General features: G+C 40.3%; 2 protein-coding genes across 7 annotated transcripts; both read left to right on the top strand.

Annotated features, from left to right (window-relative positions):
• Positions 1–4519: 4519 nt before the first annotated feature.
• On the top strand, positions 4520–18571 carry LOC124862838 (alpha-2,8-sialyltransferase 8F-like). The gene is made up of 7 exons (XM_047357002.1): positions 4520–5169; positions 6992–7066; positions 7178–7252; positions 7729–7873; positions 17130–17242; positions 17332–17424; positions 17500–18571. The coding sequence occupies exons 1-7, from the start codon at positions 5072–5074 to the stop codon at positions 17975–17977; spliced, it is 1077 nt and encodes a 358-aa protein (XP_047212958.1). The 5' UTR covers positions 4520–5071; the 3' UTR covers positions 17978–18571.
• Positions 18572–30830: 12259 nt separating this feature from the next.
• LOC124862361 (alpha-2,8-sialyltransferase 8F-like) lies at positions 30831–71585 on the top strand. Of its 6 annotated transcripts, XM_047356226.1 has the most exons (9): positions 30832–31050; positions 39585–39647; positions 39763–39825; positions 57430–57498; positions 59494–59568; positions 68413–68557; positions 69049–69161; positions 69238–69330; positions 69464–71585. In XM_047356226.1, the coding sequence occupies exons 1-9, from the start codon at positions 30965–30967 to the stop codon at positions 69936–69938; spliced, it is 1182 nt and encodes a 393-aa protein (XP_047212182.1). In that variant the 5' UTR covers positions 30832–30964; the 3' UTR covers positions 69939–71585. The 6 variants fall into 6 exon arrangements, with proteins under 6 accessions (XP_047212183.1, XP_047212187.1, XP_047212182.1 ...); XM_047356227.1 differs by lacking the exon at positions 59494–59568 and having other exon boundaries at positions 30831–31050; XM_047356228.1 differs by lacking the exons at positions 39585–39647; positions 39763–39825.
• The last annotated feature ends 504 nt before the right edge of the window (positions 71586–72089 follow it).

Raw genomic sequence — 72089 nt, 5'->3', positions numbered from 1 at the left:
CTCCTGCCACATGTTGATGTGCCCTTGGGCAAGACACTAAATTGCAAGTTGATAAACGTGTGCGAGTTTGTGAGTGCGATTGGCTGAATGTGGCTCAAGTGTAAAATGCTGTCAGCGTTTAGCATAACTGGAAAAGCATTTTATATATATATATATATATATACAGGGGTTGGACAATGAAACTGAAACACCTGTCATTTTAGTGTGGGAGGTTTCATGGCTAAATTGGACCAGCCTGGTAGCCAGTCTTCATTGATTGCACATTGCACCAGTAAGAGCAGAGTGTGAAGGTTCAATTAGCAGGGTAAGAGCACAGTTTTGCTCAAAATATTGAAATGCACACAACATTATGGGTGACATACCAGAGTTCAAAAGAGGACAAATTGTTGGTGCACATCTTGCTGGCGCATCTGTGACCAAGACAGGAAGTCTTTGTGATGTATCAAGAGCCACGGTATCCAGGGTAATGTCAGCATACCACCAAGAAGGACGAACCACATCCAACAGGATTAACTGTGGACGCAAGAGGAAGCTGTCTGAAAGGGATGTTCGGGTGCTAACCCGGATTGTATCCAAAAAACATAAAACCACGGCTGCCCAAATCACGGCAGACTTAAATGTGCACCTCAACTCTCCTGTTTCCACCAGAACTGTCCGTCGGGAGCTCCACAGGGTCAATATACACAGCCGGGCTGCTATAGCCAAACCTTTGGTCACTCATGCCAATGCCAAACGTCGGTTTTAATGGTGTGAGGAGCGCAAATCTTGGGCTGTGGACAATGTGAAACATGTATTGTTCTCTGATGAGTCCACCTTTACTGTTTTCCCCACATCCGGGAGAGTTACGGTGTGGAGAAGCCCCAAAGAAGCGTCCCACCCAGACTGTTGCATGTCCAGAGTGAAGCATGGGGGTGGATCAGTGATGGTTTGGGCTGCCATATCATGGCATTCTCTTGGCCCAATACTTGTGCTAGATGGGCGCGTCACTGCCAAGGACTACCGAACCATTCTTGAGGACCATGTGCATCCAATGGTTCAAACATTGTATCCTGAAGGTGGTGCCATGTATCAGGATGACAATGCACCAATACATATAGCAAGACTGGTGAAAGATTGGTTTGATGAACATGAAAGTGAAGTTGAACATCTCCCATGGCCTGCACAGTCACCAGATCTAAATATTATTGAGCCACTTTGGGGTGTTTTGGAGGAGCGAGTCAGGAAAAGTTTTCCTCCACCAGTATCACGTAGTGACCTGGCCACTATCCTGCAAGGAAAATGGCTTAAAATCCCTCTGACCACTGTGCAGGACTTGTATATGTCATTCCCAAGACGAATTGACGCTGTATTGGCTGCAAAAGGAGGCCCTACACCATACTAATAAATTATTGTGGTCTAAAACCAGGTGTTTCAGTTTCATTGTCCAACCCCTGTATATATATATGTATTTTACCATTAAACCATGCTTTGCATGGACTTATGCTACCATAGCTTTTGCAGCAGTGTGCAACATTTTACAAAATAGACTTTGTGCTTCATTTGCAACACCCTTTTCACATGAGGATTTGTTAAAAAAAAAAAAGGATATTGTCCAAAGGTTAATTTTGACACACTGTCAGATTTTACTTTATACTGACTGTATTTCTATTAAACTTTAAATGGAAGCTGAATATGTTAATGACTGAGAGGAAGAAAACATTAACTGTGACAGTTTTGGGAAAATCCTAAGCCTTCCACTCGTTTAGCCACTCTCAGATTCTTCAATTAAATTTTGTTATTTTAATGTCAAAGTTATTACCAAATGTGTTGGCACGTTTGGAAGTCTCCCCATATCAGACACATAGCATTTTGCTCAAGTAGGAGTTGCATTTCTTCAATATATTATTACTCAAGTAGAAGTAAAAAGTTGTCATCCAAAGAATTACTCAAGTAAGAGCAAAATAGTATTTGATAAAAAGACTAGTAACTGATCATCTCATATAATTCAAAATATGATGTAATCAGATGGACAAAATTCTAAAGTTATGAGAAGATTCTGGTATTTAAAAGAATGAAATAAGAAATTAGTAAAATAAATTATGATCATTACAAAATAACAAATTCAGGCAGAAGAAACAGACATTTCCAAATGTAGTTTTTACATAACATAAAGCTTTTAAAACCAATACTTACAGTTAATTTTTATATGTCAGTGCAAAGTACTTCTAGTCACAATATATACAGATTCCTGTATATTCAGTTGACCACCAAATGACACAGCAGGCTAGAAAATAACAGAACAATAAAGTTTGTGTACAAACAGAACAACAAGTATCACTTTAACATGAATTGTGTTTATTGTTCCTGGTGCATTTTGGGCTAAAACGTGTTTGTCCTCAATTAAGTGGCATAACTGGAGGCGGGTAGAGTAGCCAGAAATTGTACTCAAGAGTAGTGTTAATTTAAAATAATATTAATCAAGTAGAGGTATGGTGTTTTCAAAAAAAGACTCTAGTAAATGTAACAGTAAATGTCACCTCTGCCTCTCATGCTGAAGTTACAGAAAATGCAACTAAAAACTGAGTGTAATCTATGATCTGTACTTCTTTCACCACCTGTTTACAGATAGGCCCTCAGATAGTGAGAGTAAAGCAGCTATCTATAGCAAGCAGTTTTCTGATTCACTGATTACCTCTGTTTAACTGTGTGACAGACAATAGATTTAGCTTATGCAACTGCAGCGTGGTCAGGGACAGAGGCAAAAAGAGTTTAGTCAGTCTGCCGGAAGGAAATGAACACAGTCATACTTTAAGACTCAGGCGAGCGGAAAAACAAGATAGTTGCAACGTACTCGATTTGCACCTAGTGTTTCTGACATCTGCAGCAAAAACAGTGCTAGGAAAAGTTTTTTCCCCTGTATAGATTTCTTCTGTTTTTGCTTTTTGTCACACTCATCTAGCCACATACTATGAAATGTAGGGACATCCTTCTTAAATTTTTGGTCTAAACCATTTTTCCCTCTAATTTCACAAATTCAGTCTATACAAAGTTTTGCTCTGACCTTTCCTGTCTCAGAATGACAGAGGAAACCCAAAAAGCGTTGTCTTAATGGCACAACCGTTCATCATTCCTTATAATTTGGGAATCAAATGGATTTCAACATGCAAGTGAATTGGACAATGCTGGGCTGTCTCTTGCATTACAAGATTATGAATGTCATCATAAAAAATACCTTCTTTGGGTTTAATATAGTTAAAAAGCTAATGGGGTCTTGAGATGGAAATGGCACCGACTGTAATACTCTAATCACTGACGTGTGTGTGTGTGTGTGTGTGTGTGTAGCATGTTGGGGGGAAACGCAACATGGCAGATTGTATTCAGTGGAAAACCAGTTAAAGCTAGATATTTTCTCCAACAGCTTGCAAGAAAAACAGGCTTTCTGCCCTTTTTTGATACAGTATAAATATTTGTTAGCGCTGCGCCATTTGCCCAGAAGCTTCCTATTATATCAACACTTGCATGACTGAGTTATCTCAGACTACCCTTCACATATCTTGCTGTGTCTCATGATGCATGACAGGTCATGCAAATATGTGAGTCTTTCTCTCACTGGTGATGTATTGTTCTCCTGTTACCCAATAACTGTTCTGGCTTCACTTCAGAAAAAAATTGTTTCAGATCTCAGTTTCAGTAAATTTGAATGTAGGGACTTGTAGTGGCAAATGATGGCTGTTATAATTTTGCATACCCATTAAAGATTTATAAAATCCAAAGATAGTGCACATCCCACATGAGAGGCATAACTACTACATTTGATCAGAATTAAATAAAGACTGAAAACACAGAAGACATTTTCCAAGAAACCCCTGTGTACCCTCTAAAAAACCTTCCACATACTTGTCTGTTTGGGGTTGTCTATGTGTTGGCTGATGAGACTGCTTTTGCACATTTTTGCTTACTCAGGATGCAGGCATGAAGCATGATTCATTTATTGCTCACAGAACTGCAAAGGTTTATCCTGTTAAAGCCAGAATTACTGGGTACAGATGCAGTCCAGATGGGGGAGCAATTTCCCAAGATCCTCCTTCAGCTTCACCTTCAAGAGTTAATTCCTTTTTCTAGCACTGTTGAAAATACAGAGCTCTGAATGAGAGCAAAAGAACCAAGAAGTTAGAGTTTTTGCTTAATGGTTCTGTTATTTCTGCCACTGTTAAATTAGGTGATAGTTAATCTACTCTGTAATGACTAAATAGGTTTCCTTAAAGGATTTTTTTCTCTTCCAAAGTAAAACAAAACAAATCCTGTTTTTTGCAGAGCTGATACAGCTGGGAAAGTTTGCCATTTGGATGAAGGTGGCTTGTGTAAATAGGTGAGATTTAGAGGCATTAGGAGTCCAACAGTGGACCAATTCAGCACTGGGAACTCATGTTACTGCCCTGCCTTCTCTTTGTGAAAATAGGAGAAGGGAGAGGGGGCTTAGGAAGTGTGGGCAGAGCACAGATGGGGGTGGGAGGGGCAAGCAAAGGGAGAAGGCTGAGGCTCTGGCATGGGGGTGGAGAATAGAAAGACCTCTGCCTGTGGGACTGTGGTGGAAAGTAGGGCTGTGTGAGTTTGTCTGTTTAGGCAAATGTGGAAAGAAAAAGGGACAGAAGACAAAAACACGGTGGCTGGACCAAAAAGACATGAAAAGGACTTACAGATGAAGAGGATGGACGAAACATCAGTTTCAATTCAACTGATCTGAACCCAGAAAGAAGGAGAGAAAGATAAAGTAGTGCTAGAGAAGACCGGGGACATGTCGGTACAGGAGGAAAGGAAAAAATCAGTGAGCAGTCTTTGACTTATGCCTCTAACAGTTGAGGGGCAAATTCAGTCACACCAGTTAGACAGGAAGACAAAGAGAGGGTCTGTTCCAAAGTGTTAGAAAACAGGTGGACACAAAGAAAAGATTGCGTATCTAGTCAGAGCAAGCAAAAACGAAAGGGAGGAGGAAATCTGAAATCATAGCAGCCGTGACAGTCAGCAGATAAAGTGGAGGTTGTAATGGAAAGGGGGAACAGAAGGTGAGGGGAGCATAACGGGTGAGGAAGTTATGAGGGGACAGTTCTTGAAGACCTTCCTCTCTTTGATGATCACTGTCCTGTTGGTGAGCCTTCTGACAACCATCATGTGGTACAGGTTAGACAACAAGTAAGTTCCTCTTTTACACGGTTGGTGTGAATGTTAATCATAGAGGGAAAGCAATGCTGCTGGGATTTAACAGCAGGAGTCAAAGAGACTATTAAGACGGAAATAGTAGTAGAAGTAGTAGTAGAAGTAAGTTAGTGTTAAGAAAATTAACGGTTCCCAGCATAAGCAAATGCATCTCATGATGATTGACGTGCGTAAGGAATTTTTTAGTTTTTAGTCTATAAAACAGGGAAGTCATTAATTGCAGACATCCTTCAATATCTAAATCCCAAAGTTATAAATAGAGAGGAAGAAAGTTTGCTTGGTTGATAATCATAAATATTTCTCAACATTTTGCCAAAATGTTTTTCCTGCAACAAATAAGAACAGGAATCAACAACTTAATTTAAAATCTCGAACAATAAAAACAAACTCCAATTCATGCAACAGATTCAACTTGCACATTTGAAATACAATCTAATCTAAAATCAGGTCATCAAGTGAGTAGACTTGAAAACAGGAAGAGGAAGCCATGAGAACACAAGACACTCATACCATAGACCAAAGCAAGTCTCCAGCTGAGAGATGACTAAATGGCAGCGGTGCTTGCATCACAGTTTGCAGACTGGCTGCTAACGTATACGTGTACATGCAAAAGCATATCCCTTGAACCTTCTTCAGATTGAAACCACAGACTTCAATGTATTTTAGTCCTTTTTTATGTGATCAACCTAAGCAGAGTAGTGTGGTGTGTCTGTGTTAATGGTTCCTGAAATAAAACTTTGTAGAAATAGTTTTGCGGAAGTATTTTTTGCAGAGTACGAGTTTGAAATTTTTGCCCATACTTCCATGCAAAAGAGCTTAAACTCCATCAGAGTACATGGACTTTGACAGGGCCCTTCGAACACATGAATATACTTTGATAAAAACCATTCCATTGTAGCTATGGCTGTATATTTAGCGCTGCTCTTGCTGGAAGGAGCTTAAAAAGACCTGCCCCTGTTTCTTAGACAAAACGAAACCAACAACAGGTTTTGTTTTGCCAGTCTGGATAAAGGCCAGATTTGTGGGGTGCGGGACTAATAGTTGAGGTGTCTACCAATTCACCCATGCAAGCTGTGGGTCTCTGCAGTTCCTCCATAAGTTTCCATGAATTTCTTGGCAGCTTCTCTGATTATTGCTTCCCTTGCCTGGCCCGTCAGTTTAGGTGGGTCACAGGTCTTGGTAGGTTTGTAGTAGAATATGGTAGCATACTCTTTCCACACATGATTTATTGAACAGTGCCCTGTCAGATGTTTACAGCTTGGCATATTGTTTTTTAACCTAAATATTCATAATTCTCCACAACTTCATCCCTGATCTGTCTACAGGGTTTCTTGGTTTTCATGATTGTGTTTATTCATTTATGTTTTCTAACAGGCATCTGAGGACTTCACAGAACAGCTGGATTTATACTGAGATTCAGTAACACACAAGTGGACCATATTTACATATTAGCTGAATTCTCAGGCCATTAATGGTGCTGGATTTCTTTAAAGGAACATTCTTCCAGAGTAAAAGGGGCTTGATAAAAATGCACAGCGCTGTTCAGTGGTGATACCATTTGTCCTTTTACTTTGCTTAGCAATTTCACGCTACTTTCGGTGGACCTGTCACATGGAATACAGTTAAGTGTCTGGTTGTGATGTGACAAAATGTAAGAGTTCAAGGAGTATGAAGACTTTCGCGAGGCAGTAAATGTTTAAGGGTTTATTCATTAAGACCTGCACATGTTTGATCACATGCAAACAACAGATCTGCAATGATTAAGCTCTTGTCTTATGCAAGCTTATATTTTCCACAGTAATGTGCAACCTCAACGATCACATCCTCAAAAGAATAGTGCTCCTAAATCCTCTGCTTCATGCAAAGACTGCAGGTGAGAAAAAAACTGATGCAGTCTTGTTTATACCACAATCAAAAGAAGTCATAACAGGAATACTGAGATGACAAACATCACAGTGTATCTGCATGTGTTTATCTATGACAGGGAGAATATAAATAAAGTGTTAGAGCTCTACTCAGGAGCCTGGAAGAAACAAGAGGCGAATTACCAAACGTTCAGGTAAGATGTTAAACGGCCTAAAAGCGCTGAATCTGCATCTTTTACTCTGTTCGAGTCAGAATAATGAAACTAAAGGAGCAGTTTTATATTTTTGGTATTTTTATGGAGACAGCCTATAATCAGTCTGTGAAATTTGACCTTAAAATACGTTAAAGACATAATTGATGACCAGACTTGCCTTTCATTGATAAGAGGATGCCTAACCACAGACCAGGAAGGAGAGCAGAATAGAAACAAGGATTAAGAAAGAGGAACTAGACTGCATTATGTAAATATAACTTTTCAACTTCCCTTTATTGTAATGTAACACATTATTTTCATTAAATTACTACTGACAGCTTTATCTATTACTTGATCTATCTACCAGATTTAAAACCTAAATAAGTGTGTCAGTCTAGGTATATTTTAAGTGAAATGGGAAATCTTATGTTGTTAACTTCACTGTGAGAGTCATCAGAGTACTTGTGGCTCCCCAGGTCGCAGCTGAGCACCAAGTGCCATGGTTTTGAGAAGGCCACCATTACCCAGACGAACACTCCAGTGGGAACAAAGCTTGTTTATGATGGAGACAGGAAGAGAACGCTTCAGGTGAACCTGGAGATTTTCAGCACCTTTTATAAAGTAGGTAATTTTCTATTTCCATTTGAAACCAGATAACTGTAGTAATCTGCGGTTGAATGTTGTACCACTGTCTTATATCCCCTGCCTGTATTAGAGTAATAGGCAGTTCTGTTTTTGCTTTTGTGTCATCAAACAAATTTTGATATCAGAACAACATAATCTGAGTAAATAAAAAACGCTGTGTTTCAGAGGGTTTCATATATTAAAGCAAAAATGGAGTTCAGTTTAAATAGCCACACCCAGGTCAGATAATTACCGGACCTGTAGAATCAATAAAACATAAAATCTATCTGACAAAATAAGTTGTCCAAAGCATTACAAAAAGCATTACATTATGGACTGATCTTAGGAAATTTCAGAACAGATGAGAAGCTTACAAAGGCTTACAAAGGTTTTTCCAGTGCTTTTGGACTCCGGTGAACAACAAGAGCCATGCAACAGTTCATAGGAGTGACTGGACTACTAAAATTACCCTAGAAGCACATAACAACTCATCCTGAAGGTAACGAAAAAACAAAATGAACAAGAAAAAAATTATAAAGCAGTTCGGACCCCACTTGCCTCTGTTAAGGTCAGTGTTTATTATTCAACAGTATGAAAGAGACTGGGAAAATGCCATCCATGGGAGAATTCCAAGGCTAAAAATAACACAAAGGCCCCTCTCACCTTTGACAAGAAAACATTTTCATGATGCTGAGGCTTTTTAAAAAATATTCTGTGGACAGAAAAGACTAAAATGCATCTTTTTAAAAGGTATGCGTCCTCTTGCATATGATGGAAAACTAAAATGTTACCAGTCTAACATGGTATTTTAGGTTTTGTGTTCTGAGTGCTTTACTGCTTTACGACCTGGTTGACTTCCTTCAATTGGTGAAACCATGAATTCTTCTCTCTACCAGAAAATTCTGAAGGATAATGTCTGGCCATCCCATTGTAACCTTTAACTTAAGCACGATTGGGTTATGCAGCAAGACAATGATCCAAAGCACACCAGCATTTCACCTCTGACTGACTCAAAATGATTACATAAACGTTTTTATTTTATTTATTTATTTTTTTTGTTCGAATAGCCTGGCCAAAGTCTAGACCTAAATCTGTCTGAGATGCTGAGGCCTTACGTTCTTGCTCAAAATGTCATGGTGTGGTGAAAGAAGGAGTGTGGCTGTGGAAAAATTAAGTTTTAATGAACAAAAAATAAGGCGGTAAACTTTCAAGGCAGTCACAGGAAGAATAATAAACTGGGTAATGGGAGCAATCATAGCAGACTAACAAACCGTCAACAGAGGAATCCAGCGATGAACAGAGAGAAATCAGGAGCTTAAATACTGAGGCAGCGGAGGAGAAATGACAAGCCAGCCAAAAGAGCAATCGGAGAAGATGTGTATCAGCTGTGACAGAAGGAAAGCAGGGAATCTGAAGGTGTTGGACCACTTGTTTGCTAAATATTGGACTATTTGCACGTTGCTGGATGCCACCAGGCCTCCTGGCGTTTTTGGCCATTTTGTATCCAGGACATTGCGACTAATATGACGGGATGCCCCATGTCTGACGTCACAGGGCGCTATATATGGAGGCACCCATTTTGAACACCCCGCATTCAGCTGGAGATCGTGACCCGATCCCCAACATCTGAAGCATCACCTGGAGAAGAGTCCCGAGTGGATTTAATTTATTCTCTCTCATTGGCCAACGAACAATTCATAACTGAGGTTTCTGGACTAAGAAGGCCAGAAATTTCACTTTGCCGATCGAAGACGTGAGTTTAACACTTAACTAAAAACACAGAGTTCGAGGGACGAACCGCCACCGTGTTTCATCCTAAGTCAACTTTGACGGTCAGATCACGTTTTTCCCTTTTCGCCAAGGAGGCCAAAGGACGAAGACTGACCGCTTTCTTGGAGTTTAACTGCGGACGCGCAGCCACGCTTCACCCCCCTTTTTCCCTCTCACTCGCTGCCCTAGAAGGAAACTTCACCAAGTAAAACCCATCCTTTGTTTTAATCTTTTCATTTCTTTATTAGGAATAGCCGGGCAGGGTAGAGGAGATTTTTAGTGCAGTTAGAGTCTAATGTGTTCTGAATGATATGTGCATGTAACCTTGTTATTGAAACTTTGATGTGCTGTGTGACATCTGGAAGCCACTGCGCTCTGTGCGTGTTTTGTGGGGTATTTACCACCTGAGAGTCAGCGCAGGTGCGCTGTGAGACTGGATTGCTAAAATAACCTCATGGTGAAATTCCCCATTTTCTTGGTCTTCAACCTCACTGCTTGCTAGCTTGCCGCCAAAAGTTTTATAACTCTTTGTCTGCTCAGGAGTTGGGGGAGGTTTTATGAGTCAGAATAACTGAGTTACAGTTGGAGCTGCGCCTCCCACCCTCCACTCAACCCCACACCCCTTTGTCATATTCTCATTTTTGCCATAACTGCTGGTTGATTCAATACACACCCACTGCTGTTTTCTTTATTTTGCTTAGTTAGATAATTTACCCCTTTTATGTAGAACTTTGCATGTTGAGTAGGTGATTTAATAAATATTCACGTAGATGATAACAGAAGGCGTTCTGTGTTTATTTTGTGCAAGAGTTATTTGTCAGTCAAGATAAGGTTAAAGTTCCACACGTTTCGGCAGAAACGGTCGATTAAACAGTGACATCTCCGGTAATAGTTATTAATTACTGCGGAGTATTTAACGGTTGTAATTGTCAAAGGCGTTGAGCCACAATTACAACACCAGAAACATCTCTGGTCTCGATTCATAAATGAGGATTTTGGTTAAGAATTGATTTTGTCAAATTATGATTTTTAATTATAATTATTGATCAAGATTAATCAATCAATAACCATAACTCCCAACAAGGGGAAGAGACAAATTAACACAAATGGAGCTGAACTGAGACATAAAGAAACCATTAAGCTACAGTGGAAAATAAAGAGAGATCTAAGAGAAATAAATCCAAATGTAAAAACAACAGGACACATAAATAAAGGTAACAACTTACTAACAATAATGAGCACAGCAAAATTAACCGAATAGGGCAGGACCAAAAGAACATAAAAAACAAAAAGGGAAAGGTCAAAACCCAAACATCTACAGATCATGACACAAAAACCATCCAATGTCACTCAATTAAAACATTCTGCAACAAGAGTTGGCCAATATTCCTCCACAGTGATGTGAAAGACAATCACAAATATATCACTAATGATAGACAGCAATTATTACCACCCAGTATGGCATACCCAATTACTAGGTTTAGGGGGTAATTAATTTTACATGACGCCGGTTGGGTTGGGATACGTTTTTTCACTTAATAAATGCAGTGATCAAACCTTGCAGTTTTATTGACTGATATTAACAGTGTGATAAAAAAGAAAAAGCAGAAGAAATCTACAAGCAGGCAGCTACTTTTTCACATCACTGTAAACAAAACCAGACCATATATCCAACGAATGAATCCTGACATATGTAAGTAAATATGGGATGCTGGTCTTTTTGGGTCTTCACCATTTCAAACCTTTGCAGTTTTGATTGTTTTGCAACCAACATTTTCTAGTATATAATGGCTCATCTTTTCTGGGAACGTGCCAGTCATGCATCAATTCACATCCACCTTAGGGACGTGTTTTTTACCTGCTTTGAAAACCACTGATTTAAAGAAATAATCTATGATCTACTCCTAGTTTAGCATAAGGAAATGTATTTATGTAAAGAGAGATCATATCTACCAGTAGGAGATCAGACATTGTTATTTTGGTTTAATCGGGGCTCATAAGATCAGGGATCAGGACCACAGTTAAAGGAAATAAGTTGTCATATAAAGTCTGCAGAGAATATTATACATATAAAATTACACTCTACATTAAATCAATGCACAGACTGGTATGTAATTGGTTGCTTCCTGACAAAAATGGAAGAAGGTTCAGATAAAAGCAGGATTGGGGCCTGGTGATGGGAAAAACTGACCCAGAGGTCAGAGGTAAAATTTTGTAGGCTCAATTTAAAAGACCAAATGGCACTACCACTCTAAACGCATAATTTCTAGAATTGCGCCGCTCAAGGTGGCAGCAGGTTGGAGTAGCTCTGTTACTTTTGATTCTGATTTATTCTTTTTTGGGAACTATTCCTCTTGTGGTGGATACAGTTGATTTTTTTTTGGATGACTGTCCACTCCAGTGTCGGATGCTGTGCAGCTTGGAGGATTTTTCTTAATACTTTCTATTTTTGGACATTTGTTATGATGCATTGCCATGGCAACGGGGTTGTTTCTTACAACCGGGAGCAGCTGATTAATATCTCAAAAGCTCAAATAATACTTCAGCTACAACCCCAAATCCCTGATGAGTTGAAAAGGAGACGCCGTGGATGCAGAGCAGGAGCTAAGAGAAGAGAGAGAAGGAGGAAGTTCAAACCATCTCTTCCGTCGATTTTGATGGGCAATGTGAGATCGTTGGGAAACAAGTTGGATGAACTCCAAGCCGTACAAAGGACCCAGCCAGAGTACCGGGCATTCAGTATCATGTGTTTTACTGAGATATGGCTGCAGGATCATATCCCCGACTCCAGCGTCTCTCTGCCGGGCTTTTTAACCATACGAGCAAACAGAGATTTAAAGAGGAGCAGCAAATGTAAAGGAGGTGGACTGGCAGTACTTGTGAACAACAGATGGTGTAATCCAGGACATGTTACTGTGAAGTGTCATCTCTGCAGTCCAGATATTGAACTGTTGGCAGTAAGTTTTCGTCCATATTATTTACCCAGAGTTCACCAGTGTTATTTTGGCAACAGTTTACGTTCCACCTTCCGCTGTTGCTGACACTGCATGTGATGCCATCAGCTCAGTTGTTGCTAAGCTACAGACACAAAACCCCAATGCTTTTGTGGCAATTTCTGGTGATTTGAACCATGCTTCACTCTCTGCTACACTTCCAACGTTTCAACAATTTGTCAGGTGCTCTACCAGAGAAAACAAAACATTGGATTTGTTTTATGCAAATGTCAAGGACTCATACATCTCTACAGCAAGACCTCCTCTAGGCAAATCAGATCACAATCTTGTTTTTCTCTGCTCGAAATATAAGCCCCTTGTTCAGAGGCAACCTGTAATAAAGAGGACTGTGAGAAAATGGTCACAAGAAGCTGAAGAAGCTCTGCAAGGTTGCTTTGAGGCTACAGACTGGGATGCACTGTGCCAGCCACATGGAGATGACATCAATGCCATGACTGAGTGTGAAACCGACTATATAAACTTCTGTGTGGATAACATCATCCCCACCAGAACCGTGAGATGCTTCCCCAATAACAAACATTGGATCACCAGTGACCTGAAGCACCTGCTTAACAAGAAAAAAAGAGCCTTCAGAGAGGGAGACAGAGAATTATTGAGGATTATACAGAGGCAACTTAAAGTCAAGATAAGAGACAGCAAGGAGGTGTACAAGAAGAAGCTGGAGAGCAAGCTCCAGCAAAACAATATCAGAGATGTGTGGACAGGGATGAACAAGATCACAGGCTTCAAGCAGAAGGACGAACAGACCGATGGAGGTCTGGACAGAGCCAATGAACTGAACACATTCTTCAATAGGTTCAGTTCAGAAACCATCTTCACATCCTCCTCTCCTGCTCACAGCCAAACAGACATTCCATCTTCCTTTGACCCACAGGACCCACAGCTGTCCAGTAACACTTCACATTTTTTATCTTCCACCTCAGCCCTAGACCCTTCTGCTTCTACATGTTTGCCTTCAACCATATCAGAAGATGCTGATGCTTCCTTTGCTTCCCCCTTCCACCTGTGTGTCTCAAGAAGTCAGGTGAAGAGACAACTGGAGAGACTGAATCGGAATAAGGCTGCAGGTCCAGATCATGTCAGCCCTAGAGTCCTGAAGGGCTGTGCAGAGCAGCTCTGTGGGATTCTGCAGCACCTCTTCAACCTTAGCCTGGCCCAGAAGAAGGTTCCGGTGTTGTGGAAGACCTCCTGTCTTGTTCCGGTACCAAAGAAAACTCACCCATCAGTCCTCAATGACTATAGACCTGTTCCCCTGACATCTCACATCATGAAGGTCCTAGAGAGACTCCTGCTGGCCCACCTGAGTAAGCAAACAGTAAACCATCAGGACCCCCTTCAGTTTGCTTATCGCTGTGGAGTTGGAGTTGAAGATGCCATCATACACCTGCTTCAACAAACCCACTGTCATCTGTACAAAGCCAGTAGCACTGTGAGGATCATGTTCTTTGATTTCTCCAGTGCATTTAATACAATCCAACCTGATTTGCTTTGTCAGAAACTCCAGAAGACTCAGGTGGAGGCCTCAACAATCTCCTGGATTAAAGACTACCTGACAAACAGACCACAGTTTGTGAGACTGAAGGGTTGTCTAACCAGGTAGTCAGCAGCACAGGAGCACCACAGGGGACTGTACTCTCACCATTCCTCTTCACTCTGTACACCTCAGACTTCCAGTACAAGACAGACTCCTGTCATCTGCAGAAATACTCGGATGATTCTGCAGTCGTGGGGTGGATCAGAGATGGACAAGAAGCTGAGTACAGGAAGGTGGTGGACCGCTTTGTGGCATGGTGTGGAAACAATCATCTAATTTTGAACGTGACTAAAACAAAGGAGATGATTGTAGATTTTAAGAGAAACAGGAATAAGTCAAAAACTATTTCTATCATGGGAGAAGAAGTGGAGGTGGTGGAGGAGTATAAATACCTCGGTGTTCACCTGGACAACAGACTAGAGTGGAGATGCAACTGTGAAGCCATCTACAAGAAGGGACAGAGCAGACTGTACTTCTTGAGGAAGCTTAGGTCCTTTGGTGTTTGCAGCAAGATGTTGCATATCTTCTATAAGTCTGTTGTGGAGAGTGTGATCTCTTCTACCATCTTCTGCTGGGGAAGCAGCATCAGAGCCAGGGACTTAAAAAAGCTCAACAAGCTGATAAAAAAAGCTGGCTCTGTTCTGGGGACTCCTCTGGAACCTCTGGAGATCATTGTGGAAAGACGGATTCTTCATAAAATGAAGAACATTATGGAGAACCCTGAGCATCCTCTTCATGAGACTGTCTTACAACAACAGAGTGTCTTCAGTCAGAGGCTTCTTCAGATCTGCTGTAAGACGGAGCGCTACAGGAGATCCTTCCTGCCCACAGCCATCAGCATCTACAACGGCTCTTTGAGGAAACCTTCATAATATGAGCTATAACAACATTTAATTTCCCTTTGGGATTAATAAAGTATTTTTGAATTTTGAATTTGAATAACAAAAAGAAGTGGGAAATCCCCAACCCCCCTAGGAGGAACACGAAAAACGTTGAGGTACGGGGGAAAAGTTGAAATGTTTTTAATCCTTAAGTAATATTACAGGTCCTTCTCAAAAAATTAGCATATTGTGATAAAGTTCATTATTTTCCATAATGTCATGATGAAAATTTAACATTCATATATTTTAGATTCATTGCACACTAACTGAAATATTTCAGGTCTTTTATTGTCTTAATACGGATGATTTTGGCATACAGCTCATGAAAACCCAAAATTCCTATCTCACAAAATTAGCATATCATTAAAAGGGTCTCTAAACAAGCTATGAACCTAATCATCTGAATCAACGAGTTAACTCTAAACACCTGCAAAAGATTCCTGAGGCCTTTAAAACTCCCAGCCTGGTTCATCACTCAAAACCCCAATCATGGGTAAGACTGCCGACCTGACTGCTGTCCAGAAGGCCACTATTGACACCCTCAAGCAAGAGGGTAAGACACAGAAAGAAATTTCTGAACGAATAGGCTGTTCCCAGAGTGCTGTATCAAGGCACCTCAGTGGGAAGTCTGTCGGAAGGAAAAAGTGTGGCAGAAAACGCTGCACAATGAGAAGAGGGGACCGGACCCTGAGGAAGATTGTGGAGAAGGGCCGATTCCAGACCTTGGGGGACCTGCGGAAGCAGTGGACTGAGTCTGGAGTAGAAACATCCAGAGCCACCGTGCACAGGCGTGTGCAGGAAATGGGCTACAGGTGCCGCATTCCCCAGACCTGGGCTACAGAGAAGCAGCACTGGACTGTTGCTCAGTGGTCCAAAGTACTTTTTTCGGATGAAAGCAAATTCTGCATGTCATTCGGAAATCAAGGTGCCAGAGTCTGGAGGAAGACTGGGGAGAAGGAAATGCCAAAATGCCAGAAGTCCAGTGTCAAGTACCCACAGTCAGTGATGGTCTGGGGTGCCGTGTCAGCTGCTGGTGTTGGTCCACTGTGTTTTATCAAGGGCAGGGTCAATGCAGCTAGCTATCAGGAGATTTTGGAGCACTTCATGCTTCCATCTGCTGAAAAGCTTTATGGAGATGAAGATTTCATTTTTCAGCACGACGTGGCACCTGCTCACAGTGCCAAAACCACTGGTAAATGGTTTACTGACCATGGTATCACTGTGCTCAATTGGCCTGCCAACTCTCCTGACCTGAACCCCATAGAGAATCTGTGGGATATTGTGAAGAGAACGTTGAGACACTCAAGACCCAACACTCTGGATGAGCTAAATGCCGCTATCGAAGCATCCTGGGCCTCCATAAGACCTCATCAGTGCCACAGGCTGATTGCCTCCATGCCACGCCGCATTGAAGCAGTCATTTCTGCCAAAGGATTCCCGACCAAGTATTGAGTGCATAACTGTACATGATTATTTGAAGGTTGACGTTTTTTGTATTAAAAACACTTTTCTTTTATTGGTCAGATGAAATATGCTAATTTTGTGAGATAGGAATTTTGGGTTTTCATGAGCTGTATGCCAAAATCATCCGTATTAAGACAATAAAGGACCTGAAATATTTCAGTTAGTGTGCAATGAATCTAAAATATATGAATGTTAAATTTTCATCATGACATTATGGAAAATAATGAACTTTATCACAATATGCTAATATTTTGAGAAGGACCTGTATATAGAAGTATAGCTAAAACAAGTTTAGAATATTGTGAAAAAGTTTAATATTTTTTGTCAGTCATTCCAGAAAGTTAAACTCATATGTTATATAGATTCATTTCACCTAGAGTGAAATATTTCAAGCCTTAATTTTTGTAATTTTTAAGATTATGGCTTATGGTTAATAAAAACCCAAAATTGAATAAAGGTTTGAAATACACTATATTGCCAAAAGTATTTGTCTGTCTACGTTTACATGTACATAAACTTTGATGACATTAACTCGCATTAATCTTGGATTCATCTTGGATAATTCATACTTTGTGTTGTGATGATTCCAGGGGCATCCTTTCCCAAATAAAACATGGCACACATGTGCTGTTGTTGGGAATGGTGGGATTCTGGCAAACAGCAGCTGTGGTAAAATGATTGACTCAGCTGAGTTTGTTATCAGGTGAGAACTTTTTCCAGGTTTTTCACATTATAAAACTCCACATTTGGAAATATCCTCCACTACTAACTGTGCTCGTGTTAATTCATCAGGTGCAATCTACCTCCTTTGTCTAATGGGTATGAGAAACATGTGGGCATCAAGACAGACCTTGTGACAGCAAACCCAAGCATCCTTTTGGAAAAGTGAGTACTTTTCCCACCTTAAATAATATTACTTTAGTTTGTACCTTTTTCATCAGACCATCTTTATGTTTGTAGGTTTGGGGGTCTCATGGGACGTCGACGTATGTTTGTGGAGAGTCTGCGCAGCTATAGCCACTCTTTGTTGCTTCTTCCTGCCTTCTCCTTTGCCCACAACACTCCTGTGTCTCTACGGGCTTTTTACACACTGGAGGACTTTGAAAGCCCCATCAGACCAATCTTCTTCAACCCAGGGTACCTCAAGAGTCTGGCCCTCTTCTGGCGCTCTCAGGGCCTAAGAACAGTACGGCTCAGCACTGGTATCATAATGACAAGCCTAGCTCTGGAACTCTGTGACAACGTGCAGCTGTATGGATTCTGGCCCTTCGATGTTCATCCACATAGCTTTCAAACCCTTACTAACCACTATTATGATGACAGGAAAACCAAAGCAAAGTTCCACGCCATGCCAGATGAGTTTAACCACTTGTTGCGTTTGCACACACAGGGCGTGCTCAAATTACACCTGGGAGAATGCAAAGCAGGGGCAAACTAGAGCCTTTAGGAAAAATAGCAAAGTGCCTTCTCTGTTGCTTCAGGATGAAACCCATCTTTAAGACATTTATAATCTTATTTTAAATAAGTGGACTGTATGGAATAGACCGAGCATAACCCCACAATTCAGCAAATCTATCAGCAGCTACAAACTTGTACTCTGATTGAAATGCAACCATAAGAAGTCAAGGAGCAGCCTGTAAATGAGGTTAAATTTTTTTCTCCAACTTTATTTATTGTGTTTTGTTCTAGCTGAAGTCAGGTGGGAGTTGTGATGTAACATGTGTGCCCTTGTGAGGCCATTTTCCATTAGTATCTTATGTTCTTATGTTATTGTAATTTTAGGTCTGGGTGGATGTGAGTTAAAGGAAACCAAATACCTCCTTTAGAAGACTTTTGTGACTAAAACGAACACCAGCAAACTGAATGTAAAAGTTTTAACATATTTCACCACTTTGAAAGTTTTGTTTAGAGGGAAATATACCTGCTTAAATCACATGAATGTGCTAATACTGAACGTTTTCTTCGCTCTGACAGACTTTGGATGAGTGATGGGACCTTTGTTGACTTAAATAAAGGCATCCTGATAAAAATACATGTTGCACTAATCTTCACTGACATCACAACACCACTAACAGATCTTAGGTGCATTTGGGAACACTTTGTCTGTTCTGTTAAGTTTTCTATTGAAGTTACCAGCCTTGAAAAAATATTATACTGCCACTTTGTGGTGGGAAATATGTATTGCTGCATTGTCAGCACCAGTCTGGATAGAACAGAATAATTTTGTATGTTTGCTGCACTGAAAGTAAAGGGGCCGAATAATATTTTCAGTTTTTTATTTGTTAAAAAAGTTTGACACATCCAATACATTTTATGCCACTTCACAATAGTGTCCCACTTGTTGTTGATTCTTCACAAAAAATTTGAATTTTATATCTTTATGTTTGAAGCCTGAAATGTGGCAAGAGGTTGACCAGTTCAACGGGGCCGAGTACTTTCGCAAGGCACTGTATATCAGGACAAATATGAATTACCTTGAAAATGTTTTTGGGTCTTTGTCTTAAATTATGTGGCAGTTGCTTTCTTTGTCAGTCAGCAATGCCAGATATTGATAGGGCTTCTTTTTGGGTTGTAAGTATAGCTACAGAAAAGCGCAATAAACAGTCCTGTCAACTCAGATGAGTTAATGCATATTCAGCTTGAAGCTTTAACTTTCAAACTGGAGAATTAGACTCTGAAAAAGGGGACAGTGACCTTTTTTATACTATAGTGATTTGTTTCATACAAGTTATCACACTTTATTTACAAAACAAACACCCACTGTGACCACAGAAAGTTATATACATATGTATGTGTGCTTGTGTTCAAGAGGAAGAAGAGAATCTCAAATTGGCATAGCAAACATTTGGCATGGCAAACAGCAGAAAGGGAAGATTATGAGCCACAAAGAAACAAAGGGTGACAGAAATAGCAGGTGAAGTTAGAAGGAGGAGGAATTATGAGGGGATTGCTTTTACTCTAATCTGAATTTCCTGTTTATGGTGAGGCTACTGACAGCTGTCATCTGGAATAGATTCAACAAGTAAGGTCCCTTTGAACTTAAACTATGTCGATCTATGTTGGATGAGTTTTAACTAGGTTATGTATGGATCAAATGTACAAAAGGCAAAGGCAGGCTGCTGGGATTTGACTAAAGTGGTAGAAGGTCCGTATATATCAGACGAGAAACAATTTAACTGCACAGTGTATTGTGTTGCATTTGCAATCATAATGTGGGGGTAGGAAATATTTCTGACATCATATACTGCTATAGTGAAAATGACAACACAATGTCTCCCTAAAGCTTACACATGATGCATAAGAAGCATCATATGCACTAAAGTGAAAAGCCTGATTAAGCCTGATAGCCTGTGGTAATTAACAAATAATATGTATGTAATAAAACCCAGTTTCAATAAATATGCTGTAATCATTTTATCAGTCTCAAATTTCTCAACATCTGTCTGAAGTGTGAATTCCCTTGAAATGGTAGGAGGTGCTGAACATTTTTCTGCTTATCAGTAAGTGGGATATTTTCAACACAGGAACAGCGTGTACAGAACAAAGCAAGGAAAGCAGGTGAGAACAAACTGTTTTCTGCTTCATGTAATCAACTGTCAACTCAACATATTCAACATTGTATCCAGATGCGCTTTGTTTCTCAGGGAGAAAAACAACGTTTTAGAAGTTTGCTAAAAGTCTGGAAAAAAGAAACTTTAGTCTTCTCAAGGATATTAAGAATTTTTATGATTGCTTTTTGGAAAATGGTTTGCTGTAAAACTGTTATCCATGTGTGGTATATTTAAGGATAATTCATTGCCCCTTGAATCTTTCATATTTTTTCACATTACAACCATGAACTTCGATGTATTTTTTTAGGATTTTATGTTGAAAAACCAAACAGTGGCACATAATTGGGAAGTGAAGGAGAAAGAAAATGTAGCTTTGAAAACCTTTTCCAAATAACGTGAAAACTACTATTTAAATTAGTTTTATGTCCACTTTACTGCTATACCACTTAATAAAATCAGTGGCAACCAATTTCCTTTTAGAAGTGAGCTAATCAGAGGTTAGAGAATGTTAGTGAGCATCATGGAGACCATGAAACGCAGCCGACAGGTCAGGGGTGAAGCTGTGGAGAGGTTTAAAGCAGGATTATGATATATAACAACAAAACAAGCTTTAAACCTCTCACAGAGTATGGTTCAGTCTGGTTCACCAGGGCATCCATTTGAACTGACAGGGTAGGCAAAGAGAGCATTAATGAGAGAAGCAACGAAGGGGCCCATGGTAACTATGGAGGAGATGCAGAGGTACTATTAATTGTACACTCCGCAAATCTTACTGTTGTGAAGAGACAAGAAGAAAGTTACCATTGAAATAAATTGATAAGAAGACCTGTTTAAAGCTTGCAACAAGAAAGGTAGTGAACACAGCAAACATGTGGAAGAAGATATCCGATCAGGTAAGACCAAAGCTGAACTTTTAACCCTATATGCAAGATCTGTGTCTGAAAACTAACACCAACCTGTGGCAAGACCTAAAAATTGACAGTTGGAATAAGCTTGAGTTATTTTGCAAAGAAAAATGGGAAAAATTCAGTCTCTCTCATTTTCCTGCATTTCACAATTATACAATACTTTGCGTTGGAACCATTACATAAAACCAAATAAACTTAACTGAAGTTTATTTGGAAACTACAATTCAAGTAAAGGAACCCAACCTAATTAGAGGAGTTTACAAATAAATCTTCATATGACCCTGGCAGGTCATATGGTATAAAACTGTAACCTAGAAGAATCATAGCATGATTCAAATAATGTTACTTTGAAATTCAGCTTCTTCTCAGCACATATAACCAACAAACAATGGTGAAACTGTGTAAATTATATGTCATATATTTTTCTTTAAAATTTCCCTTTTTTCAGGATCACATGCAGGAGCAAAGACTTTCTCAGTCTTCTGACTCTTGTAATGACTGCAGGTAAGATCAAGCTCCTCCAATTTTGTCTTTTGCCTTTAATTGAATGCCTGCATCTTTGTTTTTGTCTTAACAAATCAAGTCATGACAGACCTTCGCAGACCACATCAAGTATTTGCATGTGTTGATGTGCAACAGGGACAAAATAAATGAAATAATGCTCGCAACCATGGGTTAAAAACGATGAACAGCACCAAGAAATCAGGTACATTTATTAGATTTTACCTAGAAAATTAGACAAATTAGACATGTAGACATGTTTGATACACAAACAGAGATGACATTTGAAGAAGTCTTTTTTTTTCTTAATATTTTTTCAACTGTTGAATTGTTACTGATTACACTACATCTCAAAGTTCTGTCAAGTGATGATCATTTAGTCACTTTTATCTAATATTTAAATTTCAAGTTCAAATGAAAAAATCTGTAGAAGATGGTTATTTGGTATATGGAAACATTGTAAATAACAGTGAAAGCATATAGATTATAGACGAAACAACTCAATTCCACCAACGATGAAAATTTTATTTTACATGTACTTGCATTTGTGAACCTGACCAACCATTATTGTGAAGATGCATAAGCTAAAAACCATGTATATGTAATGCTGGATGAGTTCAAAATTTTGTTGCAGTTGCACAGTCAAGGTGTGCTAATTTTTCTACAACATGCTGCACCTGGGGAATGTGAACCAAATGAATAGGTCAGATAGACAACTCCTGTGTAGATGTTTCAATAGGTTTATTAAAAAAAACAGAGTAACCTTTGATTTGGGGTCAAGGCTTCTCATTACTTCATGTCCATGTTGTCATGGAGTAAAAAGTACCCTTGAACATAATTTGTAGTGCATTTTTAAGGAATTTCTTAATTCCTACTGGTGTGCAAATGTCTCAGTGATGACTCTGCTTTGACACAGACTTTAGTTAAACGAAGACTTTATTCCAACCTGGCCAATTTGAAAATGACATTGATTCAGGGTTTTAGAGCTTTTTTTTGTTGGACAATTTATCTTTTTGTCAAACCACAAAAAGACAAATAGTCTGACAAAGAGTCAACATTTTACTGGCTGAGAACTCAAACCTGCAAACAAACCGGTTTGAATGTTGCTGAAAGTAACATGTTGCCTCTTACAGAATGTACCCTTATGCAACAGATGTTACGAGTGCGATCACAGCCAGTCACCAAACTGACACGCTTATCAATTTAAGCATTCCAGGTGAAACAGAAAAAGCAGCAGACAGAAACCTCAACGTACCTACAGGGACGGGGAAATTTTACAATCATGGTAAAAAGAAAGTATTCAAACTTTAAACTATAGGGTTTATTTATTTTGTACGGGGTGTAATTAGGTTTATACAGCTTTTAGAATTAGATTTTATTTTTATTTTTTTAAGCACTTGGCTCTTTGGAATCAGTGGTGAGTGGGTTTTAGTAAACTTGAGGTTAGATTTAAAGAAGTTTATTTGTTTACATGTTTAAAACCGATAAATGACAGAAGATGTCTTTTCTTTATACTACATCCGTCCACGTTATTCCTGGACCCTGTGATAATATACATTGTGTGAATTCTGTAAGCAAATGTTGAAACTGGGGGAATGACCTGCTACTGACTATATGTGTTTTTTTACCTTTTTGAGGTAAAACAAAACAAAAAATAAAAACACAGTTACTGACTACAAAAGATGTAACTTTGTTACTCTTTTTTTCTGAAACCTAAAATCAATCCTGATCTGCTCTCAGCAGCGCTATTAACCTTCTTAAGAAGCCAATGTTATTTCTGTGGTGGTCAATCATTGCCCAAGCACTGGGGTAACGTTTTCTTAAGAATTTTGGAAATAAATTTACAATTTTACACATACCAGTGGCTTTCTGCAGTTGCTTTATACTTTGATTGTTCGGGCACATTAGTCTTTAACAACCACCAGCTGAAACCACAGGTTTGTGGTAGATGTATGATCATTGTAATAGGCAAAAAGGAAGAAATATCGCTTAAATGCTAACCAGTTAGCTCACTGAATACTAAAATAAAATGCTTTGCTGCAAGCTGCCATTATCAAAGCAAACGTTGCTAAAATAATCAATACCCCAGCATCACTACCAGGAAGAAGGCGGATATATTTATGTTTTTATTTTCAGCACTTCATCAAAACTCCCTGAATAGAGTACGTCTGTTCTTAGGGTCATTTGTTTATTAGAGTTGTGTGCTTTAAGACATTGTCACATCGTGTATGGTTTGCATTTAGTTGGTTCTTTTCGAAAGCTTTAAATTTGTTGCCAGAGCACTTTCTGGTAGTCTCGTTGGAGCGATATTGAGCTGCCTTACACTGTTGCCTTTTCAACCTATCTGTTCTTCCTGGCCTTTGACACCATCATGTTGACTTTTAAACTGTTTTTACCTCATTCTGACCGTGTGATTGTTTAAGTTGCTACTTTAACACAGGCCTGCTATAGTTATTTTTAGGTCCTACTGATTTTATTATTTGTTTATTGTTCTACCATATGACTGCTGTTTCATTTTTACTGTGTACACCTCTGTGGTCCTGTGGGTGTTTAAAGTGCTCTATAAATAAAGCTGGGATGGTATGTTATTCAGAAATGAAAACAAAAGAGAAAAAGTGGAAAAAAAAAGAATAAAATGATACTCACCAGATTAAAAGTGTGTTTTCATACCAATGTTATCCCTGAAAGCAGATCTCTCTAACTGTATTTCCGAAAACACGATTTGTTGTTGTTTTATTTTTCCTTCTGCTCGTGAGCTGACAAGTGTTTTATTGACTGAGGTTGCTAGTAGAATCATTTTTTTTAAGGCCAAGAATGCAAAATGTTGCATTTACAATACATGAAAATCATCTTCATGTAGTGGAAAACAATAAAACTGGAAATTTGTATGGAATTAATGCACCGGGGGTTGACAACAAAAATTAAAGAAATGGAAATGGAGTAGTAGTGTATGCAAAAAAAAGAAAAATCATTTTCTACAGCTTATTCCATAGTGGGTCACAGGGAAGGTGGTGCCTATCTCCAGCAGTCTATGGGCAAGAGGCAGGGTACACCCTGGACAGGTTGCCAATCCATTGCAGGGCAACACACAAACAACCATGCACACACCTACTGGCAATTTAGAGAGACCAATTAACCTAACAGGCATGTCATTGGACTGTGGGAGGAAGCCAAAGTACCAAATGAGAACCCACACATGCACAGGGAGAACATGCAAACTCAATGTAGAAAGACCCCCAGCCAGGAATTGAACCCAGGTCCTTCTTGCTGCAACTCAACAGTACTACCAACTGCGCCACCATGCAGCCCTGAATTAGAGTGAATAGAACAAAATATTTCAGGTGACACTATTTTGTTTAAAGAAAACAAATACAGCCTGGACAATTTTATACCATTGATAATAACACAGCAAACGTTTTCCAAATATAAATTTATCACAAAAAACAAAAAAAACTTTCAAGGATGGTTAATCGAAGTAATAAAAAACATATCGGTTGTGGATTTAAGACCAACAGCGACCTGTTGGACATAGGAGGAAAATGCTCTCATCTGCTTAATTTTTGTCTGCATGTATTTGGTGCTGCTTTGTGAATCTAGAGCAGGAATAAAGGCAATAGTAAAATTTTTATTATACTGCTCTGTAAATGTCACCATAGGTTTTTATCTTTACCAATATTTCCCTTTCTCTAACTTTGTTTTAATCGTCTAAGTGTTTTGAGAGAAAGGTTTTTATTAGCCAGATGATGGTAAACAAAGAAAATGATGACTCTGCAAGATAGGTTTTAAAGACTATTAAAGCCGCATGATGGAGCAATGTGTTGAGTGCAGAGAGATGAACTTTGTATCTTTACAAATAATGCTCTTCTGCGTTGGACAAACCTTCAATCAATAAACACAAAACTGATCAACTTTCTAGCTAACTACATGCACCATATGTCAGGATCTGAGTTGTGTTTGTGTTTTGTGCTTGCTACATGTGTTTAGTGTTTTCAGACGGTGCTGGAGTTCTCAGGTGTGCTGGGTGACAGGTGTGACTTATTCCACTGATTACTTTGAGAAGTACTTAAGCAGGAGGCTGCCAGCACTTCGATGCCAGAGTGTTTTGCCCACATTGGTAACAAGCTCAAGCCAAACACAAGTCTATGCTTTGATCATCGACCTCGTGTAACTTTGTTTATGCTCCTTCGCAGGCTAAGTAAACCTGAACCCAGTATTTATGTCACTGAATACTGACTACGTGTCCGGAGCTCTTTCTGGATGTTCAAGACTATCTACGTTCTGAGGATTTCATCTCCTATCTACCGTCTTCTTTTGGATTCGCATCTAGCTGGCAGTTTTCCTGCTACCTTCGCCTCCTGGACCGAACCGTAAGCGTACCCTGTCCGCCCTCCAACGTGAACATCTGCACACCGAACTCATTCCTGTTTGTTCCGAGCTCACACTGAACAGCACCTAAGAACCTTCGACAAACCTGGATCCTGAATGCCTCTTCCCCTGGTGACCTGACCACAACTATTTAATAAGCTGTTCTCTTGATTGCATTAATTCATTGTTCTTAGTTCGATATCATTCAGTTCCCTATTTTCACCAGGTCTCTTCCCTTCTTCCCATATAGTTGGAAAAGCATCTGTTCCAGATTATCTTTGTCACAATAAACATCCTTTACATATTCTGTTCTCCGGAGTGTTTTCTGTATGTGGGTCAGATCTATTGCAAACAAAATGACAGAACACTGGCCAACAAGACCCAGCAGAAGCACTCCGTAGAACTCTCTCTGAACATGCAAATCAAATCCACTTCCGTAACTCTTCTCTCTGTTCCCTTTCAGAGCAACAACGCCAGACTAGCCAACAGCTAGAGCAAATTGCTTCCATGTTGCAACAGACCTTAGGTACTCAGTCCACCACACCTGTAGACTGCATTACCGGTATCCCAACAGCTACCTCATTCTCATGACGTCACTTCCCCTAATCCTGAAAGGTTTTCTGGTGAGGTGGGCAATTGTGGGGGGCTCTTGCTCCAGTGCTCCCTGGATTTCTTATGTTATTGGATTATTGACAGGCAAGGCTTTACAGTGGGCTGAGGCCCGGTTTCCTGATTGCAGAGAATTTGGTTGTACTTTTGAAGATTTTGTTAAGGAGTTTAAAAGGACCTTTTCCCCTGTGTTAGACAAATCTAGTGCTGGCTGACAGTTGAGGAGCTTAAAACAATGTCATAGACCCATTACTCAGTTTTCTATCGAATTTCGTACGTTAGCAGCTACCTCGGGCTGGAATAATGAAGCTTTAAAAACTATCTTTTTGCACGCATTAGATGATTCACTAAAGGATGAGTTAGCCATGATTGATGAACCCCCTTAGATGAAGTTATTTCCTTAGCTACCAGAGTTGACAACAGAATCAGAGAGAGAAGGAGAGCCAGAGCAGAAAGGTCCAATTACAAACATCAGCTAAAGAGTAATTTTCCACCCAATGTTCCGTGTCCACCTCGGCAACCAGTTCCTGAACCTGAACCCATGCTGGTGGGACGCACTCGTCTTTCTTCAGAAGAGAAACAGAGACGCAGATTGTCCAAACAGTGTTTTTACTTTGGTTCTTCTGATCATTTTGTAGCAACTTGTCCTGTCTGCCCCGGGCCATTAAAAGACAGGGTCCACCGGCTTTGAAGGGGGGGTTGGTGAACCACGCTCAGATTTGGAAAGCCCCCAAATTTAGCTTACCTGCTACTATCATAGTGAACCAGCATACCATGACCTTATCGGCATTGATAGATTCTGGCTGTGAGCAGAATTTAATAGATTCAGAGTTGGTAAATCAGGCAGGTATAGAAGTTGAATTACTTGATTCCCCACATTCTGTTCTAGTCTGACGTTAAGAAGTTGCAGCAAAAAACTCAAACCAGTAGAACTTTTATTGTCACGCAATCATAGAGAGAAGACATCTTTTTTTGTGCATCCTGTATCTCAAGGCTCATTAGTCTTAGGTTTCCCCTGGTTGCAAGAACATAATCCGCATTTAGATTGGTCTACGTGTCAAATTGAGTCCTGGTCCACTAATCGTCACTCATCTTGTCTCCAATCCGCCTTTTCCCCTAGTCAACCTAAAGAAGCTAAGAAAGAGGACGAGGTAATTGATCTTACTCATGTACTCCTTGAATAACATGATCTTAAGGGAGTCTTTAGTAAAAATAAGGCCCTGTCCCTACCACCTCACAGACCCTATGATTGCGCGATCAACCTTCTTCCTGGTGCGCCTCTGCCCACTAGCAGACTTTATAACATCTCCCGTCCAGAGCAAAAGTCTATGGGGAACTATATAAATGACTCCTTGTCTGCAGGTATTATTCGGCCCTCATCCTCACCACTTGGGGCACGCTTTTTATTGGGAAGGACGGTTCTTTACGTCCTTGCATTGATTATAGGGGTTTAAACCAAATCACTGTTAAGAATAAGTACCCACTTCCTCTCCTCACCTCAGCTTTCGAACCGATTTATGGTGCCACTATATTCTCTAAATTAGATCTCCGTAATGCTTACCATCTGTTTAGGATCCGCCAGGGGGATGAGTGAAAGACGGCTTTCAAGACACCGTTAGGCCATTTTGAATACTTGGTCATGCCCTTTGGACTATGTAAGGCTCCTGCTGTGCTCCAGGCTTTAGTCAATGACGTGCTCAGAGACCTTTTGAACATTTTTGTTTTCGTATACTTGGATGACTTATTGATCTACTCGAAGGACGTTCAGGAGCACCGTAGGAACGTTTGACTAGTACTGCAGTGCCTTTTGGAGAACCGCTTGTTTGTTAAAGCCGAGAAGTGTGAGTTTCATCAGTCTTCCATCACATTTCTGGGCTACATCCTTGAGGGTGGACAGGTACGTTCTGATCCAGAGAAAATAAAGGCAGTACTGGAATGGCCGGAGCCTGACTCTCGCAAATCATTACAGCGTTTTTTGGGTTTTGCAAATTTTTACCGACCTTTCATTAAGGATTATAGTCTCATTGCTGTACCTCTGACTGCACTACCTTCCTCTAAGTCTTCATTTTCCTGGTCCTCTGAAGCCGAGGCAGCTTTCCAAACTCTCAAAGAAAAGTTCTCTCAAGCCCCCATCTTAGTCCATCCGGATTCCTCAAGACAGTTCATCCTGGAGGTCGACGCCTCTGACATTGGAGTTGGGGCAGTGTTCTCACAGAACTCAGAAGAGGGAGACTTCATCCTTGTGCTTTTTGTTTTTGTCAGTAATACAGAGAGAAACTATGACGCGGGTGACAGAACAGCTAGGAATTAAACTGGCCCTTGAGGAGTGGCGCCACTGGCTTGAGCGTGCTGAGCATCCCATCCAAGTCTGGACTGATCATAAGAACTTGGCCTACCTCCAGTCAGCTAAAAGACTTAACCCACGCCAGTCTCGGTGGTCTTTATTTTTCTCTCGTTTTGACTTATGCATTCTTTCAGACCCAGACCTAAGAACACTAAGCCGGATGCCCTCTCCAGACAGTTTGCCACTGATGATTCCGTGAAGGAACCAGCTCCCATCCTGCCACCCAGTAGGACGATGGGAGCAATAAGGTGGGAGATGGAGGACACTGTTCTTAGGGCCCAACAACAAGAACCTGACCCTGGCAATGGACCACCAAACCGCATCTATGTTCCATCTAAAGTACGTTCCCGACTAATCGATTGGTTGCACACAGTAAAATTTTCTGCCCATCCTGGTGTTAGTAGAACTATTACTCTAGTTCAAAGGAGGTTTTGGTGGCCCTCGCTGCATAAAGATGTGAAAGAGTTTGTGCAGGCTTGTGCAATTTGTGCCAGAAATAAGTCCAGTAACCAGTCACCCGCAGGTTTTCTCCTACCCCTCAGCATCCCAAATCGACCTTGGTCTCACATAGCATTGGATTTCGTCACTGGACTCCCCCTTTCCTCAGGTATGACAACAGTTCTCACAATTGTGGATTGTTTTTCTAAGGTGTGTCATCTCATTCCCCTCAGGAAGCTCCCGTCAACCCTACAGACAGCCAAACTACTCACTAAACATTTGTTTCGTCTTCATGGTATCCCTCAGGACATTTTATCCGACCAAGGCCCACATCTCGCAGGTTTGGAAACAGTTTTGTTTAGCTCTAGGAGCTAAGGTTTCATTGACCTCAGGTTATCACCCTCAGTCTAATGGTCAAACTGAAAGATTAAATCAGCAACTGGAATCCACCTTACGATGTCTCACATCCACAAACCCCTCAGATTGGTGCTTATACCTACCTTGGGTTGAGTATGCATTAAATCCACACGTTTCTTCAGCTACTGGACGTTCACCTTTTGAAGCTTCCCTTGGTTATCAGCCACCCCTGCTTGCTGCCGACGAAAAGGATATCACGGTTTCATCAGTCCACCAACACGTCCGCCGCTGCACATCCATCTGGAACTCGACTATCCAAACCTTGCACCACACTGCTGACAAAAACAAACGTTTCGCTGACCCGAAACGCAGGCCTGCACCTGAATACCAGCCTGGACAGAAGGTATGGTTGTCAACATGTGATATACCCCTTAAACCCATGTCTAGGAAGCTTTCGCCTCGTTTCATCGGTCCCTATGAGATTGAGTCTGTGATTAGTCCCTCTGCTGTTCGCCTTCGGTTACCTGCTAGTCTTCGCATTCATCCTACATCCACGTATCCAAAATCATCCGTTCCAGATTATCTTTGTCAAAATAAACATCCTTTACATATTCTGTTCTCCGGAGTGTTCTCTGTATGTGGGTCAGATCTATTGCAAATAAAATGACACCATAAAGCAAAATAAAACAACCAGATCAAAGTTAAAAAGCAGGGGGAAACAGTTCCTTCATTAACCGAGTCATCTTTAGTCAAGATGGCTTTTGTTTAAAGGGAGCATCTGGTTTGGAGAAGGTTCTCAGGTTTGAAATTCACAGACAGTAAACCAAGATAATGCCTGCAACGATACCAGTTATTACCACTTTAAAAAAGACAAGTCACTTTAATTGATAGTTGATGTCAAAACAACCACAGTTTAATGCATTAAAGCAAATAGTCTTTCCACAACAAATTCTGAAATAATTATCACATATAGTCAGTACACCTGTTTATAATGCAACTGATCGGTAATAACTAACTATACACAGTATACTGTCATTTTTCCGTGTCCGTTGTTTTTTAGTATTTTTTATTTTAACCTATAAAAGCCTTTTGTATAAAGCTTTTACAGAGCCAACAAAACTGGTAGAAAGAACAAAAATGGCTTCTTGAGTGTTGTAACAATTTTATTGCTTGAAGCGTTGAAGGAGCAGGCAATGTTTAACATGTAGCACATTCAGATCTGTGTGTTCAGAGAGCAGTCCCAGGAAGATCAGGGTCTCTGATAGCAGGATTTACTGACAGCAGACAACGAGTAAAGGTCGTTAAAAGAAAAAACAGCAAAACCTAACAGGGGTCAGCCAGAGGGGGAAGGTATGAGGGGACAGCGCTTCCTGTATTTCAGTCTCCTCATTTTGGGGAGTCTGCTGACCACTTTCATCTGGTATACATTCAACAACAAGTAAGTTTCTTTTCTGCCTAAGCAGTACAAACAAGAATGAGGAACTTATGAGTTTGTTTGGTGTTGAGGGTCCGTTAGGTCATATAGAATCAAAGGCATGCTAGTGATATAATGAGAAGAGAAAACAAGAGAAACATGGCTTTATTTCTGTGAAGTGATTCATTGGTATTTTCTACAATTATGTTGTCTACTGAGTTAAAAGAAAAAAAAAACATTGACGCAATCTTACAGAAAACATAGTATCTGGTTTCTGTGAAAGCATCAGATAGTTACTATTTTGCTCAACCGTTTTTTTCTGTTGTCTATGAAAGAGAGTAAATCCATCTCCTGCAGTTTTAATAGAAATATATTCGGGTGTTTTATGACTAACTGCTGTTAACCTTAACACAAAAACAGAAAAACATATATATAGTTTTTTCTAAATTAGTAGCTTAATATTCTACAAATATTAAGCAATAAAATGATTCACTGGCTATTCTATATGTATATCTAACAGAGTGTTACACTTGGTAAAGGTTTATAGCAGTGGCGTCCAAACTATTTTCCACGTGACCTTAAATCAGCAAGTTGAAAGCAATCGCAGGCCACGGGAAAATATAAAAATTCTTTAAATTTAAGATGCAAAAATGGTCCTTGTTTTATTTTTTTTTAAACAACTACATATTAAATATGTTGAATGAAAAAAAAGTTCTTATTTTTAGAGAGAAGGGATCTAAAAATGATTGTAGATTGGAAACATAAAAAGGTGTCACACTTTTGCCGTACAAAAAATAATCATAAATCTTTCTAATTTTGTGGGGGCCAACTGTTTTCTTCTTTGTTAGTCTAGAAAAAGGTTTTTTCTGTGGTTAGCAATAAAAACGGAATATGGGTCCCTCACGCTTGCTGTATCCAGCCAGGTTTATTAAATAAGTGTGCCCAAGTCTGCTTTTGAGTAAAAGTTGTTGAAACTTTGTGGTCGTCTTACCATTAAATAAATAAAAAAATTTTAAAAAGCAAAAAATGTGGTTAAAAAAAGGTTAATACTTTGTGTTGTACCCAAGGACTTAACTTTGGGTCTAACATTGTGGGGATTAAGCGATCTGCCTATTTATTTATTTAATGAATCATTCTCTTATGTAAATTGAGTCAGGTTAATTTGGGGTTCCTGTAATAGAAACACAGCAATGCTTTTACTGTGATTTACTTAACCTTCCTGTTTTCTTTATATTTACTCTGCACCTTCTCTGTTCCACATCAGTTCAACAAGTAATAAAAGGCTTATTTTTAGGATTTTATTTTCTTACACAGTACCAAATTTTTTATATTTTTAGAGCAACATTATATTCATGAATGCTGCATCATGGTGTTTTGGGGGGTGTGGAACAGATTAATTGTATTTCAATTCACATAATAGGCACACTCATATGAACATATGAATAATTCCAGTTTAGAACTCTATCTCAGAACAAATTAAATTATAAAATAAAGGTACCACCAGGGACATAATTAGTCTTGAAACACTAGGGACTTTAGCTTAGGACCCTAAATAGTTTAGTTTTCATAAAACAGTGGCCCAGTTTATAAGTAATTTTAAGTTAGAAAAACATAGTACATGTACTAGTTTTTGCCTTGGCTGGGTTTTCATTGAATAGAAATTATTGTGAATCAAACAAAACTTTTACAATAATTTTACCTAGTTTTCTTTTTTTTGTTGTTAGTAGTTGAAGTGAAGGATAAAGAGAAATGGAGTCCAGGGTAAATGAGAAAAACATTTTGCTGAAGCAGATGTTGACAGATGTTGTGATATTTAGAAAAAACTTAATGTAATAAATAAAAACTTAAACTGAATTTCTGCTCAGTCTGACAAAAGTAATTCTTGAGCTGAGAGAAACTGTTTACTGTGGGTCAAATAAATGGGCTTCTTTTCGCATCGGCTAAATTACCTTTTAAATTTTTACTGTCATCACACTGTATCACTCCTGAAGCTCCATGGTCTTAATTTCTTACATTTCAAAAACGGAAACTGGAAAAAAGTTGATTTTCTTAAATCTTAGTCAAATGGTAACATCCTAAAAACACATTTCTTTATTTTAATTTTTGAGCATGTGAGTCTTTACTATCTAAAACTTTCTGTAGAGAAAAAAGTTGTTTAAAATATAACATAGAGCCTCATCCTGGACCTTTCTTGGACTCTCATCTTTTGTCCTGTTATCAGTACTAATATTACACTAATACACTAGTATTACAGTGTACATAAAACTGCATATATGTATTATCTTGAGTAAAACTGTATCCTTGTTTAATTAGTTTAGTTAATATTACATATTTATTGTATTATTCAGAGATGTAAAACAGTTATCTTATTAATGTTCCACCTGTGATTAAATGCTTTGATTTATTTCTTATTAATCCACCTTTAAACAACCCAGAGCTGGAATTTGAGAATAATGTTCAAAAGGACCTCACAAGAGTCTATGCATGTTTTCATCAGCAAAGGTGCATTGACTATTGCAATGCACTGCATGATGGAAAAAAATAGGGTTCTTTCAATCGGCTCCAACTGGTCCAGAACGCTGCTGCTAGAAGCTCAAAGAGAGGGTTTCTGCTGTTTCCTATCACCGGCAGGCCATGTAACTTTAACTGTAGCTCAGATGATGGTCCTTCTACTCTCTGTTCCTCATTATGATCCTGATGATGCTCATTAGAGTAAACATCCAGTTCATGTCTTGCTGGGTGAATAAGTGATTAACTGTAGCTTATAATTATTCCATTCTGAGTCAGCATTCAATTTTTCTGGCTAACTTCAGCCTGGGTTAAGCTGCTTTTCTCCCACCTGTTCCATGCACACACCCACCAGGATCCCACTGTCCGGTTGGCTCCTCGGCTGCTCTTAAATGAGCCATCTTCCCTATTGTAACCCTGTTCAGACAATCAATTTCACATGCTGTTGCGCAAATGGAATAAACAACGGGGAAATCTTTGGTGATTAGCAAGACACACTCAATAAAGGAGTGGTTCTGCAGGTGGGGACCACAGACCACTTCTCAGTACCTCTGCTTTCTGGCTGATGTTTTGGTCACTTTTGAATGTTGGTGGTGATTTCACACTCGTGGTAGCATGAGACGGACTCTACAACCCACACAAGTGGCTCAGGTAGTGCAGCTGTTGGGACCACAGAGCCATGGGTTTTCAACACTAAAACTCCGGTACATACTTTCCTGGAACCTTTCAAAATAAAGTGCATTAACCTTCTTCCAGCACAGCCAGGAAAGGGGGTAACTGCGGACTTCCTGTGGCGCCAATACCCAAATAAAAGCCCTACCTTTCCACAAGTCTTTCTCTTCCAGAGGGACCGGTCAGGAGGGAACAAAGCACGCTGAATGTCTTTTGCTGGCAAAAAGACATAAATTCAACTGGATCCAAGGACCGATCATTTGCAAAAGTTAAGTAGAATGAAATACTGTCTGTGTATCCGGTATTTTCATTCATGAACGGGGAAATTAAGGTGTAAGAGTTGCTTACATTTTCTCTTCGAGGCCCCACAGAAGCAAACGGTGTTTCGAGAGAAGCCGGTGGAGAAGCTGTTTCGACAAGCCGAGTCTGGAGGAAAGACGACGGCCGCAATCGTGTTTACGGTAACGAACAGCTGGTCACCTTCTGATCGGGAGAAACTGAGGAAGTTAGCGGGAAGCTAACCTTTGTTCACAGAACAAACGCACCTTCGGATCGGAAGAAACTGAAGAAGTTAGCGGGAAGCTAACTCTTTGTTCACGACGGATATCTTCTTCAAACTTCGCCCTTGGACAACATTCACTCAACAGGGTCAGAGGTTGGGTTTTGGGCAGATTAACAGATTGGTTTAGGATGAAATGATCTAAAGGTTTTCATGTTATGAAGTTTGAACCGTCACCTTAACGTGGTGGAGGGGTTTGAGTGCTCAAATGATCCTAGAGGCTATGTTGTCTGGGGCCTAAATGCCCCTGGTAGGGTCTCCCATGGCAAACAGGTTCACCACAACGGACCGGAACATTACCCCCATTACTGCGGCAGCCGCACCGATCCGTCTGTCGATCTCCCGCTTCATTCTTCCCTCTCTCGTGAACAAGACCCCGAGATACTTAAACTCCTCCACTTGAGGCAGGAACTCCCCTCCAACCTGAAGAGGACAAGCCACCCTTTTCCGGTCGAGTACCATGGCCTCGGACTTGGAGGAGCTGATCCTCATCCCAGCCGCTTCACACTCGGCTGCGAACCGCCACAGCGCATGCTGTAGGTCTTGGCTAGAGGGGGCCAGCAGGACCACGTCATCTGCAAAAAGAAGAGACGAACTCCACTGGTCCCCAAACCAGACCCCCTCCGGCCCTTGGCTGCATCTAGAAATCCTGTCCATAAAAGTTATGAACAGGACCGGTGACAAAGGGCAGCCCTGCCGGAGTCCAACATGCACCGGGAACAGGTCCGACTTATTGCCGGCAATGCGGACCAAACTCCTGCTCCGCTCGTACAGGGACCGGATGGCCCCTAATAAAGGGCCCCCGATTCCATACTCCTGGAGCACCCCCCACAGGGCATCATGAGGGACACAGTCGAATGCCTTCTCCAGGTCCACAAAACACATGTGAACCGGTTGGGCAAACTCCCATGAACCCTCGAGCACCCTGTAGAGGGTATAGAGCTGGTCCAGTGTTCCACGGCCGGGACGAAAACCACACTGCTCCTCCTGAAGCCGAGGTTCGACTATCGGTCGGACTCTCCTCTCCAATACCCTGGCGTAGGCCTTACCAGGGAGGCTGAGGAGTGTGATCCCCCTGTAGTTGGACACACCCTCCGGTCCCCCTTCTTATGAAGTCCAGAGGCACTGTCCCTGACCGCCACGCAATGTTGAAGAGGTGTGTCAACCATGACAGCCCTACGACATCCAGAGACTTGAGGTACTCAGGGCGGATCTCATCCACCCCCGAAGCCTTGCCACCGCGGAGCTTTTTAACCACCTCGGTGACTTCAGCCTGGGTGATGAAAGAGTCTAACCCTGAGTCCCCATCCTCTGTTTCCACCACGGAATGCGTGATGGCAGGATTGAGGAGATCCTCGAAGTACTCCTTCCACCACCCGGGAGACTGCAGTCGAGGTCTGCAGTCTCCCACCCCCACTATAAACAGTGTTGGCGAAGCACTGCTTCCCCCTCCTGAGGCGCCGGACGGTTTGCCAGAATCGCTTCGAGGCCAACCGGTAGTCCTTCTCCATGGCCTCACGGAACTCCTCCCAGGCCCGAGTTTTTGCCTCTGCCACAGCCCGGGCCGCAGCACGCTTGGCCTCACGGTACCCGTCAGCCACCTCAGGAGTCCTACAAGACAACCACAGCCGATAGGACTCCTTCTTCAGTTTCACAGCATCCCTTACTGCCGGTGTCCCCCACCGGGTTCTGGGATTGCCGCCGCGACAGGCACCGCAGACCTTACGGCCGCAGCTATGGGCAGCAGCATCGACAATAGATGCGGAGAACATGGTCCACTTGGACTCTATGTCTCCAACATCCCCCGGGATCTGGTCGAAGCTCTCCCGGAGTCCAAATATTTAAATGCAATGTTTATTTATATAACTGCGGTGCTGTGAGTTATCATGACCCCACAGAATTTTTACAAATAACCAAATTCTGCACTTTATCATCAGGAAGTAGAACACCGCCACCTCACCTTCTGTTTTAACTGAAGTCTTCTGTTAATTGATAAGTAGGTTTATTATATACCTTCCTTATGAATGTTAAGAAATGTCATCCAGCACATAACGGCATTAGCATTTACGCTTTTCAGCTATTGTAATTCTGGTAATTCAGCCTGTAATTTTACATTTTAGTTTCTGACTTTTCTGAAATATGATTTGAGAAAAAAAATTATTTAGACAATATTAAAGAAATGTAATATCTTTTATTGTTTGTGGGGTGAGTAGTAGGCTATCTAGAACAATAGTTCTAGGTGTATTTGTAAATTTAAAGCCACCACTCACCAACATGAAAGTGAGTCAGCATGAAGCATTCCGATTTTATTGAGCCAAGAATTGTTTAACTAGTTGGCCGAGGCAAAGCTACTTTTTAGGCCTGAAGTTTGCGGCAATCTTTCTGCAGCCTAGGCTGCTAAAGCGAATGTAGACTACAATGAAAGAAAATCACACTTTTTAATGTGACATTATTTGGTTCATTGCCAGTGCTATGTTAATGCAGTTGTGCGTCTGTTTATCACAGAATCCAATCATTCTGGACCTGACTGCATCCTTATGCAAAAAAACAACTGAGGAGAGACACGAGAGACATCGTCCTTCTTAAGTTTTACGTTTCTGCAATGCTATATTAATCTTAATGATTGGCCAATATTTAAATCAGTCTCTCTCTCTCTCTCTCTCTCTCTCACACACACACACACACAAATGTACATACAGGTCCTTCTCAAAATATTAGCATATTGTGATAAAGTTCATTATTTTCCATAATGTCATTATGAAAATTTTACATTCATATATGTTAGATTCATTGCACACTAACTGAAATATTTCAGGTATTTTATTGTCTTAATACAGATGATTTTTGCATACAGCTCATGAAAACCCAAAATTCCTATCTCACAAAATTAGCATATTTCATCCGACCAATAAAAGAAAAGTGTTTTTAATACAAAAAAACGTCAACCTTCAAATAATCATGTACAGTTATGCACTTAATACTTGGTCGGGAATCCTTTTGCAGAAATGACTGCTTCAATGCGGCGTGGCATGGAGGCAATCAGCCTGTGGCACTGAGGTCTTATGGAGGCCCAGGATGCTTCGATAGCGGCCTTTAGCTCATCCAGAGTGTTGGGTCTTGAGTCTCTCAACGTTCTCTTCACAATATCCCACAGATTCTCTATGGGGTTCAGGTCAGGAGAGTTGGCAGGCCAATTGAGCACAGTGATACCATGGTCAGTAAACCATTTACCAGTGGTTTTGGTACTGTGAGCAGGTGCCAGGTCGTGCTGAAAAATGAAATCTTCATCTCCATAAAGCTTTTCAGCATATGGAAGCAAGAAGTGCTCCAAAATCTCCTGATAGCTAGCTGCATTGACCCTGCCCTTGATAAAACACAGTGGACCAACACCAGCAGCTGACATGGCACCCCAGACCATCACTGACTGTGGGTACTTGACACTGGACTTCTGGCATTTTGGCATTTCCTTCTCCCCAGTCTTCCTCCAGACTCTGGCACCTTGATTTCCGAATGACATGCAGAATTTGCTTTCATCCGAAAAAAGTACTTTGGACCAATGAGCAACAGTCCAGTGCTGCTTCTCTGTAACCCAGGACTGGGGAATGTGGCACCTGTAGCCCATTTCCTGCACACGCCTGTGCACGGTGGCTCTGGATGTTTCTACTCCAGACTCAGTCCACTGGTTCCGCAGGTCCCCCAAGGTCTGGAATCGGCCCTTCTCCACAATCTTCCTCAGGGTCCGGTCACCTCTTCTCGTTATGCAGCGTTTTCTGCCACACTTTTTCCTTCCCACAGACTTCCCACTGAGGTGCCTTGATACAGCACTCTGGGAACAGCCTATTCGTTCAGAAATTTCTTTCTGTGTCTTACCCTCTTGCTTGAGGGTGTCAATAGTGGCCTTCTGGACAGCAGTCAGGTCGGCAGTCTTACCCATGATTGGGGTTTGGAGTGATGAACCAGGCTGGGAGTTTTAAAGGCCTCAGGAATCTTTTGCAGGTGTTTAGAGTTAACTCGTTGATTCAGATGATTAGGTTCATAGCTCGTTTAGAGAGCCTTTTAATGATATGCTAATTTTGTGAGATAGGAATTTTGGGTTTTCATGAGCTGTATGCCAAAATCATCCGTATTAAGACAATGAAAGACCTGAAATATTTCAGTTAGTGTGCAATGAATCTAAAATATATGAATGTTAAATTTTCATCATGACATTATGGAAAATTATGAACTTTATCACAATATGCTAATTTTTTGAGAAGGACCTGTATACAGAGTTCAGGAGTTCAAAGTTCATTAGCAATTTAGCTACATTTCTCCTTTTTGACTGTGTAGGTTCACAATTCATTGAGTACTACTCTTGGAAAAGTTAGCATCTGATCCATTATTTCTCATCTCTGTTCCTTCTCTTTTTTTCCTCCCTGAAACACATAGCAACACCCAATATGATGAACGCTGCTTTAAAATTCATTACTGTGATAAGGTGTTGGATTATACCTTTTTGTAGTGTTAATAAATTACACTTGGAAGTATTTAATGTGTCCGCTCTTACTTATTCCCATTAACTAACTGCATGGATTAAGGTGTGCAGTTTTAAAGAGTTCTACAGTTGGTATACACATTGTAACGGCCGAAAAGGTGTGCGTTATTGAATGTTATGGGCCGGTCTGGTATTAAATGCCAGGCCCGTTGTATTTTTTTCTTTTTTGGTCCCCTGGTTTTCAGCATATGAAAATAACAGATTTTCAGAGTGAAACTGTTCAAAGTAGAAACTTTTATTTATATTTGGAAAACTTTAAATTCTTTTTTTCCCATTTATATACAGCTGGCACCGACCTCTGAAAAAAGATCCTGAAATTAAAAGCAGTGACTCATGTACAGATTGCAGGTGAGAACACATTGTTTAAGCTAATCGTTTCATGGCTTGTTTGTTCCTGTTATAATCCAAGGTCATGTCAGTATAACATATTTTACTGCATGTACGGATGTACTTTGTACCACAGGGAGGAAAAACACATAATAGAACTCTGCTCTGCCTCCCGGACACAAGAAAATCAAAAAGTCAAGTAAGAAAGTCCCCTCAAAGATTTGTGTTAGTAGTTTTACATTTTCTTTTGTTTCCAGAAAACCTTGCCTCAAACAGTTGTACATAAACAGTACCCTTCTCACCCATTAGTACCCTTGGTAAATGTGAGAGAATTTAAGTACACCCTTTCATCAAACTTTTTGACAGGTGGGTGGGACTTCCGGTGAGGGCGGGATTTCCGGTGGGGGCCATATGGGCGCCATGTGGGCAGGAGGTCACGTGGTCAAGCAGGTGGTGTGTCCAAGGGGGCGTAACAGTGGATGCTGATTGGTTGTCGTCATTAGGGGCAATACCTTAAATGAGTCAATTAAAACACAGGGGTGTGTTTGTTATAAATAGAACAAGACAAATATGGTATTATCGGAAACTGTTTGGCATCAGCACCAATTAAAAATAGAGGGGGTGTGTTTGTAAGCATCGTTAAACCTTGAATAACCCAATGAAAACAATAGGGCGTGCCTTAGTGTTTACTTTAAATACAGAGATAAAACTCTGCACTTTACATGCAGCATTCGTTGGAAAAAAAGAACACCCGTTCAACAATGACTAGAGTTAAGAGAGTTTATCGTCAAGCGGAGGAGAAACGCAACGCGTGCCAAGATGATGATGATGAACAAGCAACTGCATCATATACTTCCTCAACGGAGATACCTATCGGAATTCCCGTCGTGACATACTCTACCGATGATGAGGATCCAAAATCAACTTCAACAACCATGGTTGAAAATCAGACCTCGGTTCGGCCAAGAGGTATGTCAGTTCTGTGCGAAACCCCAGTGACCGTCTACCAGTATTCATCCCGTGAATTGAATGCTCCTAAGAAATCAACATACTACATCTGCAGGGTACAAAGACCCCCGTTCAAGACTCTGCAGGAAGAATGGTCTTTGGAGCCATATGGCCTGGTTGGCAGCTGGGGTTATATTTTCATGTATGAAATAGGAGAGCTTTGCCTGTATCAATTGGATCAAGAAGAGGTATTTAATGGATCACTGGCTCTGTGTACACTCACCCACAGCGACTGGGCTGTGTTAAAGCTTGCAATCCCGCACCTTAATGATAGCCCTGAAACAGTCTCAAGGCAGGAGAGGGAGGAAGAAGAAGAAGAAGAAAATGAACTGTCTCCTCGACCTGTAAAACGGGCGAGAATGTTTCATATACCATCCGATGTTGAAATAGCTGAGAGAGAACCTCTCTTTAGCGCAGTGTGGGGGTCAAAAACCACAGCAAATGGCCGCTGGTCTTTTCGGGCAAGCAGACGCAGGAACAACCGGACGAGTCCCTCAGATCTGTTTGTGTTGGAGGCTTTCAATCAAGACTGCGGCGTATTCAAGACAATGCTGGCTCTGCCGTTTGAAGCTTGGGCAGAGAAGATGAGTGAAATTGGACATCGTCTTTCCGACCTTTTCCAAAAGTCACGAAGTTGGATCGATGTCATGTCAGTGAAAAAAAACGCTGACGTTTCCTGTTTTACGTTTAGAACGAACCCTCTTCTGAGGACACGCCCCTTCCTATGATATATATACGGGGGGATAACTGCAAGCTCACAGACACTGAGAATCGTATCATGAGAATGAGTGGACCGACACCATACAGGGATCTCTACAACCACCGAGCAGAGATCCACTTCTCTCCTGAGCACGATGAAAGCTTCAACATTGGACCATATCATCCGCCTTCCCCTGACCTCTTCTCACCATCCACCTCAACATCCTCATTCTCAGAGAACCACTACAGTCCTGCATCACCTACAGGATACAACATGAAATATCTACCGCTTTCTCCAGACCTCTGCTCACCATCACCGCTATTCATGGCTGAGTCTGTAGACGCGAATGTCCTGCCTGAAGACATGAAGGTGGTCGTGGAGGAGGAGGTAGCCACCGGCTACTCACCCTCTACCGAAGCCCCTACACAAACCCTGGAACCGATGGAGGACCCTCAGCCTTCAGCAGAGGATGAGAGTAACCAGGAGGACGAAATTGACGGTTGGTTCTCAACCACCCTCATCAATACGGTGAAAACAGCGATACTTCATTTATTCAACATAACCTCTTTGAACTATCTCAGAGAAACCTGCTATGGATGTATAACGAACCACCCAAGCCAGCGTCAACACCATTGCCTGGAGGTACTGGGGGAGGATTATTACCAAGTCAACTTTCAACGCATCGTACGACGACTCGTAACCCCCAAACTCATTCCTGCTATTCAGAATCTTCTGGTACTTCGAAGCATACAAGCGGATGACTTCAGAGTGAAGACGATTGCCAAGACGGTTTTATATGAACTGAAATCGGTACAAGGCATCCACAGTGCAATAGCGCACGTTTATGATCGCATGGTCGATGAGAAACATCTCAAACAACTTAACTCTGTTTCAGAGTGCTATGGACTGACAAACTGATCTCACATGTTTGATGACTTGTTGTTGTATCATTTTTTTTTTTAGTATTCCAGTACTTTAGTTAATCTGCATTATATGATTTTTCTTCTTTTTTCTTTTTTACTATTAAATACAATTAAAGTAGGAACCTTTCCCAAAAAGTGTTGTTTAAAAAGCTAGTAGTGTTTGAATTCATCTGCATTTTATCTGATTTTGTTTTCTGGTTGTTTTTTGTTTATATTAAATAAAAAAAATAAAATAAAAAAAAATAAGGATAAATCTACCCTCCTGTGTGTTTTTTCTCATTATTTAACAAGTAATCGGCAGAGTGAGCATAAGGCAGAGATGGCAGGAAGACGGCTGATGAAGAAAGTATATTATAGCCCTTCAAATCCGGGAAGTTTTGGGGGTGTAGATAGGCTGAGGAGGGTTATGCAAGATGAAACGGGAAAGAAGGTTGCGGTTGAAAAAGTTAAAGATTTTTTATCAGGAGAAGATACCTATACTCTACATAAACCTGCAAGAATAAAGTTCCCGAGAAACAGAGTTTTTGTCACCAGACCATTGAGGCAGTTCCAGGCTGATCTCTGTGACATGCAAGCTCTGGCCATGGAAAATGATGGTTATAATTATTTATTAACAGTCATTGACATCTTTTCAAAAAGGGCGTATGTACGAGTTTTGAAGAGGAAAACAGCCGCTGAGGTGGTAAAGGCATTTGAATCAGTTTTTACAGAAAGTCAGATCCCCAAAAAACTTCAGACTGATGCCGGTAAAGAATTTTTTAACAAGAAATTTAAAGTTTTAATGGAGAAACACGGTATTGAACATTTTGCCACAGCGAGTGAAGCAAAAGCTTCAGTGGTCGAGAGATTTAACCGCACATTAAAAACAAGGATGTGGAGATATTTTACAGCTAACAATACCCGGCGGTACGTCGATGTACTGCAAAACCTAGCTAGAAGCTACAACCATTCCTACCACTCCAGCATTAAAATGAGCCCTATGGAAGTGACCCCAGAAAATGCCTTTCAAGTGTTTCAGAATCTGTATGATGTCAAGTCCAACAGATATTGCAAGGACTCAGTGACAACGTTTAAACAAGGGGATCTTGTCATAAAATCCAAGGTCCGTGGAGTGTTTGACAAAAAATACGAACAGAGTTTTACGGATGAAGTGTTTACAGTGTATGACCGGATACCCCGTTCTCCTCCTGTATACAAACTCAAAGATTTGGATGGAGAACCTATCGAGGGTTCCTTTTACGCTGAGGAACTTCAAAAAGTAAAAATATTTAACGACAAGATGTATCAAGTGGAAAAAATATTAAAACGACGTACGGTCAAGGGAGTCAAACAGGTTTTTGCAAGCTGGAAAAACTGGCCTGAGAAATTCAACAGTTGGATCAAGTTTGATGAACTTCGAAACGTATAAAAAAGGTTTGCACTAAACCTCACAGTTGACACAGCATCATGAACCGTCAGGTAGAGGATGATGGCTTTTACGTTACTCTTCCATCTAATGCTAGCATGGAAGTGTTTAAAAATAATACCAGTTCAAGTTTCCGTGTAAATTTAGCTCAACATATTGATTTAGAAGGCCAATGGATGGTTGCATTAGCCGAGATTTCATACCCTCATACATGGCATAATTTACCGGATTATGATGCCTACTTTGAATGGAGGAAGGTTGGTGATGTGGAGATCAATACGCAAAGGATCAGAAGTGGCTACTATAACAGCGTTGTTCAACTCGAGACAGAGATGGAAATGTTTTTCAAAAAATTGAAATCGGGTTTACGCATTAAATTCAGCAAAGTTCAAAAGAGATTTGCATTTCAAGCAAATAGTCCGTATGAAATACGCTTCTTCAGCACTCTAGCTTATATGATGGGCGTGAAACCAGGGGAATGGATTCATGTTTCTGAACCAAAACTGGCTCCTTTTCCGGCGGATATAAAGGCTGGTTTCTATCACCTATACTGTTACAGCGACGTGGTCAGCCCACAAATAGTAGGCGACACTTTTGCACCTTTACTGCGGACCGTCAAAGTACAAGGCACATTCAGTGATATGATTACTCAGACGTTTAACCCAGCCCACTACCTTCCAGTCTCCAGAAGACATATTGAAAATATCAATATAGAAATTAAATCGGACCAAAACGTTCCTGTAAATTTCGTCTATGGAAAGACCGTCATAAGACTACACTTCAGACCGGTGATATCACAACGTAGCCTGAGATAAATTTTATTTGTATAAACTATTCCAGAGATATGTATATAACCTCTAAGATTGATTGGTTATCATTCATATTACGCTGGTCATTCAACACTGCATCAAGCAGGCAAGAGAGAACATGGCACATCTAAGTCTGAGACGTGATCCAAATCGCTTTGTAAATTACTATGTAAGTCAATCAGGCGGTAATCTGCCAGGGTTTTATGGGGCCCCGGTCATGTACGGACGCGGAATTGGATCATTATTTTCAAAATTATTCCGCTTCGTATCCCCTCTGGTTAAAAAAGGATTTGCAATTGCAAAACCCCATCTTAAAACGACTGCATCAAATATCGCTTCGGATGTCATCGGTAGAGCCGTGAGTAAAATGAGTGGTTCTACACACATCGACGGTCAAGAAGGTTCAGGAATTATGGTTTTATCCAAAAGACCCAGAACAAGACCCCCTGGTGATCATTTAAGGACAGTTAAAAAACAATGACAAACGCGAAAAAGGAGATCAGTCGCAGCTGACAAACGAAGAGGAAGGAAGTCATACGCAAGTTTTGATATATTTAAATAATGGCTCTTTTACATAACAAATCATCAGAGTGCACGCTGGCAGAGTTGGACTTATTTTCTGCCCCGATGACGCAGCTATCGATCGAAGATAAAATTTACACCGAGATCCAGCCTTTATCAGCAATCACTGATGGAGGGCCGATCGAGTTTTTCATTCCGGGAGACGGAGAAAAGTATCTGGATCTCAACGATACGCTGTTGCATCTCAGAGTGAAAATTACTAACGAGAATGGAACAAACCTGCCAGATGATGCACCTGTAGGGCTCATCAACTACCCGTTAAACACCATCTTCAGTCAGTGTGACGTCACTCTCGGAGATCGAATGATTTCACAATCCAGCGCTACACATCCATATAGAGCCATGATTGAGACATTGTTAAACTTTTCTGAGGATTCTTTAAAAACCCAGTTTAGCTCCGGTCTTTTTTATAAAGACACTGCAGGTGCTCTGAACTCTATTGTTACAACTAACGGCCCTAACCAAGGTCTTAACAGCAGAGCAGGCTTTACGGCAAATTCCAGGGAGGTACATCTCCTAGGCCCCCTGCATGCAGACATATTTTTCTGCGAGAGACTTCTTTTAAACTCTGTTGACCTTAAATTAAACTTACAAGAGCCAACGATGCCTTTTGTCTCATGGCCGCAAGAGACTCCACTTACAAACTCAGGATATTAGGAGCATCTCTTTTTATCAAAAAAGTTACTGTCTCTCCAGCTGTACGACTGGGGCACGCTTCAGCTTTAATGAAAGCAAATGCTCTGTATCCACTTTCACGTGTGAATGTAAAAACATATTCCATCCCTGAAAATTCAAGGGTATGCAACCAAGAGAATCTTTTCTTAGGCATCTTTCCCAAGTATGTGGTGATTGCGTTACTGGATCATGACGCTTTTACAGGAACACGCAATCTCAATCCGTTTGACTTTAATCATTTTGATATGGAATATTTAGCTTTGTGTAAGGATGGCAGACAAATTCCTGCTAAAGCCTTCCAGCCAAATTTTAACCAAGGTCATTCAGTGAGAGAGTATTACAACTTGTTTACGGCTACAGGACGACATCTAAAAGATCTTCCACTGAGTATATCACGTCAGGAATTTAATCAAGGATACTCTCTATTCACATTTAATCTTAACCCGGGTGAGGACACAGATGCTCTATCTCCAGTTTCCAGTGGGAATTTAAGATTGGAAATGCGCTTCAGAAACCCGTTGCCATATACCACCACGCTGATCATCTACGCTTGTTATGATTCTATTTTAGAGATTGATTCAAAGAGGCGTGTGCTGGTGGATTATTATTAATCTAATCAGGCATGAATAATCATGAAATTGAGAGCCTGATCTGCTGGGAGATTTGTTTTGCGGTGTGTGGCCGTGCGACCAGCTGCCGCTGCTAGCTGACAAATTCCCAGGGCCGGCCTACTTTATCGTGAATACACATCCTTCACACATGCCGGGGGAACACTGGCTAGCTCTGACATTGGATGAGAATGGTCAATCCAGCTTTTTTGACTCTTATGGATTCTCTCCGGATTTCGAGTTCTACCCGTCAAGCATCGTAACATTTTTAGAAGACAGATCCTCAAAAATATTGTATCATAATAATCAGCTTCAAAACACTCTGTCCACTGTGTGCGGTCACCATTGCATTTTTTATCTATGTCATAGAGCGTGCGGATTATCAATGCAGCAAGTGTTGTCGAAATACACCGGAGATGTGATTAAGAATGATTTAATGGTATCTAACTTTGTGAAAAAATATCAGAAATGTGTCATTAATCAAAGTTGTACATTTTATACTCACGGAACATGCTCTTTGGAGATGTTTCTGGATTGTTATGGAATTTTAAATGTCTTATTTTTTTTTCATTGTTTGTTTTTTTTTTCTTCTTATGATTTAATATTTGTGTAATGATATCATATGTTAGTGTGTGAAGTAGAGAACGAAGTTAGACTTGAAAAATATAATCAATAAATATTTTATTGAATAAAAGAAATAGACTACATGTTTCATTTTTCTTATAACGGTTTATGGTGAAAATGTAATCCATCGGGGTGGTAGTGTCGTCTTACGAAGAGACCTTTTTGATCTCCCATCAGCATTTTTTGGATCTTCCAGCTCAGATCTCGACCAGTAGGGAGAATGAGTTATCTGCCTTCTTCTTCTTTTTCTTCTCTGCTTAACGCTGGGGGGTGTACCCCCATTTTCAATCGATGTACCCTCTGTTTTGAAACGTCTATATTCTTCACGAGCATAAGGGTTAATGACTGAAGATATAGGTATGTTTACTTCTGACATGGAGTGTAGAAAATCAGACCATCCTCGGGTTTGTGATGCTCCAGATTTTTTAAACGGAAGCATGAGATTTTTCAACAAATCAATCATGTGGGACCCCTTTATAATATTTCCGTTAAATACAAATTCACCTCGCGAAGTCCAACTCTCACTTCTTTCGGATAATTTCTTCAAAATGTACTCGGCATTTTTACGATTGTGTTTAGGAAGGCTTTTCAGTACTTCCGTAAGAACCTGATCCTTAGGGGCCTCGTCCTGCCCTGGGCCTTGTTTTTCTTGGGACCGCTCATGTTCAGGAACCTCTGTGTCACGCTGCAGCGTTAAACTGACCCGCTGTTTTTCTTCTTTGACACCTTGCTTAAGTAAAGTCAGATACCTCTGGAGAAGAGCATCGTATCTCTTGATTTTTTCATAAGAAGTCAAACCCGGCTCGTTTAATATCGCTCTCATTTCAGCATCCAAATTCTCCTCCGCCGTCTGTCTGATGGACGTGTCTGACTGGGTCAGACGCTTGAATTGATGAGGGGAAATGAGAAACATCTTCTGCGATGTTCTGAGAGACATTATCTCCTGATGATTCCACCCACTAGATCACCGATCAAGGGTGCAAGAGCCGTTAAGATGGGGAGAATAAAAACCACCTCGTTGCTTTTTGAGAGCCAACTGTTTAGTTTTTATCCCGGTTCTTTTATCACCCAACAATCTGATGATATTTCTTTGTTTCTTCAATTGTCGGTGTTGAGAGGGTGATAGTTTAATGTTACCTTTTAGGATATTCAGTGCAATCTCGCACAGAGCCTGAATAAAGTCGGGAGAGCAGTGTGCGAGAATATCTTTACGTTTCTGTGGACAGGCCTGGTACAAAGCTCTGAATAATGGTAAATTCCTTTTTATACACGCTGACATGATGACTTACTTTGTTCTGGGTACGTACACAGCAGGCCACTGCTGAGGAAGTATCCCCGTTCTCAGTCTGAAATGTTCTGGGCAGGTAGGCGTAAAATCGATGATTAAATATCCATGAGCTTCTCTCGTTGCGTCTTCAAAACTCTCCAAGAAGAGACCCTTTTGAGATGGAAACATTTGGCGGGCCAGTATATTCAGCTGGAGTTTATCTCTCGGGTTCTTAAACAACACCATATAATTACAGTTCAAACTAATAGTGCGACTGAACTTTCCCTGATGAAAAACATTCTGAGTCAACATCATAACACTCATATTACGATGGTGACGAAACTGGGTAAAGACCTTCATCACGTTTTCATCATCTGAGGCTTGAGCAATAACATCGTCTAGAATAATCAGATGATTCTGATCAGGAGGAAACATGTTTTCATCTTCAAAAGAATGAGGCAATCCTTCCACAAAGGTAATATTTTTATTCATCTTCTGCAATTCAACATACATGGGTTGAAAAGATGTGTAAATCCATACAATATTTTCTGGAACAATATCCATGACATGATTACAGTTTTGTAAAATACTTTTTACAAAGAAAGTTTTCCCGCAGCCGCTGGGTCCAACTATCATACATGAGAAAGGGGCTCTAAATCTAGGATCAAAATCAATCTCCTGTAAATCCATGTGACTTTTTATTTTATTTCTTCTTCAACTCTAATAACCGAAAGGCAGAGTTGTCCCGTCAGAAAAAAGACGTCTCTTATCATACACCAGTCGAAACTTTTTAAGAAATGTCGCGTTTGTCAAACGGAATCTCTTTTTATCCCTCCTGATCGTGTGCTGGGGGATTTCAATGACACCCTCACTTGACCCCTGTAAGTAGCCCTCGACCAGCCCTTTGATGCTGTCAAAATTGACCCTCTCGCTGCATTCATGCGTCTGAGTGATGCCTTTAGCACGTATCATTACATTTTTACGGTTTTTGGTCTGGTATGCATAACTCTTGGGTCCTGTCGATGCAAACTCCGAAATGCTGTCACCATCTAACTCGTCAGTAAGATCACCCAGATAATTCCCCAATTCCAAAGGAGTTTCACCACTTTTTGTCACATAAATCAAACTGTCCGTGTCAATATAAATCAATCTGTTCTGTAACTTCTCCATGCTGCTGAGAAGTTTTAAACGTGCATAAGCGGTGGTGAATGCTGCTATAAACACATTATTTGTCTTACTTGGTGGATATATGACACGTTTGCTGTAGTTCCACTGCACTACACACATTTCAGGGTTGAAAAAATGAAAATAGTTAACCCTGTATTTACTCGAGAACATGAAGCTGAAAAAGTCTTCAGGGTTAGTGATGACTGTGGTCTGAGACAGATCACTTCTTTGCGCAAATTTCCCCCAAAAACTGTTTAAACACAATTTTGCAACCTGCCTTTTGGCAGGATTCATCTCGATTTTCTCAGGGTCTAATTGGATGCCCTGATGCAGTTTGTAGTCGCTTATATACTTTGACTTACACTCCTGATCCACTGCTTCAGACGGATAGCCTGAAGCCTCCTGCTTACCCTTTAAAAAGCAATGAATGTAACCTTTAAAGATTGTATCACTTCTCTTTTCAAAATGCCACACCTCTGTGATTTTAGCAAGACGATAACTACACTCCAAAGCTTTACAGAGTTCTGCACTCACCCACACTCCCATCAAAGCTCTTTCTTGATCATTATGCATGCAAGGACCTGACTGGTTATTTAATTCAGCGCATGTGCGGCAGAGAGTGAACACAAGTTTACCTTGGGATGTTCTGTAAGGTAAAACAGGGAACAACAGGTTACGTGGTGGGTAGACCACAGCTTTGATTATACCGAAGTAGCTGCTGGGGTCATCAAAATCTTTGTAAATGATGGTGGGGTGTCCGAGGGGAAAAACGCAGTTGGCGTTTACATAAGGGTACAGAGATGTGTAATCCACATAGTGTACAGTTTCATCCGGTTCCGCTGTGTACCTCAACTTCATAGGACAGGTGCGTCCACCATACAGCGCATCCCGGGGGGATAGCGGTTCGGGTGCATTAACTTTCTCAAGAAAGCTGATCACCCCTCTGATTTTTTCATTTCAATCCACTCATGCTCCCATATGACTTCGAGACGAAGGCCGTACACAGTTTGTAACACCTTGCTTCTCTCAACAGTGGCTGCGTAAAACTGTTCAAATGCGACCCCACTCAACGGACACTTGTCATGAGGCATGTAACACTTTTTACAGCCGTGGAAAAAACAGCCATAAAATTCAAACGCAACTTTGACACCGTTAATCTCTGCATACCCATCAACTGAATATGGCCCGATTTTCTTTTCACCCCTATTTAATGCATGCTCGATAAATATGGCTCTGCTGTCTGCAATCCAGCCGAGCCATTGAATGGACGCGCTGGAGAACGTTTTACTGCTACGTCTGTAGTCCAGAGGTGATGGAATAGCTAAGGTTTGAGGAGGAAGGAAATTGGTTACAAAAACCTTCATGCAGGCTGATGCTATTGTGATACTTTTAAACGGATCCACACTTGTCTCCTTAAAGAACTCGTCTCTGAATTTTAAGCATCCTTGAAAAAGAATTTCAACGTCATTTTTACAATAACGAATAGCTTCTTTCTTAAAGTCAAAGACCTCTTTGCTCGCTTCTCTGTACCAGCTGCTAAACACCTGTTGTTCTTGAAGACTCATGCGTTCTACAGCGTAGCAGGATGGAGGAGGAAAAGCCCCCACATACTGGAGATGTTGTTCAGAGGAAAATAGGTGGGGAAAAAAAACCCTTGCTTTGATCGGTAAAGCCTAACGCTTTCGGCATGGCACTAAGCTTCATGCACATGAAGGACAGGCTATCAATGTATTTTAACCTGTTATCAGGGTCGGTTAAACAGAGAAGTTTACTCCCTACCATGACAATATGTGGTTTAATCCCTAACTGCAGCATTGCTGTGAGAATCAGGTAACCATCGTACCCCCGCGCATTGTGCGCTATTAAGGTGTAACCTTTGTACATTGGCCTCCTGAAATGCAGGAGAAATTTTTGGGTGCAATTCAGTCCATAAGCGTACCATTCATCACCTTTCAACGTTTTAGCACAGACCAGAAAGGGGGTATGCACGCCGCTCTCATTGACGAGGCATTCGAAATCATAAAAAATCAGTTTATCATCAAGCTGATTAATTGCACTGCAAGGCAGAATGTAACACTTATGATCATCGCATGTAATGTCTAGGCTGGGGGGTACATTTTCACCGCAAATACTGCATTTTACATTACACACGTGTGGTTTATTCGGTTTACTGATTGGAATAACGTATATCCGTTTGCATACTTTACACAGTTTTACCAACTCACAGTCACTCATAGGCCTTTCAGCACTATTTCTGATGCGCGGTTCCCTGTGTCTGCTGAAACATGAAGAATTACGACAGATTCTTTGACAGCCTGCACAGCTTACAGGATTGCTAATCTCTTGCATACATTTATATGTTCGACACACTGGACAATAACCTTCACAATGGTGTGTATTGGCATTCTGATAGCTGGCGTAACAGTAATTACAAATATATCTGCACCCCATAAAACCTTTGAGATTTTTTATCCCATAGTAATGACCTTGAAATAACAGCAAAAACAGAGGGTTTGAACGATCGGGGAAACTGGTCTCAAATTTACACAGAGCAGTAGAGCCCGTGGTTCTGTAAAACACTACAATTTTTCTCTTCAGAATGGTTTCAAATTTACCAATATCACTAAAAGTAACTGTTGTTTGCTCGTCGAGGCCTGCCTGATGCTGCCATCTCCTCCCCAGTTCTACAGCACGGTGATCCGTGAGCTCAGGATCAGAGACGTGTGCGAGGCTGATTGCAAAACATAACTGATTACCGGTATTGTTTATAATATACAAATGACGCATTTTCTTATTAAACAGTTCACAGTCTAACGTTCCAGTTCACAGTCTAACGTTCCTGCAGCTTTACGCTTAGAACCTCCTGCTGGGTCATTAACAACCTGAAGAACAAATTCCATGTTATTATCTACAGGTATATTTGCATTCGATTGTACTAAATCGTCGAGGAAGTTTTCGAAAGCAGGCAGGATCATATTTCCATCATCTGTAACAGTAAATGTGATGTGACGATTGAGATTTTCACCCACTAATTCCAGCTGCACAACGTTGTTACGTCTGGTTAACGATCTCGCAGCGTCGGCTAATTCAATTATAATACGCATGATGTCTGTATAGAATGCTGCTAAATCTGGAACGTTACTTGGACAGGGCGGCGGTATGGTAAAAGGTCTCCTTATTTCATGGTTATTAAAATGTTCACGTTCAACCACAGCTGGAGGATCTCGCTCTATTTGATCAGAACTAACTGCTACGTCCGTATTGAAATGACCCCCGTGCTGATCTGCGGCGTGTGACGTAGAAGGATTCTGATGAGTGTCAGGTGAATCATTTTCCTCAATGCTGCCGTGTGGAGACGGTTCGCTGTTCAAATCGGAAAGAGCCTGATTGATTACGTTTAAAACGTCACCGTGCCGATCTGCGGCGTGTGACGTAGAAAGATTCTGATCATTTTCCTCAACGCTGCTGTGTGGAGACGGTTCGCTGTTCAAATCGGAAAGAGCCTGATTGATTACGTTTAAAACGTCACCGTGCTGATGTTCATTTATTAAATTTTCACTGTTAGCAGGAGATGCATTAACGGGGATTTCGTTAAGTTCATTAACTAAATTTCTTATTTCATCCAGGGCAAGTCTGATTGCTTGATCAGAACTAACTGCTACATCCGTATTAAAATGACCCCCGTGCCGATCTGCGGAGTGTGACGTAGAAGGATTATGATAATTTTGCTCAATGCTGTGTGGAGACTGTGTGCTATTTTCTTCTGCATTAACGGGAATTTTGTTAAGTTCATTAACTAAATTTCTTATTTCATCCAGGGCAAGTCTGATTCGGTTATCCATTTTCTATGAACATAAGAAACAAAATAAAAATAAAACTAACCTACAGAAAAAACTAAAACAAAAAACAAAAACACAGTGATCAGTTCAGTTTAAAATCACCTTGATGTCACCAAAATGCTTCTTTAACAGAATCTGACATGCAGCCAGAAGCGTTAACGATGAGGCCTTATTACGAAGATTCCGTGAGGCTGTAGAGACTGTCTTCCTGCGCTGTCCATTTCTGTATCCAATCTGTCCTACCATCAACGTTACCTCTGTATGGAGAATGAACAAAAAATAAATAAATAAAAATATGTAATAATGAAATAATCACATTAAAGCTGAAAAAAAAAAAAAAAAAAAAAAGAAAAAAAAAAAAGAAAGGGGAATTCAAATTAATTCAGTATGTATGTATGAATTAAAACGTACCGTTCATTAAACCACTCACTAGCGTTGCTCTGCTTTGTAGCGCAAAGAGTCGCTGTCTTTTGGCCGGGGTTAAATATTCTGTAAAAACAGAAGACAACAAAAGTTATCTTACGCTGCGCAGCACAGCGTTCATAAATAAAACGAAAATAGTTTTTAAAATACACAAGTTTTTTTTTAAATCTTACTCCGATTCTTTGCGGTAAAACCTCCAGATTTCACTTCTTGTTGGACTGAAACTGTGCCGTTCTGCTGAAAGCTGTCTTGATCTTTGAAAAGCGACCTTCTGGTGGGCGGATTCAATGTGGCATCTTTGGATGTATCTGTAAACAGGTTTATATGACATTTTATTGAACTATGCTTAAAATACATATATATATATATATATATATTGTTTTTATTTAATTTTTATTTCCTTACCTTGCTCCTGCTCGACAACTATGTCTTCCACAGAGCTCTCAGTCGAATCTGTAAACAGTTTTTTATCTGAGGTTTAAAATACATTCACTCTCAAAGAAAAAATAGATAGTTCTTAGGACTTACTTACTTTCTGGTGGTGCTGGTAACTTATCCGGTGTGTCTTCAGGGGAAATGATGATAATTGACGGGGGGGTATTCAAAGAATCAGTTTTAATTTCTGTGTTAAAAGAAAGTTCAGTTGTTGCGAGTTTTTCTTGTTTGGAAATAATTCGCCTTCTCAATTTTGACTGTCGATTCCAGCCGCTGAACCCTCCAACTTGATCATTCGGGTTTACCTCTCTCATCAAATCTATAAATTGAAACATTGTCAAGGGTTAACTATAATATATATATATATATATATATATATATTTTTTTTTATTGCATTTAACATTTACTTACCATAATCTGATTGTGTCAAGATTAAATCATCAATGTCATCAGCGGTGGGTTCTATGACAAAGAAACAAATATATATATATATATATATAAACAATATATATAAACAAAATTTGAGAACATTCACATGCATTTAATGATACTTACTTACTTACTTACGTTTTAAGATGTCATTGTGCTTTTGTGAATTATCAGAAGAAGAAGCCACAATTTCCGGGTTTCCTGAAATATTTACCGACATTTTTTCTTGTTAGTACTGGTATTTTTCAATGTAACAAGTGTTATGGTTCAAAGACATTCAGCATTTGAAGACCCTGACACTGAGGTTAACCAATGAAACAGAGCCCCAACATTTACACACAGTATTTATACTAGAACATGACAGTGTTATCTCAACTGCAAAGACTATGTTTTTAAGACCAAAACCCTTCTTGAGTTCAAAGGTGATATGTTATCTAAGAAACAGACGTAACTGCCCCTTCCTGACATCGCCCCTAACAGTTGTAACCCTGTAACTCTAAGATGAAAAAGTAAAATGTTTTTTAGAAAAGCTACAGGTAACTAAAATTATCATTCCTTTTTTTTTTCCTAAAATGGAGTCTCTCATGATTCAAAAACAAACACATCATTGCTAGAGTCAATTTGTAACTTGGAAACAGTATACTGAAGTTCTTTTTTTTTCTGTTAATCTCATATTCGTCTTACCTATTTCAGCTGCTTTTCCAGTATGTTGACGCAGAAGCTGAAGGTTTTTCTCGTTCCATCGATGTAGTGAAGCACAATTTTTTTATTTTATTTACTTTTTTTAGGTCTTTTCTATTTTGAACGGATTTAGACTGGCTCATATATTCAACAAATAGGTCCTGCTGTAAAGCAAAATTAACTTACAATTCTGTCAGGTTACACAGTTCCTTTACAAAACCCTTCTTGAGTTCAAAGGTGATATGTTATCTAAGAAACAGACGTAACTGCCCCTTCCTGACATCGCCCCTAACAGTTGTAACCCTGTAACTCTAAGATGAAAAAGTAAAATGTTTTTTAGAAAAGCTACAGGTAACTAAAATTATCATTCCTTTTTTTTTTTCCTAAAATGGAGTCTCTCATGATTCAAAAACAAACACATCATTGCTAGAGTCAATTTGTAACTTGGAAACAGTATACTGAAGTTCTTTTTTTTTTCTGTTAATCTCATATTCGTCTTACCTATTTCAGCTGCTTTTCCAGTATGTTGACGCAGAAGCTGAAGGTTTTTCTCGTTCCATCGATGTAGTGAAGCACAATTTTTTTTTTTATTTACTTTTTTTTAGGTCTTTTCTATTTTGAACGGATTTAGACTGGCTCATATATTCAACAAATAGGTCCTGCTGTAAAGCAAAATTAACTTACAATTCTGTCAGGTTACACAGTTCCTTTATTAGGATTTCATGTGATAGGTCAACATTAAGTTGATTATACCTTTTAAAAATATAAAAGGATGCATGTCTTTTTTTTTTGTTTTGTTTTTTAGATGTATTAACGCCTGAAAAAACATACAGATTATTAATAACACCCTTAAACACACCCCTGTGTTTTAATTGACTCATTTAAGGTATCGCCCCTAATGACGACAACCAATCAACATCCACTGTTACGCCCCTTGGACACACCCCCCTGCCCAGATGGCAACCACATGGCGCCCACATGGCCCCCACCGGAAGTCCCGCCCTCACCGGAAGTCCCGCCCACCTGTCAAAATGTTTGATGAAAGGGTGCACTTAAATTCTCTAATGTGTTTAAAAATCCTTCACATACATTCAGTAGTTATCGAAGGATCACATTCCCACAGTAAAGAAAAAATGTGCATTATCCTATCAAATTTAAGACTAGAGCTTGAGGTCCCCATTTTGAGTTTAGCCATAGGAAGCTCTCCAGTGGATGATAAAGGAACACAATCTCTTAGGCATCTCACAGTAAAATATCTTCTTCATGAATATTTCAGGGAAATGGCTCAGGAGTGTAGCAGACAGTGTGGATAAAAGCAAAAAGAAGGAAATTCATGTGAGGCACATTTGACCAGACTGTACAACTTGAGGGAATATTTCTTGAATGATCAGTCTTAGACATCTGTTGATTAATTCTTCTTCTGACATGCTAAAGGGTCTTCTCTCTTACTTCCCAGATCTTTATGCAGAGTTACAGATTGCTGGTACCAGATCAGGTCCCGGTAGCATTTGGAAATATTAAGTTTTAACATTTCTGATAATAGGACAAAAAGTATTTCCTCGCATGCCTCATACATTCCAATTGATCCTAACTATCAAACAGTGCAGTCAGATTCAGTTTATTATTCAAATAGGTTAAAAAGATCGCTGCAGCTCCCTGGGGCTTCTGCACTGAAGCTGCTGGGTGGTTCCCCTGGGACTCTCCCCTGCTCTTCTCTGGGGGGGTTGCACTAGTCCCGGAGGTGATTCTGTGCTCTGGGGGGCCTTGGGATGTCTACGGTTCGGATCTCCTCCATATCTGTCCCAGGTCCAGGGGGGCAGGTCTGTGGCTCCTCACAGTCACTATTGCACTATTACTAAAAACCACAAGGATTGGGATACCTCTCTCTGTCAGACTGATTATAACCATTGGAAAAGAGAAGGGGTCATACAGGTAGCAGAAATGGAGGGTGGGTTTGGACCTCAACCATAACTGAGCCAGTTTAGGCTAAACCTGACTCCCCCTTACTCCAACCAACAGGGAGGGAAGAAGATGGAGGTAAAAAATAAGGAAGATAGCTCAGGATAACCTAAGCCACTCTAACTATAAGCTTTATCAAAAAGGAAAGTTTTATGCCTAGCCATAAAAGTATTAGTATTAGCATCAAATTAGTAGAGACTGGGTTGTACAAAACAAGATGTCATTCTGAAGTTTTTTACATATTTTTATATCTTTATTTTCTATCACAGTAACCAACAACTTCATCAAAAGACAAAAAAAAATGCACCTGGGTCTTCTGATTCTTGTAAAGACTGCAGGTAAGAGCAAACAGCTTTGGCTTTTTCTTTATAGGGCTTTATAGTTGTTGTAAATATGAATCTGAGAATATTATTTAATATTTAATATTAATATTTTAATATTTTATCAAATAATATTTCGGTCTGTTAAGGATTGTCCTGGGAATACCAGCCCCGTTAAGGCGATGGTATTAGGACAGAATAGAAAGGTGTGAGACGAGCTCTGGCATTATTGAACAGCATAAACTCTGCACATATATGGAATGAATTCACACAATTTCTTAAAATACAAGAATTTATTAACAAAAATAAGTCAACTCAAAGTCAAACATATTTCAATCAACAAACTCTTTACTATGCTAAAACAATTCAACTAAACTACCAAGCAGAATTAAAGAATAATCAAGACTAATGGGCTATGTACAATATAAACAAGTTGATTAAAGATGATTGGAAATCATGACCAAAAAGAGTGATGCAACATTACCATGCAATGTTTATGTTTGAGAACCAAGGATTATCTTGAAGAATCTGGAAGTGAAGTGAAGTTAGTTTTGGAACTAACTTAGGAAATAATCAGCAAACGTTTAGACAACCCTTCACAATGCAAGATCAGGTAAAATATTATTTTAATAAAATAATGTTTTAAATAATGATCTGCCGAATAAAACCAACCTCCTGGATGACTAATTCTCAACGGTGTCTAATTAACTGCCTTTATTTATTGAAATAATATTTGAAGAAATATTATTGAATAATTTGGAAAAGAGCCAAATCTTTCTGGAGAAATGGGGCTTAATGGTGTTAACTTAGTTATCAACTCTAGCAAATGATGTTCAGGGACTATTATCCACTAGCTTGAAAATCAACAACCTTTCTGTTGACTAGCCTTAATGCTAGCACACACGTGTTCTTACCGTTACCAGTTAAGCTAGCAAGAAGCGGATAGCTTAGCACCAGAATCAACACATACCTTTAAAATACCAGGATTAATGAAAGGGTTGAAATGCATAAGCGTGGGCGGCACGTTATGAGCAATGTTCTGGTTAAAACCACCCTTTAAATAAAGTTTATCTTAGCTTTAAAACATACAAAGAACACAGAACCGGCGCGTGCCGTAGCTAGCCTACTAGCGCTAAAGATCGCCAGGTTCCACAAAACAAAACTTCATAACATGAAAACGTTTAGATAATTTCATCCTAAACCTATCTGTTAATCTGCCCAAACCTAACCTCTGACCGTAGTGAGGATATGTTGTCCAAGGGCGATGAAGTTCGATGAAACGTCCACAGTCAAACAAGCGGAACCTCTGCGTTCGCTCTGTGAATGATAGGGTTAGCTTCCCGCTAACTTCCTCAGTTCCTCCCGATCAGAAGGTGCGTTCGTTCTGTGAACAAAAGGTTAGCTTCCCGCTAACCTCCAGCTGTGGATGAAGAACGAACGTTGTCCGCTGCGGTCTCTACCGTCTTCCTTCAGGCTGAGAGACTGCGTCCTGGCCGGGGCCTCTCTCTCTCTCGAACAGTTTTGCTTCTGTGGGGCCTCGAAGAGAAAATGTAAGCAACTCTTACACCTTTACACCTTAAGTTCCCCGTTCATGAATGAAAATACCGGATACACAGACAGTATTTCATTCTACTTAACTTTGCATATGATCGATGATCGTATGGCTTTGGATCCAGTTGAATTGATGTCTTTTTGCCAGCAAAAGACATTCGCGCGCTGGGCCTCTCCTGAACCGTCCTCCTCGAAGGCCGTGTGGAAAGAGAAAGACTTGTGGAAAGGTGGGGGCTTTTATTTGGGTAATGGTGCCACAGGAAGTCCGCAGTTATCCCCTTTTCTGGCTGTGCCGGAAGAAGGTTAATGCACTTTATTTTGAAAAGTTCCAGAAAAGTATGTACCGGAGTTTTGGTGTCGAAATCCATGGCTGTATGGTCCCAACATAGTGCTTGTTTCTGCCTTATCAAATCCGGGATACACAGGCTTTATTGAATGTCTGCATGTGTTTATGTCCCACAGGAAGAAGAAAAATAAAGTGCTGGAGCCTTACACTCAAGTTTGGAAGAAAAACGAAGAAAATCACCTTGAATTTAGGTATAGATGTCTTATTAAAGCCTTTCTTATTTGAAAATTTTTAGCAGGTTGTTTCTGTTTGTGTCACGCTGAGACCTACATGGTGGCTGCTTTCTAAGAAAAGCAGATGCATGCTTTGATAAGAGTGTCCAATGCAGAACCTGGAACAAACTAGGATGAAATACTCACACTTTTAACCCTGTGTCATTGGAATCGATTGAACACAGACTTTGAGGCAACTTTACTCACTATAGATCGCAGAAAGTTACCAAGATGTGGGTTCAGATCCAGATTTGGAGGGACCTATACCCTGGTTACAGGGTATAGGTCCCTCAGCGTGTCTCCTATCCACTGGGAATAACAGGTGAAAGGTTCTGAATCTGGGTCTAGTGTGGTGTAAGCTGTGGTTTCAATCTCTCTACAGGTGTGTGGTTTCATGCAGCGAGCTGCAATTGCGCGGTAATCCCCTAGAGCTAAAGTGGTTCCTGCAGTTAAAGAATCCAATGTTTGCAACCAAATAGATGCACCCACTGTAATAGGGGGTAATTTGTCGCACAGAGTGGTGAGATCTCCTAAGGAGAAAGGTTTGTATTTTCTTTGACCTCTGGACCCCGGCTGTTCAAGAAGCGGTAAATTGTACGTATGTCCTGGCTCCCTAGACGCCACCTCACGCAAAAGATACCTGTTAGGTATGGGCCCACTATGCATGGATGAGGGCCCCACACCTTCCTCATTTTCTTCCGCTAGACTAGTGGGCTCATTGACTGGGGGGGCTGGATCCGCCGGGGTGGAAGCATTGACGGTCCGTGGAACAAAAATAGGAGTAGGCAAGGGTTGGGGGCCTGGGTACCACTGGCCGTTAAGGGCCATGACTACTGAGCCCTGTGTTGGTTGTGGGGTTTGTGGAGTGTGTTGAGGAGCGGATTGGGTGGGAGTTTGGTTAAGCTCGCAGTAATTGATATGCGGCTGTGGGGTTAGAGATGAGTCAAGAGGACCTGCAGAGTCAACAATCTGTTGGAGACGTTCTCTCATCTGACGCACGTTCCAATTGTCAAGAGGCAACCCTCTGTATGTGTCAAGAGAGGGTTCTTCATCTGTGGATGATTTAGAGGTTCAATCGGAAGAAGAGAAAGGATTTCCGGGAGATATATGACCGGACAGAGGTCCGGAAGACACAGTAGAGAAAGATGCTGTGGGGGGTGGTTGCGGTGGGGGAGCTGAAGCTCCGCCTGCTGGAGAGTTTTGATCAGGCAAACCAGTAATCCTCAGTCTGCCCCCAGAAATGTCCAATGTGGGGTAAAGCCCCAATGGAGGGGGAGAAGGAGATTCCTTAGTGGCGGATTTTGGAGGAGGAAGACCATATGGTGCTGGTTTATCTCCAGTGTGTGTGTTGGTGGGTGTTGTGTGGGGTTTGTCAAACATAGCATGTTTACCTCCCTGCCTTATCAGCACCATTTGCGACCAAAACGTCTCATTCTTTGCCGCTTTATCTCTTGTTTCTTTAAACTTCCCTTTAAACCGTCCACTATTTTTGCATTTTTCCTCAGCCAACTCTCTTTCTTTCTTAGCCTTCTTCATATTCAGCCAAAACCACCTTCCCACGTTTTTTTCTGCTCTTTTCATCAGTTCCATCTTTTTCGACCTCCTCCTGTATTTTCTGATTCACTTTCTTAATCAACTTTTCTGCCTGTTTTTCTTCCTGCGTCTGCTGCACCAACTGCCTCACCACATACACCTGTTCCTTAAATGTTTTCCACACTGGTGCCTCTTCACCCCAACCTGAGTCATCTGTTTCCCGGTCAAATTCACCGCCCATCCTGCTAGCCTGTATAAATTCTTCACCAAAAGTATTAGCACCCTAAAACGTTTTCACACCTTCAAAAGTATTTAGCACCCTAAAAAGTTTTCACACCCAAACAAGTTTTCACATCCAAACAAGTATTCGCAACCAAACAAGTATTTGCACCCAAAAAGTATTAGCACTCAGAAAAGTATTGGCACTCAAAAAGTATTAGCACCCAAAAAGTATTAGCACTCAAAAAGTATTAGCACTCTGAAAAGTATTGGCACCCTTCTTCACTTCACTCTGTTCATTCACTGGTTAACTGAGGCCGTCCAGAAAATAAGGCACGCTATGTCCCGGGTATCTGGACTATTTTGAGCGTGACATAAACACGTCTCAAGACACCTCAGTTTCCCCACCTACAATCCAAACAGCGATCAGCGCCCTGTCTTTGTTGACACCAGTTAGGTTTCCATACAGGAATGCTGCATTCATTCACCTGCAATGAGAGTCTGGCGAACCACTGCGCCTCTCTCCAGTCACACCATATTTTTCACACACTCCTCCTAACAAGTCTGTCTCACAGATTATTCTTCCGAGGACAGCTCATTTATTTTATGTGTCTTTATGTTTGTGCACTTTTATCTATTATTGGAGTGCACTAAATGCGCTCCAGTTTCTGACTAGTCTTGCTGAATTATCCTATTCAGCTCATCTTAGCCTGGTCTTGTTACCAATATTATGTATAACTCACATTATCACTCTAATTGTTACTGATCTCACAGGCTCATCCAACCTGTTCACAGTAACTCATAGCTTCACGGGACTTTGACTATGTGTTTTAAGGTTTACCACATCTGTAATCTGGTTTTATTGAGACAGAACTCGAATAAAACACAGCATTCAAACCTTTGTGTTTTGCCCGCGCTTTCTGACTCCAGAATACAATGAACAACCTTCCTAGGGCCTCTAACCCCATAATTTGTAGTATGAATACAATTAACAACCTTCCTAGGGCCTCTAACCCCAGAATTTGTAGTATCCCAAAACTACTGGCCTCAAACCCAGTACTAAATCATGAATTTTCGTCAAAATACATGTGGAGTTGCCAAACTCAGGAAACAGAATTTGTAGTATCTTCAAACTACGGGCCTCAAACTCAGCACTAAATCAAACAGAATTTGTAGTATCTTCAAACTACGGGCCTCAAACCCAGCACTAAATCAAACAGAATTTGTAGTATCTTCAAACTACGGGCCTCAAACCCAGCACTAAATCATGAATTTTCGTAAAAATACATGTGGAGTTGCCAAACTCAGGAAACACATTTCTCACTTTACTTTACTTGACCTCTTTTATATTATCTTAACATATTGGTCTACAAATTTTTAATTTAGCAGAACATTTCACTGACTCAGATATCTGACACCAAAAATTTAGGCCTATCGACAATGCCAAAAGTGCAGAGTTCGTTTAAACAGGTTTCTGCTTACCTTGTAAGAAGTGCGGGGGTACCCCGATGTCAGAGTCTTTTGGTGAAGTTCTGATTTAGCCGAAGGTCCTCGCTTTTCCCAAATCACGTCGGGGTCACCAAGTTGTTGGAGTTGTCCTTCTAAACTCCTGTGCGTTCGTTTATTTGGTCAAAGCATCTTAATTCTGTGCGAGAAAAACTAAACTTAAATGTCTAAGAAAACAAAACACGGACTAGAGGTTGAAGTTGATTCACCCGGCCGGGGAGAGAGGTGCTGTCTCTGTGTAGTCAGGAACACTTCTGCTTTTTTTCTCCCTGCACCGTTCTTTTATTGAACACACACATACTACAGGAAATATACATTTTCCATTTGTTGTGCAGTTTCCTCACACATTCTTTTGCTGAAGTTCATTTCTCACACACAGGAAATATACATTTTACATTTGTTGTGCAGCCCTTCTCAGTTTCTCACACATTCTCTTGCTGAAGTCAGTTTTCTCACACATCTTCAGGAATCTTCAAGGAGAGGAGTACCATGCTTCCCTAATACACTGCCAGCTTTTCACGATACAGACAGAAAACACCTGCAAGCTTTAACCTTGAATAATAAACACTCATTGTGTGACCACACTAGGAGCTACTGTTTAAGGATTTTTCTAACTCTCAAAAGCATAACTAAAAACTCCTAATAATAATCAATCTATAAGCAGCAAATCCCAAATATATCTTAGCTTTAGCTACTAATGATAAGGCATTTATATATAACAGTTTCTAATAATCTTTAATCAACTTGTTTATATTGTGCATAGCCCATTAGTCTTCGTTATTCTTTAATTCTGCTTGGTAGTTTAGTTGGATTGTTTTGGCATAGTAAAATGTTTGTTAATTGAAATATGTTTGACTTTGAGTTGATTTATTTTTGTTAATACATTCTTGTATTTTAAGAAATTGTGTGAATTCATTCCATGTGTGTGCAGAGTTTATGCTGTTCAATAATGTCAGAGCTCGTCTCACACCTTTCTATTTTGTCCTAATACCATCGCCTTACTGGGCTGGTATTCACAGAACAACCCTTAACAGACCGAAATATTATTTGATAAAATATTAAAATATTAATATTAAATATTAAATAATATTCTCAGATTCATAATCACAACACTCTGCACATGGCTCATTTGCAACCCATTGAAACATTGATTTAAGTAATATAGGCTTTCCTTCAGGGCATCTAGTAATCCCTTCACATTTACACTCAGCTAATTTAGCTGGTGTTGAAGTAAAATATTGCTATCACTGATATCCTTGCGGCCTCAACCTCACCCAGTCCGGATGTCGTGAGAAAGAACAGATGAAGAGCAGGAAATTAAGATTAACGCAAGTTTAACTTGGAAGATAATAAGTCCAATGATTTCTAATGCAAAATGAATATACAAAATAACACAAGAAAGAAAATTACATAAGGCCCTTACAGAGAGAGATAACAGATTTCCGCAAAGCATGGCTGTCTTTACCCGGATGTCTCTGTCATTACAAGTTCCAGTACATCTTTATACCGTTGACTTCAAAGCTTACTGACAGTGTCTCCCCTTTTTGCAGTCTGGTGATGTAAATCAGCCAAGCTCCCTTGTGGTATCTATACCATGCCCAAAAGTTGACATTTATTGCTTTACTGTCCCTACGGCCAGCTTTTACTGCTTGCAGCTGCCGAGAACCCCTGCTCCATCCTGACTCCTGCTGTGATCTGTGATCTCTCCTCAAGGCTCACTCATGTTAAATCTCAGTTTAATGTTCCTACATGCAAACTAAATTAATAGCATGAAAATACATGATTTTAATTCTCAACAATTCCCCCTTTTGACCTCTGCAAAAGAGGTCAATATTCAAAAATGTAAGAATGGTAAGTAACAAATGCACACCAAAAGATTAGTACTCTGCGAAGTGACAAAGGTAAGCCATGAATTACAACTGGGCCATTAATTCCCAACCTTCAGTAACAACATTTTGCATCATATTATATGGAGTTGCATGAGTGCGTGCCCCTTTTTCAATAGTTGACGTTATGAGTCGTACTGTAATGGAGCGAATACATGGCACACAAAAACATCCACACGTTACTAGAATACATCCTTTTCATTTCCACTAGGTCTGTTTTGAATGCTTCAATTCTTTTTTATCCACCAAGGATCAATAAGGTGGTGTTTGCGGGGTCCACCTTGAAGGTGTTGCCTGTTGGGTCCATTCAGTCTGGAGAAGTGTCAGGTTATCATTGTCAGGTCAGTGAGGTTCATAAGTCAGTCAGAACGTTTGTCTTTTGGTCTTGGGTCATTTGGTCTGTGCACATAATGTCTCATGGATCCAACGAATGATTAGTCAACAAAAGCTCCAAATAGTGTGATGTTATTTCTCCAGCTTCCAACTATTGAAGAAAAATGTATTGTTAATAAATTAACTGTATTTCCCACGAACACTGCAATCCTCCTGGATGATCATCACCTGTTAAAAAACTTCATTATTATATTAGTCAGTTGTTTCACATATTCAATCAGATCATTAAACATTCCAGTAGGTGAAGTTATTAGTATCTCATGTGAACTGACATATACTTTTGCACATGGAGAGGACCTCAGATTATCCATGTATGCTGCTGCAATGTCTATCATCTCCTCTTCCTCTGATTCTACCCCTTCCCCCTACTTACTGGTCCTGCATAAAATATTTCATCTTCACCATAGAAGGTATCAGTAGGGGGTTGATTTTTCCTTCCACTGACCACCTTTTCAGCATGCATTTCCCAGTTCTACCAACTGCTAACCGAGCAGGTGGGTAGATCAATATTATGTTTTGTGACCCAGTTACGAATCTCAAGTAAAGCATTTGCCTGGAGGGCATTTTTAACTGCTGTTTAAAAGGACTGTCATCAGCATTATCGTGTTGCAGTCCACTATTCCTTTTAAACACTTCTTCCATTCTCAATCTATACTCAATGATTGGCTCTCCTATTTTCTGTTTAGTCTGGTTAATGATAGTATAATCTGCTCTCTGTCTAAACTCTCCTTCTAATGTGTCCCTCAACAGCGCAAATCATGGATTATCTGTTCAACTGGCGCAAAGAGTTCAGGGCAATTGCAGCTGCTGCAGCGGGCTGTGGCTGCCTGCCCCTTCCCCTTAGTACACAAGTGACATTATCTGCTTCTCTGGCAACTCCTATATAAACCTCCTTGTTTTTTTTATCGTTACCTGCTTTTCTTTTATAAACTTCCCCTTATTAATTCTTGGCTAGGTTTTTTCCTTTTTCTAAGTTTGTCTTTCTGTTGTAATCTCTGTACCAAATGTGTACAAGCAGGAACTGAAAGATGTCCTTTAAAATCATAATCTTTCTGCCATTTAGCGAGATTTTTTACTGTATCTGGATCTTTTGAGTGCATAAACTTTGCATCTCCTTCTAACAGGGGCTGCTTCCGGACGCAGTTCCCCATTTTAACAGTTTTTTGTTTCTTTTTTTTTATATCTATTAAAAACTATTGTTTAGAACAGAGTTCTACTAGTTTATTAATTTATATTAGCACTATTTATTTTATTCTCTGTGCTTTATTATATATACTTTTATCCTATTTACTCTAGTTTATTATTATTATCCGGACTCCGCTCTTTTTTTTTTTAATCTAACAGGGGTATAGTATTTATATATATTTTTGTAGCCTACCATCAAATCAAAACAGAATTCCTCAACGGGCCCCAACATCTCCCAGAAAACAGGCTTCTAGATCAAACACCTAGTTTTTATCCGGTTTTCCGCTTTGAGTTTTACTCTTGGAGAGTGCAGGGGTTTTAGACTGAGATTTGATGGCACCTAATATGCAAATCAGCATACCTCATGATACACCTGACCTGTCAACAACTTTATGTTAACACCAGCAACGTTTCGGGTTGTCCCACTGAGTAAATCATGTGATTCTGCATTCATACACACACCCCCTGTTTATTATCAGGCCTCTTCAAAACGCCGAGCATACCGGCTCGCGTATTCATCTAGCGCTACCGTCAAGCATACCGGCTTGCGTATTTCTTTTTATATACTTAGTTGGTTCTGTCTTACCTGTGTGTTCGTTCACACTGTCAGTCGGAACGCGTCAATTTGGCGGTTACCAACACAGAATTCACTGTACAGGATTTTCGTTCTCCAGATGTTCTGGAGGCTGCGCAGACTGGAACCCCACACGCACCGCAGAGCCCCGGGCGGCAGATTTCTAGTGATCCGGCTCGAAGGACCAAAAAAATGTTAGAGTTATAAAGCTGATGAATACAGACAAGTGTAATTAAAGACACAAGTGAACCATGTAAGTTTGACTTGCAAGGGTGAGACAGTCCTCTGCCAACACAGCGACTTCCTTCTCACAAAGAGAAAATCCTTGCACCAGCCTTTTTTTACAACTCACATTCCAACAAGCAAAAAGCGGGAATTGGTTCAGCCAATTCTTACAGAGATTTCAACTTAGAAGAGTGGTCATTCCCATATATGGTATAAGCATGTCATGTCCAGGGATTGATCCACTCCAGACCACGTTCCTTAACTTTCCACAAACCCTTTTACACACTAAAACCAATCACAGGAATCATCTTCACTATAGTAGAACTTCAAACATAAACATGGTTCAAACTAAGCAATGATAACTTATATACATTTTTCCAACAAACTTTATGTTGAGTTAAAAAAAACGTAGACATCAAAGTTTGGCAAACTAAAGTGGTTAAGTTGAAGTCCCAAACCTAAAAATGCCCTAAAGTTTGTTGCCTTAGAACTTTGAGTTCTGCCAACTTTTCTTTTTTTGTAGTGTAGAAGTAATAGAATTAGAGACACACACTCAAATAGTGCAGGAGACAGAGAGAGGGAGAGAGAGGGAGAGACTGATGAGTCAGCCTTTAAACTAGAGGCAAGCCGTTTCCAAGAGGATCCTGGCTTTCTTGAAACAACCAGAGGCTATATGTTGTATTTGTCACAACCTTAGATTGAATTTCTTACATTATCATAAAGTGCATTGAGACGACGTGTGTTGTGAATTGGCTCTATGTAAATAAACTGAATGGAATTATGACTTCCTTAGTCACCATTACTACCAATTATCTTGGTAGTTTGATTGAGCATTTCAGCAAGTCACCTTCATGAGTCATCCATAGGCAGAGGTGGAGAATCCAGGTCCAGAAAGTAAAACCTTGCCTAGTTTTCATTCAACCTGTTCACTTAACCAGGTGATTAGTCCCTGTCTATGTTGTGGAGATGGAAATGTAAATGGTTGGAATTAATCTCTGTACAGGCTTTTTACTTTCTGGACCTGGATTGTCCTGGGAAGAGGTGCACAATTAGTGCAGTCTCAGGTTAATATGTAGGGAGAGAGTTATACTTGTAACTGGGAGGCTGCGTCCCAGCAGTGGTGCTTAACACTGTGCAAGTGACTTAAAAATGTTGTTTGAAATACCTAGGAACCCTTTTCCCAATGTCTGTAACAAAATTAAAATCAATGGTACAACCCAAAATTAATGTAGAACTTATCAGAAACTTATCAGAAAATTTGTTTTTTTGATTATAACAAATCTTTAATTGTTGTTTTCCCAGGACTTGGCTGAGACTGAAGTGCAACGGTTTTGAGAATGCCATAATAACCCAGAAAAACACTCCGTTGGGATCCAAGGTTATTTATGATGGGGAGAAGAAGAAAACCATCAAAGTTACTGCAGAGCAGTTTAGCTTTTTTTTTCAAGTAAGTCATGTTATATTTAGAAGTACTAACAGATTTTATAAAGCTGATTTTCTGTTATTTGTGTTTGATATGAGTCTTGTTTTTTGCATCAATTTATTTATTATTCCTTTCTGCTAAATCACCACTTTAACGGGGTGGATGGATTTTGAGTCCCCTTATGATCCCAGAGATTAAGTTATCCAGGGCTTTCACCCCTGATAGGGGTGTCTCTGTCAAATTTGACTCAGATCAGGGGTCAGTCAAAGAGAAATTAAAAGATCTACAATATTTAGCAGACCTCACCCAGATTAGGGACCTCAAGTTACTTGGTCTAATCACTCATTTAGATTGTCAGTCTAGGCCTGCAGTCTTCTAAAACCAGCTACAGCAACGGCCTCTGATGTCCTTTTCTGAGTCATCTTTTGTTTTTCTTGTTCTTAGTCTAAACCAGACTTGTTTTGGGACTTGCAAAACAATGTAATTTGTTTTTATTCTTGAATTAATAACCGCAGGGTCATCCTTTCTCAAATAAAACACGACAAACATGCGCTGTTGTTGGAAACGGCGGGATCCTGGCAAACAGCAGCTGTGGAAAAATGATCGATTCAGCTGAATTTGTGATCAGGTAACAACCTTTTTAACTGTACAAGTTTTTTTTTAAATAAAATCTAACAGAACCTGTGTTTATAACACTTTATCAGATGTAACTTACCTCCCTTGTCAAACGGATATGAGAAACATGTTGGCATGAAAACAGACCTTGTGACTGCAAACCCGAGTATATTCACCAAGAAGTAGGTGAATATTTCTTACTTTAAGCAATATTTCTTCAAACTATTTTCCTCACAGTTGTTTTATAATTTCCGCGACCCACTATGGAATAAGCGGTAGAAAATGACTGACTGACTGACTGTTTTATAATTGCAGGTATGGCTCTCTTTTAGGACGTCGACGTATGTTTGTTGAGAGTCTGTGCCAATATGGCAACTCCATGCTGCTCCTTCCTGCCTTCTCCTTTTCTTTGAACACAGCATTGTGTCTACGGGTTTTATACACCATTGAGGACTTTGGAAGCCCCATTCAGCCTGTCTTCTTAAACCCAAAGTACCTTGAGAGTCTGGCTGTTTTTTGGCGCTCTCAGGGACTGAAGGAAACTCGTCTCAGCACGGGCATGATGATGACCAGCCTGGCACTTGACCTTTGTGACGATGTGCATCTGTATGGATTCTGGCCCTTCAGTGTTCACCCACATAGCTTCCAAGACCTGACCAACCATTACTATGATGATGCTCAAGGGAACAAAGTTTTCCACTCCATGTCAGATGAGTTCAAGCTTTTGTTACAATTGCACAACCAAGGGGTGCTCAAGCTGCACCTGGGGGAGTGTGGAGCAAATGAATAGAATGTCCATTTAGCAGAGACAAAGGTGCCCTCTGTTTAGCTTTAACATGAAGCCAATCCAAAAGACATTTATCTAATTAAATGGATGGACTGCATTATGGAAAATATGCAGAAATCATGGTAAATGGAGAATATGTGCTACATATATCCTAGGGTTAAATGTATTATGTATGTACCTACAGTTTTTTGGTTGTACTTAATTTACCTCCGCCTTTTCCATTTTGGCTTCATCTTTGTTTAGTAAAAACTGAGATGCTAAAAGGTTCAAGGTTACTTTATTTATACCCATGGGCAGATTTGTTTTGCAATGGTTTAAAACACATTCATACCCACATACACTGTAAAAAGTAAAAACATCAACATACTCAGAACCATTCGCACGTAGGGAAGCTCATAGTACTTCACAAGTCAAACACAGCAGGACACATAAGAGAGCCAGATTTCAAAATTAAAATCCAGGCAGTAAAAATGAATAAAATTTATTAAAATCCATTGATATCAAAAAAATAAAAAATCCATGAAAGTACATTAAAATCTTTTAGTGTCAGCATCATTTCAGCTTGTTGAATTCAGTAAGAGCAGTAGGAACAAAGCTGTTTTTAAAACGTCTAGTTCTCTATTTAGAGACCAAAAACCTATATCTGGAGAGAAGAAGCTGGAACTCCCTGTGAAGGGGAGGAAAGTCGTCTTTTAAAACAGAAGAGGCTATCCGCTGTACATGCCTGATGTACAGGGATGCAGCTGACTGCTGGGATTCTCCAGTCAGTCTAGATGACAGTTTAGCAATCTGCTGCAGTGAAGTACCCCCTTTAAAGTTGCATGACCAAATCATGACACTAAAGAAAAAGATAAAACCGATTTGATAAAAGCACAATAAAACATGGTCAGTATGGTTCGGTCAATGTTAAAATGGCTGAGTTTCCTTAAGCAGAAATGGCACTGGTGGGCATTTTTTACACACAGTTTCACAGTTTGCTTCAAAGTTTAATTTATTATCTAAAATAGTCCCAAGATATTTATATCTCTGCACACTCTCAATGGCTTGGCCTTTAATTAACATGACTGTGTGCTTGTGAGGTTTCCTCCTGAAATCAATGATCATATCTTTGGTCTTACCAGAGTTAAGGTGGAGATAAGACTCCTCACACCATTGGGCAAAGTCATCAGTCACTGGGCTGTGGCTGCTTTCACTCTTTTTAAGAAGGCTAATAATAACAGAATCATCTGCATTATTTATGGTGAACCTGTTTTCATGTCTGCTCTGACAACCATTTGTGTATATAATAAAAATTAGAGGTGACAGACTGCCTGGCCTGACAAAATGTGTTTCACTTCCCTTCCTGCTCCCTCCTGCTGGAACCCCCGCTGTAAAATACAAGATAAAGGGAACATTTATTGCAGAGGAGTCGAGACGTCTCTGCTCTTCCTAGAGGGGGTGCCAGGCTAGATGGGGTTTTTACAATACTGATATAAGGAGGTGATATCCTTTGGGTTGGTTAGAACAGTTTCTGGCTCAGCTCAGCAACATGTCTGACCTGTAAACTGTCTCCTTCATAAAGTTAAATTAATATTTACTTTGGGAGTGTGCTTGGTGTACTGAGTGTTTTTGGACATTTTGCTTGGTGTAATAAAGAGGGGGCTTGTGTTACTACAGGTGTTTTTATTCAAGAAAAGTAATTTCTGCACAGTAGAAGGGCTCAAACGTTTTTTTTGAGACAATTTCTCCAGCTTGGAAAATACTCTTTCACAGGGAACAGAGGAGGTTGGTGTGACTAGGAACTGTTTGGCTGGGTGGTATAGGTTTGGATACAGAGAAAGGCTGAGAGTCCTTCACTATGAAGTCCACAAGAGTTTCATCACGCTCTTGCTTCCTGGATCTTAAAAAAATAAATAAAGAAAAGTAACTTCAATTTAACTTACAAACATTTAACTGTCATTCTTTCTAATTCTGCATATACAGTACAGACCAAAAGTTTGGACACACCTTCTCATTCAAAGATGTCAGATTCAAACAACCTAAAATACTTATAATCATCACAAAAAGAAGAGAAAGACAAAGAATTAGTTATTTTACTCGCTGGGAGGAGAACGGACAGAGATGTGCTTTCAGTTACAAATCTCCTACGGCTCTGAAAACCATCTGTCCGTTCCT

Source organism: Girardinichthys multiradiatus, chromosome X, assembly GCF_021462225.1.
Source record: "Girardinichthys multiradiatus isolate DD_20200921_A chromosome X, DD_fGirMul_XY1, whole genome shotgun sequence".
Classification (NCBI taxonomy): Eukaryota; Metazoa; Chordata; class Actinopteri; order Cyprinodontiformes; family Goodeidae; genus Girardinichthys; species Girardinichthys multiradiatus.
The sequence above is the reverse complement of the archived record's forward strand: the minus strand, read 5'-3'. Positions and strand labels throughout refer to the sequence as shown.

Excerpts from the sequence above, each read along its gene's own strand:
- LOC124862838 (XM_047357002.1), top strand. The coding sequence starts at position 5,072 with ATGAGGGGACAGTTCTTGAAGACCTTCCTCTCTTTGATGATCACTGTC. Across the intron at positions 5,170-6,991 it reads TGGTACAGGTTAGACAACAA|TAATGTGCAACCTCAACGAT; the intron begins GTAAGTTCCTCT and ends TATTTTCCACAG. Across the intron at positions 17,425-17,499 it reads CCAAGCATCCTTTTGGAAAA|GTTTGGGGGTCTCATGGGAC; the intron begins GTGAGTACTTTT and ends TTATGTTTGTAG.
- LOC124862361 (XM_047356226.1), top strand. The coding sequence starts at position 30,965 with ATGAGGGGACAGCGCTTCCTGTATTTCAGTCTCCTCATTTTGGGGAGT. Across the intron at positions 31,051-39,584 it reads TGGTATACATTCAACAACAA|CTGGCACCGACCTCTGAAAA; the intron begins GTAAGTTTCTTT and ends ATTTATATACAG. Across the intron at positions 57,499-59,493 it reads GATTCTTGTAAAGACTGCAG|GAAGAAGAAAAATAAAGTGC; the intron begins GTAAGAGCAAAC and ends TATGTCCCACAG.